Source organism: Homo sapiens, chromosome 16, assembly GCF_000001405.40.
Source record: "Homo sapiens chromosome 16, GRCh38.p14 Primary Assembly".
NCBI classification, from domain to species: domain Eukaryota; kingdom Metazoa; phylum Chordata; class Mammalia; order Primates; family Hominidae; genus Homo; species Homo sapiens.
In genome coordinates, this window is record NC_000016.10 from 34930070 (window position 1) to 35002158 (window position 72089).

Sequence of the window (72089 nt, forward strand, 5' to 3'; positions counted from 1 at the left end):
GGAAGGGGCAAGCATTCAAACCATAGCAAGAGTTAAATTTCCTTTTTAAAAAAATCACTGATATGATTCCATTTCGCCATAGGTAAAAGCTAGTATTTTAGCCTACCACTGAGTGTGCTTATAGCTCACCAAAAGGGCACTCTGTCTCAGGAATATAAATTTGCCTAGAGGTATCCTATTGCAGTCAAAGAAAGAGCAATGAGGGATAGAAAAGGTTAGTGGCCGGGCGCGGTGGCTCACGCCTGTAATCCCAGCACTTTGGGAGGCCGAGGCGGGCGGATCACGAGGTCAGGAGATCGAGACCATCCCGGCTAAAACGGTGAAACCCCGTCTCTACTAAAAATACAAAAAATTAGCCGGGCGTAGTGGCGGGCGCCTGTGGTCCCAGCTACTTAGGAGGCTGAGGCAGGAGAATGGCGTGAACCCGGGAGGCGGAGCTTGCAGTGAGCCGAGATCCCGCCACTGCACTCCAGCCTGGGCGATAGAGCGAGACTCCGTCTCAAAAAAAAAAAAAAAAAAAAAAAAGGTTAGTGATGGAGACACCAGCGCTGCATTTTGCAACCAACAATGTAAAAATTTTACAGATTGGTTCTGCTAACTTACTACAGTTTACATTCCACTCAGGTGGAAGAATTGTTGCGTTTTTTCTCAAGATAGAAAAGCAATTCAGATAATCTGAAATCTCCAGAAGAAGGGTAAGAAGCACAGCAGAAACTATTCTGTGCAGGAAGTCAATCCTTTCAACAGTCTGTGCTCCATAGAAACAATTGTCTGCACTGGGAGTCATATGTGGTACAGACAACAGCCAGACCTCTGATCCTCTCATTAGTGATTTCAGAAGAAATTACCAGTCAACTGAGTAATTCACTGAGTAAAGTAAACATTTGGCACTGAAAGAGGTTAGACGGATAACTATTTGTATCACCATATTCATGAAGCTGCAATATTTTCCATTACTGGTATGACATCCGAATGGAAGACGTTAAAAGGTCTCTCATCTTGTAAGATGGATATGAAAGAACATTTTCTGAGAAATGAAATTATTAACACACCTGCGAGGTGGATGGAAGAGAAAAAAAAAGAAGAATAAGCTTGAGTTCTTCTCCTTGATAAGACAACTCACTAAAAACATAAAGAGAAAAATACAAGTTTAAAATAATTAACCAGAAGAAGATGACTCTAGAGATTTTAAATTGCTGATAAGATTTTAATTTGCTCCAAGTTGAAAATAATTATATTGCTTGTGTTTTAAGGCACATAATGAGCAATTATATCACACATGATAGTTTCAGCAGTAAAATATTATCCGTTAAAAGCTGGAACTCATAAAATCATAGCACAATGTGAAGATGGAATTTGCTAAAATAAACCATCTGCTGAAAACTACTATTCTGCAAATTTAAAAATAAAGTTTAAATGTTATTTGTCTGATTTAATAGGTCTGTGAAAAAAAAATGCACTCTTTGAAAAGTAGCTGCTACCTTAATTCTTTATATTAGACGGCTGGTTTCAGTAATGCACAGTAAGGTGCTACATAGATATATTGCTAAATTTTCTGCATATACTATGTATTTGGCTTAAATTATTTGAAATTTTATAGTTAAAATAACAAATGTATATTTAAATGTTTTGACACAAATTGCAAATATACCTTTAAAAAGCGTCTTACACTCTAAATATTATTTGTCACCTATGTATTTGTCTTTTCTCTATAGGAAAGTTTAAATTTTTCCCTTGAAGCTTTAATTATTTGAGTCTATAAAACAAACTGATGATGTATGATTTAACAGGAAAAAAAGGTTTACAGATATTTGCACAAGTATGCACTTGGAGTTTACATAATATATATAAATATACCTATACAAATATTTCTATATTATATATAGATATACCAATATATACTATATATGTAAAAAATCCAGGAAAGGCAAGGTAGTCAACACGCCTATGCTGTCTTGAGGTTACAGAAAACACAGAGCTGTAGGTTGGTAAATCAGGCTTTGCGGAAGAAAGGTGATGACAAGGAAGAAAGAGGAGCCTGGCAGCAGAGGTGGGCTTGTTACATGGATGAAACCTCACAGGGAGCAGCCCTCCTCTTGGGAAGTATAGATAGGAAAAGGTTTTTAGAAATGTAAACGTGCCAGGCTCAGTTAATCTTTCCCAAACCCAGACAAGGGAGTATCTCACGGAAAGCCTGTCTATATCAATGCAGATTTTCTCTACAAATGCAAATCTCCCCAACAAACACAGCTTTTCAGCTCTTCTTGTAGAAGAAGCTATCTCCAGTCTTCCGAGTAGCCATCTTGAAATATGTCAAAAAGCTGGCCAGGCGCACGCCTGTAATCCCAGCACTTTGGGAGGCTGAATTGGGTAGATCACCTGAAGTCAGGAGTTGGAGACCAGCCTGACCTACATGGTGAAACCCCGTCTCTACTAAATACAAAAAATTAGCAGAGTGTGGTAGTGCATGCCTGTAATCTCAGCTACTTGGGAGGCTGAGCTAGGAGAATTACTTGACCCTGGGAGGCTGAGGTTGCAGTGAGCCAAGATTGTGCCATTGCACTCTAGCATGGGCAATAAGAGCAAAACTCCATCTCAAAAAAAAAAATGTACCTTAGGGTAATCTTTTGAGTATCTTTACCTCCATATGTACAATAAATATTATTGTGCTTTTTAATCTTTTCTGTGGAGAAAACACAGGTGTGATTTCTAGTGTAGCTGAACATCGTTTATTTGACAATATTGCACTTGCGTGTGGGTGTGTGCGTGTGTAGCTACTCTTTAATTGTGTTCTCACATAATGATTAGGTATTGACAATTCAGTAACATGTATGTTTTGCAATATTTCTCCATGTTATCATGCTTTAAATTAGTTTAATCATGCCCCTATAATGTGTACATTTTAACCTTTGACTATAGGTCTCAATCTTACTTTGGTTCCTCTATTTGAATTTATGCTAATAAAGTCCCACAGCTAAAAAAGATTATATAAACTTTTCTACATTTTTACTAGTATTCTGGTGTCATTTTAAATTATGTAATGAAATCAAATTTTAATTTGGATTATTGTTATCTGAGTTAAGGTCTAAATTTTTAATTTTCTTATAAATATTACATAATTATTTCTGAACCATATATTGACTAATCTGCCCTTTATATGATGTGCATTATAAGAGCTTGGGATTGTTTCATTTGCAAAGATGAATGCTTGAGAAGTAGATATTTAATCATAACATTTCAAAATCTACTGGATAACCTAGAATTGAAAAATAGCCTATAGGTTGAAAAACTCCTGTAGTGAAGAAAGAAAATAACTAATATGCAGTGACAATATAAATATTATAAGTATTTATTTTCTTATCGCCCTGAAATTTGATAATACAAACATGTAATATCTACATAACATCCATATATCAGGTCATAAAAAATCAATACATTCTTCAAAAATTTAGCATAACAGAAAATGCACTCTCTCTCCTTGATGGAATTAAGTTACAAATAAAAGTAAAAATAAGTAGATAAGTAGATGGAAGTAGATGTTTAAAAACAAAGAATAGTATTTGTTTTGGATAACATACAATCTCAATGGACAATTCCAATATTTCCAGAACTTTGTCTGTCAACTGATGGAGAGTTTTCCCCAGGAGACATTTGTCAATGTCTAGGGTTATTGTGGGCATGTTAAGACTGGTGGAGGTGTGAAATTTAGAGGTCAAACGAAACACCTAGCATTGCTAGGGCAGCCTCCCACAACAAAGAATCTTCTGGTCCTAAAGGTAAGTAGCACCTAGGTTGAGAAACCATAATCTAGACAGTAAACACTACGTAGCTATTCCAAGTGCTCAGGAAAACACATCAGTGCCCTCGAGGGGAAAAGAGTAAACATTTTAATTGCTGTACATGGTGACACAAATCCATGTTGTTAATGTAAGTGGAAGGGGCTGAAGCACAAAACATAATTCAAAGAGTTTACTTGAGCCACAATGAGGACAGCTGCCTGGAAGAAACAGACCCAAGTATCCTTGGATATGAACTCCCTTTGGAGCTTTGCAACAAGCAGTTTCTTAAAGGCAAAAAAGGGTCCAGAAGTGGGATGATGCAAAGAGGTGTGTCACAAATTCTCATTGGCTTATGGAAATAACATTTATTAGTGACTGGCTATACACTGTTACACTATTATGGGGTGTGGATTATAGTATCTGGTGTGGCGTTATTGGTTAATTTATAGCTACTGTGGCAACAGCAAGCAGCCTAGATGAACACACAGCTCAAAGCGGAGCAGGATAGAACTGCTGTCTCATTTGAATATCTCTCTGGGCCTGATTATTTAAAAGGACTTGCATTTCTCACATGAAAGTTATTTTCTTTTCTCAATGTCCATAAATGAGAATAAATAGACATAAAATAGATCTTTTCGAGGATGAAGTAAATGGAATGAAAAACAAAACCCAAGCTGACCAGAAATCACAGAGGGAAGAAAAGGTTATAAATATATGGATTTTTCAAAGTGATTTTAAGCTATTAGGAATCAGTTAAATGTTGGGGGATTTTGTCTGAGAATGGGCTAAAGGAGAATGTCCCTTTTGCCTTCTGAAGTTTCCCTGAAAATCACTGATAGGAGACAGATAAATAGTAGAAAAGGCATACAGGTTTCTGCAATGTGTGTACACTGGAGCCCTTAGAACGAAGACCCAGACACACGATGCATGCAGAAGCTTATCTACCACAGGAAGTTTACAGAAAGAATGGGGTCTTGGATCACAGGGAAAAAAAAAAGGTTATGTGAGAAAACGACCCTGGCTAGCAACAGTGGACTTATTATATAGGTGGAACCTCACTGGGAGCAGTCCTCAGAGAGAATAAACAGAAAATGTTTCTTTCAGACCTTTGGAGACCTCAGACTCTCAGTTAAGCTTTCCTAGATCCAGACAAGGAGGCAGACCTCAGAGAAAGCCTGGCTGCATCAAGGCAGATTCTCTACCGATGCAAATCTCCCCAAGACAGCTTTGCATCTAGGTTTGCATTTCCAGCCCTTCTCAATAGCCATTTTGAAATATATCAAGGAAATATATTTAGGGGTAAAATACATTTGTTTCCTTCATACAGCTATAAAACATACAGGAATACTCTTTGTCAATGTCTACTACAAATCCAATATAGCCGTAATTATAAAAACCACCAGATATTGAAGAAAAAATATGTAGAGTACATCAATTACAAATGTTGATACTAAAATGCCAAATAAAATAAAAATAATATCCAACAATATTTGAAAAAGTAAGAAAAGAAATTGGCAAAAAAAAAATAAAACAAATATCCACCTTGGGGATGAAAGTGTGTTTCCAAATTTGGTAATCCAATAATATTAAAAATCATATTGATTAGCCCAAATTAAAAATAAATAGGGGATTCTCAGTACATGCTAAAATATATTTGTTAAAAGGCAATATTCATGTCTTTAAAGATTTTAAATGCTATAAAGAGTCTGATATTCTATATGCAAACGTGTATGTCCATTAGAAGAAGAGAGGCCTGATTTTCATATGTTACTACGTAGAGATAGAGAAGTGGATAGATTAATTTGCATATGCATAGAGAAAGCATAAAATAGAAATTTACTATCATATTAAAGGAATTTTAATTCAACAATAAAATAATTCAAAGTTAAAATTTTAAATATTTTTAACAGGTATATTATTAATATTAGATAATATTTATAATAATTGTGAAAATATTCAATGCAAAAATAAGATACAATGTCTCAACATCAGTATTAAAACTAGTATAATTATTTGCTTGTTTATACTACGAAAATTCAAGCTCGACCTAAAATTATATAGGAAGTAAAAGAAAAATTTTAAGGGAGCTCTTTAATAACATAAACATATATATATACACACACACACATATAACATGTATATATGTTATATGGGATAGATATAGATTTAACATGTTATATCCATATTTGTATCTACAACTACAGCTGTATGTATCTACATTTCTATATATTTACTCAGTGATATAAATATAGACTGCAATAATTACAAAGACTCATATGATTCTTGGATAAAAAGGATTTAGTATCATAAAGACAAATTCTTTCCAAATTCACTTATGAATTCACAACAATATACAGTTTCATTAGTATAATTTAAAATTTTTAAATAAATTCCAAGATTCATTTAAAGGAATATACATGTACAAAAGCAGTCAAGAAAGAAGCAAGAGTGCACTAAACTAACTTGCTATTAAAATACATTTTTAAACTTAGTAACTAAAACTAAGCAGTACTGATTTGGAGTACTGGAATTTCGGTATATGGGATCTCAAAAGCGAAGAGCTCAAAGGAGACCACTGTATGCACTAGAGCTTAGGATGTGCTTTAGAAGGCATTACCAAACCACGGGCAAAGTTACTTTAGTGTCTTAGTCTTACTAGGTTTGAAAAGCCAGAGAAAAGACTCAAGATCACCATATAAGAGCAAAACAAAAGGACAGGGAGAGAGTGTGAAGATACTGAAACATTTTACATAAAGTTGTATAAAACATCCTTTAAAGAAAATATAAAGTTTAGGATATACATCAAAATCAGCAGAGCCACTAAATAAATAAAAATGCATTGTAAAATAGCAAGAGAAAATTTAAATGGATTTCTAAAAAACATTGACACCTATGATTTTTAAAATATGTTTAAGAAATCATGTATTTCACAGGGTAGCCTTTCACAACACAGATATGTTAGGACATAAAGCTCCTTCGGTTTTTTATTTACTAGTGTTTATAGGGTTACAAATATCTTCTACCCTTGTCTTTTTTCTGATGGTGCAAAAAATTTTCATAAGCATGTATTTCTGAATGCCTGATGGATTGACATATAGAATATGCTGCTAGTATTAAAATATGAGACGGAAAACGCATCCAATTTCTCACTGTTTACATAAATTCTAGGTATCTCCTATTTACCTCAAGCACGTATGGAACGAGTTGTTACCTTTTAATATTGCCATGGCATTCACATTGAACATAAGTTGAACTCTCTCATATGTTAGCTGGGTTCAGATTCCCTTGACAATTTCCAGTTCTAACCCTCACAGTTCCTCAGTGTGGCTGGTCCAGATATGGACCCTACACAGTTGCCTCCTCCTGGTGACTACCAGCTATGGAACCGTTGGATACAACCTACCTGACTCACCCCACAGAGCTCACAGTGCACATGGACAGACCCCACACGACAGAGTGACCTGCTCGGTTGCAGCGGGAGTCAAGAAATGTGCCTGCTGGCACTCAACCCACCGACTAGTGCCCCATGGAAAACTTATTTGGGTAATGTTCTGGGCCCAATAAAGGCTGGAGTCCCAAAGATCAATTTTCTCTCTCCTGCTCCCCACTCATCTTCCCCATTTTGTTCAGCCCTATGAGGTGTGCTACTCTATTAGTCCATTTTCACACCCCCGGTTAAGACATGCCCAAGACTGGGTAATTTCCAGAAGAAAAAGGTTTAATAGATGCACAGTTCCACATGGCTGGGTAGGCCTCACAATCATGGTGCAAGTTGAAAGGCACGTCTCACATGGCAGCAGACAAGACAAGAGAGCTTGTGCAGGGAAACCCCCCTTTATAAAACCATCAGATCTTCTGAGACTTATTCACTATCAGAAGAACAGCATGGGAAAGACCTGCCCCCATGATTCAATTACCTGACCTGTTCCCTCCCACAACATGTGGGAATTCAAGATGAGATTTGGCTGGGGACACAGCTAAACCCTCTTCTCAGCTACCCTCTTCTCTCTGGATCTTTGAGTAATAAACCTACTTCTGTGATTTCCCATGTTTGGTTCTGTGGCCTCCATGGGTCTGAGCTGACCTACACTGGAACCTAACTCTCCTACTGGCCAAGGTCTCTGAGAGTGGCTCTTGTCAGAAATACACAGGACACAGGTCAGGCAACAGTCACCAGGCATCTCCTAGTCTCAACAAATGTTCTGTGAGAGGGAGGCCTGGTCGTGGGATGCACACCTGGCCACTGCTGGGGTAAGGAAGTGTCCTGTGGAAGGCACATGTTAAGCATCCACAACCCCCTGACCAGAAACCCAGAAAGGCAGGGCTCCAATTGACAGTCACTCTCCAGAGACAAACCTCAAGCCCTAACTGGAGGAAAAGAAAACAATGTAAATGTTGAATTTATCTTACTATTTCAATGATCCAGTAAAGACATTCTATGCCTGTATACCACATATTTTCTTCGATTGTGGATTTATTTTAGATAGAATTTTATGTCTGGCTTTCACTTTAGCCTGGTCCCTACCTCAAGCATAAGGTAAAGATTCTCCATGTGTTGTTTTCTGGTACTACTGTCTGCCAGGGTGGGGTCATGTCCTAGACTATCTTGAGGGAACCCCCTGTTCATTATTGTCAGAGTGAGACTGTTAAGTCTTGATTTCCCTGGACAACTTCACTGCATGACTTTTAATATGATTTTTTAATATACCCTTTACTGGACAATAAATTATATAGTTATCTGAGTAAGAGATATGGTCAGGAAGAGGCATTGCCTCATTCAGCTTTTCTCTTTGGTGAACTCGCATATGTTCTCCTCACCCGCCATTCACCTCTAAACCGTATTGTTCCAAGACAACAAACAGAACTCGAGTGTGTATCTTTCACCACTGGATTTGTGTTTGCTCCGTAAAGCTTCATGCTTAATAGGGTTTCTGTTAGCATTTTCTCTATTTATTTTCCCATAAAATATCACAGGCCTTCTTCATATGGAATTATGGGTGGTTTCCTTCAATCTGCATCATATCAAGTTGAGGTTCATGTTGACCGAAAGTAAAACATACGTTGAAAATATCAGTAATGATGTTTTCCCCTCCTTTTTAGCACCTGTGCTTGTGATACAAGCACATTTTAATACAACTGTTGTCTCATGCTTTGATCATTCCTATGATGAAAATAACATTTTTAGATAAAACATCTTAGTTTTATGAGGCCTTTAGTATGTGACGTGATAGAATATCAGAAGACCATACTTTTTTCTAGTTTTCGGTGCATTTCTATCATTGTTTCATCTTTACTCCTACCAGAGTAATTTTCCAAAACAGATATCTTGTCATTCTTCCTCTTGTTATCAGTAAATAAGTGAAATGAAAAGCTAGATTATATAATTTATGTAGAACAAGAAAGTAGAATTGAATCTGTATTCATTAATGAGACTGACCAGTCAATTATCCACATAGACATTTTACATTTTGAAGATCATAAGGACCCATTGTCAGAAATATTATTACTTATGTCTATGTGGACATCACCTGTGCATATTTACATAGAAATCAATGAGAGCTGATTTTTATTTTTATTATATATATATATATATATATATATATATATATATATATATATATATTTTTTTTTTTTTTTTTTTTTTTTTTTTTTTGAGATACGGTCTTGCTTTTTTGCCCAGGCTGGAGTGCAGTGGTGCAATCACTGCTCACTGCAGCCTCAGCCTCCCAAGCTCAAGCAATCCTTCCACCTTGGCCTCCCAAATAGCTAGGACAACAGGTGCACATCACCATGCCCACTTTTTTTTTTTAACCTTTGATAGAGACTGGGTCTTGCTATGTTGCCCAGGTTACTTTTGAAATCCTGGGCTCAAGGAATCCTCTCATTTTAGCCTCTTCAACTGCTGGTATTACAAGCATGAACCACCATATGGGCTGGAAGCTGATTTTTAAAATACTGAGATCATATAGATGACAGCACCTGAAAAATAGACAACACCAAGGTTCATGTTAAAAGGTGTGAGGGTATCAATACTGTTGTGGCTATTGGGGAGGAAAACATTAGTAAAACCAGTAAGTTAAAGTTCTTCCTTTAAACTTTGGCTTTAATTTAACAAATGTTCTATGGAGTGAGAGTATGTATGTAACCATGCTATGCCCATTCACAGATGAAATAGAGGGAAGAATTTCTCAAAGACAACTGTTCTAAGACTCAAATTAAACCATACTGGGTTTGAAAAGAGAAAGTCCAAGAATTACCAAATATTTTAGATATCAGGTAAAAGAGAATGCCAGGTATGCGATGAAAATCAGCAATGGTTGTTCACACAATACATCACATCAGTATTTGAATTAGCTTTTGAATTACAAGGACAAATGGATCAAGTCTAGATTCTTTAGTAGATAAATCTTATTAGGCTGAGATGTGTTTTCCCCTGGTTTTCCACAAGGAGATTACAAATTTGCAAACCTCAGTTGCTCTCATTTTATACTCTCACAAAGCCAAAAGCTGAAGTTCATTAATCAGTGTGTCTAAGTGTTCACTGGTTATATACCATTTTGTAGTTTCAGCTATCTTTCCCACTTCCTAAATCATCACCTTCATTTGATCTTGTTTTTTTCCACTATCACTTCTTTATTGACCATATAAAGAATATAAGTAAGTTCTTATTTTGTTATTGTTCATTTTAGTCTAATTTCATCAAAATATCACAATCTTTTAATTTCATTTTAATTTCAAAGATTAAATGAATCCTACATAGAAATGAGTGTAAGATTTGCATTTGCATTATTTTGGCATCAATTTGTTATCCTCCCTCATGCACATAAGAGATCATTTCCATGTACGTGATTTCAAACATCCAAGTGCAGTATTAAAAGCAGTTGTAAATTATGGTTCTCATTTTCATGATACAATTACAATATAAACTTCCTCTTGCTGCTGTAACCAATTACCACAAACTTCATCTCTTACAATAAGGTGACCGTTAATCCTACAGTTCTGTAGTTCAGAAGCCTTAAATGAAACTCACTGGGCTAACATCAAGTTTTGGGCAGGGCTGCAGTCTTTCTGAGGGCTATGTGGCAGAATCTATTTCTTGATTTTTTTCAGCTTCCAGAGGCCACCTTTATTCCTTGGAAGATGACCTCTTTCTTATATCCTATTTTCCTTTTTTATTTTTTGGTGATGGAGTCTCCTTCTGTCACCCAGGCTGGAGTGCAGTGGCACGATCTCAGCTCACTGCAACCTCTGCCTCCCGGGTTCAAGTGATTCTTCTGCCTCAGCTTCCTGAGTATCTTGGACTACAGGCACTTGCCACCATGCCCGTTATTTTTTTGTATTTTTAGTAGGGATGGGGTTTCACCATGTTAGCCAGGATGGTCTCGATCTCCTGACCTCGTGATAAACCCACCCCAGCCTCCCAAAGTGCTGGGATTAGGCATGAGCCACCGCGCTGGGTCCTCATTCTTGTATCTTAAAAGTCAGTGATGTTGAGTAATTTCTCATGCCACCACCTCCAAGGTTGTCTTTCTTCTGCCTTCTTCTTTCACTTATAAGGAAGTTTGTCATTTCATTGATCCCACCCACTTAAGAAAACCTCTCTATCATTTTCCCGCAACCTTAATTTCACTTGAAATCTAATTTCACACTGCCGTGCAACGTATCATATTTGTATGTTAGACTCTGGGAATTAGGACATGAAAATTTTTGGGAGGCCATTCTTTTGCCTACAGCAGACATAATATGTTTACTTGTAGATTAAAGCGTTCCTCATTTTTCTGTCTCCCTCTCTTAGTTTTTTAAAAATAATATGAATTGTAGTAAAGAGAAAGAAAGAAAAGAAAACAAAGAAAGAAAAAGGAACGAAAGAAGGAAGGAAAGAAATAAAGAAAGAAGAAAGAAAAGAAGGAGGAAATGATGGAAGAAGGGAGGGAGGGAGGAAGGGAGAAAGGCAGGAAGGGAGAAAAAAGAAAGCATGAACACAAGAAAGAAAGAAGGAAAGAAGGAAAGAGAGAAAGAAAGAAAGAAAGAAAGAAAGAAAGAAAGAAAGAAAGAAAAGAAAGAAAGAAGGAAACAAAGAAAGAAAGAAAGAGAAAGAAAGAGGGAAAGAGAGAAAGAAAGAGAGAAAGAGAGAAAGAAAGAAAGAAAGGAGGAAGGGAGGAAGGAAAGGAGGAAAAGAGAATGGTAAAAGGGAGGAATGCAAAGAAACATGGAAAATAAAGAGGAGAAGGAAGGAAGGAAAAAGAGGAAAGGAAGGGAGGGAGGGAGGAAGAAAAGGAGGGTGGGAGGAAGGGAGAAAAAAGGAAAGAAAGCAAGAACGTGAGAAAGAAAGAATATGAGAAAAGACGGAGGAAAATGGAGGGAGAAAGGAAGGGAAGGAGGAGGGAAGGAAGAATAAGAGGAAGGAAAGAAAGAAGGAAAGAAGGAAGGAAGGAGAAAAACAAAGAAAAGAAAGAAAGGAAAAGAAAAAAGAAAAGAAAAGGAAGAGGAAAAGAAGAAAGGAAGGAAGAAGGTAAGGGAAGGGAAGAGAAGAGAAAGGAAGATGGAAAGAAGGAAGGAAGAACCCAAATATTAGAAATTCTGGGTTTGTTAGAGAATATGCCATACTGTTTTTTTTTTCACTTGAAAGGAAAGAGTATCTGCCATTGAAGATCGGATGTCTTGTTGGTGATATTGTTGTTCTTATCTTCCACATGATTACTGAGTTTGTGTCTAGTGTTTCCATTACTAAGACAAAAGTCTTGAAGTCTGCAAATATAATTTTGGATTTTTCTAGTTCACCTTTGATTTCTTTCCTGTTTTACGTCATGTATTTGGAGGTTCTGTTGTTAGTTGCATACCCTACTTAGTAGGATATTTACATCTTCTTGAGAATTGATTATTCTATTATCTATTATCTCTCATCTCTGATACTATTTCTTGTTCCGAACTCTGTTGTGTCTAATATCAATGTAGTCCTTCCACAGCCTTATTTTAGTATTTCCATGATATAGCTTTCTCCATATCTTGATGATAACCTATTTATATCTCTATATATTTGGAGCAAGATATAAAATTTAGACTTGATTTTTTAAAGATTTTTCAAGATGTAATTCTTATTTCTTTTTGTTCTATTTGACATTCTCTGAGTTTTCCTAGATTTGAAGTTTGATTTTCTGTCACTTCTTTTAGAATATTTTTGGCAGTTATTTTGAAAAATTTTTCTTTTGCTCCATTATTTTTCCCTCTTTTCTTTTTGGGATTTCAATCATAACTAGAGTAGGTAATTTCATCTCAGTCTTATGCAGGTACTTTTTCTCAGGGTCTCACGAATGTAGCATTCTCACACTTCTGTTCTTTTCCTGGCTGTGTTGGTGAGCTCAGTGATATTCCTCCTTCACCTTCAAGAGCAGTTTTGTTTTGTTTTTCCTGTTTTCATACTCCCAGCATCAGGAGTATTCTATGTGTGGCAGTTTTTGTTGCCTTCCCCTACATATTAAGTGGAATATCTTGGTCTATGTGGACTCTTATAACAAAATAACATAAACTGGGTGACTAAAAAACAACAGATATTTCTTTTTTCACACTTCTTGAGGCTGTAAGATCTCAGGCCAAGATGCTTACAAATTCAATGTTGATGAGACCCAATTTCATGGTTCATAGATGGTGCCTTCTTTCTATGTCCTCACATAGTGGGAGGCACACAAGAACTCTATTGAGCTTCTTTTATAAAGTCACTAATCCCATTCATAAGGGCTCGGCCCCCAAGACCTCGTCACCTCCCAAGTGTTCTGCTCTCCCTGATCTGTGTCATATACAGACTCTCTTGGATTCCTTACCAATTGCTTGAGAGATCACAGTGGGTTTGTGGGGAAAAAGTTTTCAAGATGATGGATCTTTCCCAACTTCTGCAGCTGTCAGCCATCTCCCAATCTCACCAGCCCCACTTTGTCTTTAGGAATTTATTGATTATTCCAGCTTTACTTGTCATAGTGGTGTCTATTTGCATCTGTCCTATGTAAGTGCATCTGTCCTTTTTCTCCTTGCAGGTGCAAGTACTCAGGAGTACACTGTTGTTACTAATTATTGGTTACTCAGTATTGGTTGGTACATTGTCAAAGATCAAAAAACATTTTTAAAGTTAAAAAAATTCTTGGATATTGTGTAATGAAGGGTTAATTCTGCAGACATGGCTTTCCAAAACCTTGCACATTCCAAAGGTCTTCAGAACTGGCCCTTGAGAAGCTCCTGGCAGATGATAACCTATGAGCCCTTGGTATATGCTGCCTGATGAGAGTCTTTGTATACCTGAAAAAGTAGGTCATATCAAATAGCTGATGCTAACAACGTGATTTCTTGTGAGCACCTGTTTCTGTATGCCTATGACTTTGTGTAATGCCATATTAATATGACCTCTCTTACGGCATAGGGAGGTTGGGAACTAAGTAGCTAAGTTCAGTCACAGGACGCTCAATGTATATGTGGTGGATTCCTAATAAAAACCCTGGACTCAAGACTGACTGAGCTTCCCTAGTTGGCAAGAAGTTCACACAGGTTGTCTCACACCATTGTAAAGAAAATTAGTCAGTGTGAAGTCCCCACTATGAAAGGACACCTGTAAGCTCACATCTGGTTTGTCCTGGACTCAACTTTACGTGCTTTTATGCTTCTGATTATTTTAATCTGGTTTCTTTCACTGTTAGAAACTATAACCACAGAAAAAATCAGCTTTTTTGAGTTATGTGAATCTTTAAACCAAAGGGCGAATTGGGGACCCCCAATAGAAAGTATATATGTTCTTAAAAAGAAAAAGAAAACTGGCTATAGCAGATATTGCTGATGACTTGTCTTCTATGTCCTGGACTCAATGTGTTCACCTGGAATTCACCTGTTTCCAGCTAACTTAGAGCTCCCCACATCATGCCTGTCTTTCTGATTTTTGGGCCTGCCTGCAAGCTTCTTGAGGGTAACCAGTGCTTCTCAACCACACATAGGAACAAAGAAGGAGTTAGGGGTGGGGAGTTAATGATTCTAAGGCAATCCTTAAGCAATAAGAGATGGGGATTCCAGCATCCTCATCTCTTTGTAAAGTTTTTTTGAGACAATGTCCATACCTCCATCATTACGGAGCACATAGCAGTAACTACTCATTCACACTGGCTTCGTGTTCTGTTTCATTTTCTCCACTTCTGTGCTTTCTCACTCAATTTCTGATTAAAGTATCTGACCCCAGATATTTGTTTCATAGTCTATTTTTGAGGGAATCCAGAGCCAAGATAATAACAACGGGAGCTTTGCAATGAGGGAGGGTGAGTATAATCATCAGAAGTTTACCTACCTCACTGGGAACATGAAGGCCTGGAGAGCTTGCTGTTTCAATGAGAGAAAAATGTTGAATCTCAGTTGAATACCTATATATATATAAATATGTGCAATAAGACGTGCCCTTTACTTACATCAAAGGAAATTGCTCTTTACCTCTCTTTGTTGTTGTGTTTTTATCACTATTGCCTACACAAGCAGAATATCATACCCAGTATTTAAAGCCCTCTCTGCAGGATTTTCAAGCTCATGTTTTTATCATAAGTCACTCTGCTTCCATGTGTTTTAAATCTAATCCTCATTCCTCTGCTTTTACACCAGAGAATTCATCACTGACTTATTTTCGACTGACCTGTTTATAGAGCTGTCAAGTACACAATTTCTGCTGTGACCTTTCTCTTAGAGTTCAGTCATATAGTCTCTCACTAGATATCATTTCCTCTTATCTTTCCTAATAATGAATTGTCAGTTAAAACTCAATATTTTTAAGATTGAGCTTACCGTCTGCACACACACACACACCATTATTGGTGTATTCTCATAGCCTTGAAACACTAATGTCACGTTGATGTCTGCCTTTTCTTTCTCTGCTACCTCATTCCTCATCCTTAGATTATTCTAAAAGATTCAGTTAGATCAAGTTGGCTAATTATATTTATAAGATCCTCTCTACCCTTACCAACTTTTCGTTTAACAAAATTTAAAAATTTCTGGCAGGAGACTGTGGAAATCCCCATGGATGACTGTGGTTTTATTATTTTACCTTTCAGTTTTAATAGGTTTAATATTATGTATTTTGAAGTAATGCTATTGTGTGCATACATATTTCTTATTTACATGACTTCTTGGTGTATTTTCCCCTTTGTCATTTTGAAATGTTATTCTTCATCCCCAGTGATATTTCCTGTTCTGATGTCTACTTTGCTCATCACAGTTTTAGTGGGTTTTGGTTTGTTTGTTTTTCTATTTTTTGGTTCAACTAAGTTTCTTATAAATCTGTTCGATTCCATTTGATGATTCCATTTGATTCCATTCGAGGATTCCACTTGATTCCATTCAATGATGATTCCAATCGAGTCCGTTCGATGATTCCATTCGATTCCATTCCATGATGATTCCATTGAAGCCCAGTCAATGACTGCATTAGAGTTCATTTGATGATTCCATTCGATTCCATTCGATTATGATTCCATTCAATTCCATTCAATGATGACTCTGTTTGGTTCCATTTGATCATGAATCCATTCGATTCCTTTCAGTGATGATTTCATTCAGTTACATTCGATGATGATTCCATTGGATTCCATTCGATGATTATTCCATTTGATTTCATTCGATCATTCCATTTGTGTCCATTCGATGATGATTCCATTCTATTACCTTCGATGATTCCATTCGATTCCATTCGATGGTGATTCTATTCGATTCCATTTGATGATGATTCCATTCTATTCCTTTCAGTGATGATTCCATTTGTGTCCATTTGATGTTTCCATTCGATACCAACTGATGATTATTCCATTCGAGTCCGTCAGATGATTCCATTTGATTCCATTCGATGATCATTCCATTCCGTGTCATTCGATTATTCCATTTGATTTCATTCGATAATGATTCCATTGATTTCTTTTTGATGATTCCTTTCCATTCCATTCGATGATTATTCCATTCGAGTCCATTCAATGATTCCACTCGATTCCATTCGATGATGACTCCATTCTTGTCTATTCAATGATTCAATGCAATTTCATTTTATGATGATTCATTCGATTCTATTCAATGACTCCATTCGATTCCATCTGATGATGATTCCATTCGAGTCCATTCTATGATTCCATTCAATTCTATTCGATGATTATTCCATTCTAGTCCATTAGATGATTCAATTTGATTCCATTCAATGATGATTCCATTCGAGTCCATTTGACGCTTCCATTCGAGTTCTTTTGATGATTCCATTCGAGTCCAATTTTTCATTCCATTCAATTCCCATCAATGATGATTCCGTATGATTTCATTTGATGATGATTCCATGTGATTCCATTCAATGATGATTGCATTCTAGTCCATTCAATGATTCCATTCAATTCCATTCGATGATGATTCCATTCGATTCCATTAATTGGTGATTCCATTCATTTCCATTCATTTCCATTCCATTCCAATCGACAATGATTCCACTCGATTCCATTCGATGATTCCACTCAATTAAACTTGACGATGATTCCATTCGATTCTATTCGATGATTCCATTTGATTCTATTCGGTGATGATTCCATTCAATTCCATTCATTGTTGATTGCGTTCGATTCCATTAGATGATTCCATTCGATTCCATTTGATGATGATTCCATTCGATTCCAATTGATGATTCCATTTGATTCCATTTGAGGATTTCACTCGATTCCATTCAATGATGATTCCATTCGAGTCCATTCAATGATTCCATTCGAGTCCATTTGATGATTCCGTTCAATTCCATTCCATGATGATTCCATTAGAGTCCATTCAATGATTCCATTTGATTCCATTTGATTCCATTCAATGATAATTCCATTAGAGTGCATTCGATGATTCCATTCGATTCCATTTGATGATGTTTCCATTCGATTCCATTCAATGATTCCATCTGATTCAATTCAATGATGATTCCACTCGAGTCCCTTCATTAATTCCATTCGATTCCATTCTCTGATGACTACATTCAGTTCCATTCAATGATGATTCCAACAGATTACATTCGATTTCTCCATTCGATTCCATTCCTTGCTGATTCCATTCTATTCCTTTAGATGATGACTCCATTAGATTCCATTCGTTGATGACTTCATTAGATTCCATTTGATAATGATTCCATTCGATTCTAATCAATGATGTTTCTATTTGATTCCATTCGATGATGATTCCATTCATTTCCATTGGATGATTCCATTCAATACCATTTGATGATGATTCCATTCGAGTCCATTCAATGATTCCATTGAAGCCCATTTGATGTTTCCTTTTGATTGCATTCGATGATGATTCCATTCGAGATCATTTGATGATTCCATTCAATTCCATTCGATGATGATTCCATTCAAGTCCATTCGATGATTCCGTTTGATTTCATTCGATGATGATTCCATTCAATTCTGTTCGATGATTCCATTCGATTCTGTTCGATCATTCCATTCTTTTTGATTCAATGATTATTCCATTTGAGTCTGTTCGAAGATGCAATTCGAGTCCAGGTAATGATTCCATTGGTTTCAATTCAATGATGATTACATGGGATTCCATTCAATGATTCCATTCTATTCCATTCGTTGATTATTCCATTCGATTCATGTCAATGATGATTCCATTCAATTCCATTCGTTGATGATTCCATTCGATTCCATTCGATGATGATTCCATTCGATTCCATTCGATTCCATTCGATTATGACTCCATTCGATTCCATTTGATGATGATTCCATTCGATTTTATTCGATGATTCTATTCGATTCCATTTGATGATGATTCAATTATATTCCATTCGAGGATTCCTTTCAATTCCATTCGATGATGATTCCATTTGATTCCATTTGATGCTGATTCCATTTGATTGCATTCGATGATGATTCCATTCGAGTGCATTCGAAGATTCCATTCGATTCCATTCAATCATGATTCCATTCGGGTCCATTCGAAGATTATACTCGATTCCATTTGATGATGATTCCTTTCCTATCCATTCGATGATTCCATTCCATTCTATTTGATGATGATTCTATTCGATACCATTTGATGAAGATTCCATTCAATTCAATTTGATGATGATTCAATTTGATTTCATTCAATGATTACATTTGTTTCCATTCTGAGATGATTCTATTCTATTCCATTCGATGAGGATTCTATTCGATTCCATTTGATGATGATTACATTCGTTTCCATTTGATAATGATTCCATTCGTGTCCATTCGAGGCTTCCATTTGATTCCATTTGACGATGATTCCATTCGAGTCAGTTAGATCATTCTATTCGATTTCATTCAATGATGATTCCATTCAAATCCACTTGATGATTCCATTCCATTCCATTCGATGATGATTCCATTTGAGTCCATTTGACGATTCCATTCGATTCCATTCTATGATGATTCCATTCCAGTTCATTCGATAATTCAATGCGATTTCATTCGAAGACGATTACTTTCGATTCTATTCGATGATTCCATTCGATTCCATTTGATGATGATTCCATTCGAGTCCATTCGATAATTCCATTGAATTCTATTCAATGATGATTCCATTTGATTCCATTCAATGATTCCATTCAATTCCATTCAATGAATATTCCATTCGTGTCCATTCGATGTTTCCGTTTGATTTCATTCCATGATGATTCCATTTGAGTCAATTCGATGATTCCATTCGAATCCATTTGATGATTGTTTTCAATTATATTCGTTGATGATTGCATTCAAGTCCATTCGATGATTCCATTCAGTTCCATTCGATGAGGATTCCATTCGGGTAGATTAGGTGATTCCATTCGATTCCATTCGATGATGATTCCATTCGAGTCCATTCGATGATTCCATTCAATTCCATTCGATGATGATTCCATTGGGGTCCATTAGATGATTCCATTCGATTCCATTCGATGATGATTCCATTCGAGTTCATTCGATGATTCCATTCAATTCCATTCTCCAATGATTCCATTCTATTCCATTCAATGATGATTCCACTCGATTCCATACAATGGTGATTCCATTTGTTTCCACTCTATGATTCCATTCTATTCCATTCCATGATGAATCCATTCGGGTACAAAAGATGATTCCATTCAATGATGATTCTATTCCTGTTCATTAGATGATTCCTTTCAATTCCATTCGATGATGATTACATGCTATTCAATTCTCTGATGATTCCATTCCGATCCATTTGATAATTCCATTGGATTCCATTCGATGACGATTCGTTTCTATTCCATTCAATGATGATTCCATTCGTGTCCATTAGGTGATTCCATTACATTCCATTCGTTGATGATTCCATTTTTATTCCATTTGATGATGATTCCATTCGTGTAAATTAGTTGATTCCATTCTATTCTATTCGATGATGATTCCATTCTTGTAAATTAGTTGATTCCATTCTATTCCATTCGATGATGATTTCATTTAGGTCCATTCAATGATTCCATTCTACTCCATTCAATGTTGGTTCCATTCAAGTCCATTTGATGTTTCTATTCGAGTCCATTCAATGATTGCTTTCAATTCCATTCGCTAATGATTCCATTTGATTCCATTCAATGTTGATTCCATTCGATTTCATTCACTGATCCTATTCGATTCCACTTGATGATGATTCCGTTCGATTCAATTGGATGATTCCATTTAATTACATTTGATGATGATTCCATTCAATTCCATTCGATGATTCCATTTGATTCTATTCAATGATGATTCCATTCGAGTCCATTCAATGATTCCTTCTGATTCTATTCAATGATGTTTCCACTTGAGTCCATTGAGTCAATGGTGTTTAAATTAGATTCCATTTGATGATTCCATTTGATTCCATTCAATGATGATTGCATTCGATTCCATTCGATGATTCCATTTGATTCCATTCAAAGATGATTCCATTCGATTCAATTCGATAATTCCATTTGATTTCATCCTATGATTCCTATGGATTCCATTTGATGATGATTCCATTCAAGTCCATTCAATGACGCCATTCAATTCCATTTGATGATGATTCCATTCGAGTGCATTCGATGATTCCAATCGATTCCATTCAAAGATGATTCCATTCAAGTCCATCCAAGGACTCTTTTCAATTCCATTCTATAATGATTCCATTTGAGTCCATTTGATGTTTCGATTCGAGTCCTTTCAGTGATTCCATTTGATTCCATTCGATGATGATTCGGTTTGAGTCCATTCGATGCTTCCCTTTTCATCCATTTTATGATTCCATTCGAGTCCAACTGATGATTCCATTCAATTCCATTCTATGATGATTCCGCATGATTCCATTCGATGATGATTCCATGTGATTCCATTCGATGATGATTCCTTATGATTCCATTCGATTATGATTCATTACGAGTTCATTCGACGATTCCACATGATTCCATTCGATGATGATTCCATTCGAATACATTCAATGATGAGATTCCTTTCCATTCAATGATGATTCCATTCAAATTCGTTCAGTGATTCCATTCGATTCCATTCAATGATAATTCCATTCGAGTCCATTCGATGATTCCATTCTATTCCATTTGATGATGATTCCATTCGTGTCTATTCAATGATTGTATTCGAGTCCATTCCATGATTCCATTCGATTCCATTCGATGATGATTGCATTTGAGTCCATTCAATGATTCCATTCGATTCCATTCGAGAATGACTGCATTCGGTACCATTCGATGATTCCATTCGATTCCATTTGATGATTCCATTTGATTCCATGCGATGATGATTCCATTTGATTCCATTCCATGATGCCGTTAGATTGCATTTGATGATGATTCCATTCAAGGCCATTGGATGATTCCATTCGATTACATTCGATGAAGATTCCATTCGAGTCGATTAAATGATTCCATTCGATTCCATTATTTGATAATTCCATTTGATTCCATTCGATGATTCTATTCGATTCCATTCAATGATGATTCCATTTGATTTCATTCTATGATTACATTCGATTTCTTTTGATGATGATTCCATGCGTGTCCATTCGATGATTCCATAAGATTCCATTTGATGAAGATTCCATTAGATTTCATTCGATGATTCCATTGGATTCCATTCATTGATGATTCCATTTGATTCCATTCAATGATAATTCCATTCGATTCCCTTCATTGATGATTCCATTGGATTACATTCGATGATGATTTAATTCGACTCCATTTGATGATGATTCCATTTGATTTCATTCGATGATTCCATTCGATTCCATTCGATGATGATTCCATCTGGTTTAATTTGATGATTCCATTCAATTCCTTTCAGTGATGATCCCATTCAATTCCATTTGAGTATGATTTCATTTGATTCCATTGCATGATGATTCCATTCGAGTCCATTCGATGATTCCAATCGAGTCCATTCGATGATACCATTCGAGTCCATTTGATGATTCCATTGGACTCCATTTTATGATTATTCCATTCAATGTTTCCATTCAATTCTATTCAATGATGATTCCATTCAATTTCGTTCAATGCTGATTCCTTTCAATTCCATTTGATGATTCCATTTGATTCCACTTGAAGATTCCATTCGAATACAATCGACGATGATTGCATTCGATTCCATTTGGTGATTCAATTCTATTCTATTCTACGATGATTCCATTTGATTCCATTCGATGATGACTGCATTCAATTCCATTCGAAGATTCCATCTGATTCCATTTCATGATGATTCTGATCGATTCCATTCAATGATTCCATTCGATTCCATTCGATGATTCCATTTGATTCCATTCAATAATGATTCCATTCGAGTCCATTCGATGATTCCATTCAAGCCCATTCGATAACTCCATTTGAGTCCAATGGATGATTCAATTCGAGTCCATTCGATCATTCCCTTTAAGTCCATTTGATGATGATTCCATTTGTGTCCATTCGATGATTCCATTTGAATCCATTCGATGATTCCTTTCGATTCCATTAGATAATGATTCCTTTCAAGACCATTCGATGATACCATTCAATTAATTTGATGATGATTCCAATTCAATTCCATTCGATGATTCCATCAGATTCCATTTGAGGATGATTCCATTCGGTTCCGTTCGATGACGATTCCATGCGATTCCACTTGATGATGACTCTTTTCGTTTCCATTCGTTGATGATTCCATTCGGTTCCATTCGATGATGATTCCTTTGGATTCCATTTGATGATGATTCCATTCGACTCCATTTGGTGTTGATCCTTTTCGATTCCATTCGATGATGATTCAATTTGATTCCATTTGATGATGATTCCATTCAAATCCGATCAATGATTTCATTCGATTCCGTTTGATGATGATTCCGTTCGATTCGATTCGATGATTCCATTCAATTCCTTTCGATGATTATTCCATTCAAGACCATTCGGTGATTTATTTTGATGCCAATTGAAGATTATTCCACCTGATTCCATTCAATGATACCATTCATTGATGATTCCATTCGAGTGCATTCGATGATACTATTCAATTCCATTCAATGATGATTCCATTCGATTCCATTCGATGATTTCATTCAATTCCATTCTATGATGATTCCATTCAAGTGTATTTGATGATTTCATTGGACTCCATTTGGTGATGATTCCATTCAATGATTCCATTCAATTCTATTCGATGATGATTCCATTCGGGTCCAATTGATGATTCCATTTGATTGCTTTCGATGATGATTCCATTCGATTCCATTCAATGTTGATACCATTCGGGTCCATTGGATGATTCCATTGTATTGCATTCGATGGTGATTCCATTCAAGTACATTCAATGATTCCATTCAAGTCCATTGGATGATTTCTTTTGATTCCATTCGATGATGATTCCATTCGAGTACATTCAATGATTCCATTCAAGACCATTGGATGATTCCTTTCAATTCCACTCGATAATAATTCCATTCTAGTCCATTCGATGATTTCTTCTGATTCCATTCGATGATGATTCCATCGAGTCCATTCGATTGTTCCATTTGATTCCAGTTGATGTTGTCTGCATTCGGTTCCATTCTATGATGATTCCTATGGACTCCATTCCATGACTCCATTGGATACCATTCATTGATGATTCCAATTGATTCCATTTGATGATGATTCTATTTGATTCCATTCGATGATTCCATTTGACTCCGTTCAATGACGATTCCAATCGAGTCTATTCGATGATTCCATTAGATTCCATTCAATGATGTTTCCATTCGAGTCCATTCGATATTTCCTTTCGATTCCAGCTGACGTTGATTCCATTTGAGTCCATTCGATGATTCCATTCGTGTGTGTTCCATGATTTCATATGATTCCATTCGATGATGATGCCATTCGAGTACATTTGATGATTCCATTCAAGTCCATTATATGATTCCATTCGACTCCATTCGATGATGATTCCATTCGAGTCCTTTCAATGATGATTCCATTCGATTCCATTCAATGAGTATGTTGTATTCCATTCTTTGTTTTATTCGATTATTTTTGATGAAGATTCCATTCAATTTATTCGATGATCCCATTCGAATCTATTCAATGATGATTCCATTTGCTTCCATTTGATGAAAATTCCATTCGATTCCATTCGATGATGATTCCATTCTATTCTATTCGATGCCGATTCTATTCAATTCCTTTCGATGATGATTCCATTTGATTCCATTTGATGATTCCATTCGATTCCATTCGATAATGATTCCATTTCAGACCTTTCGATGATTCCATTCAATTCCATTCAATGATGATTCCATTCGAGTCCATTCAATAATTCCATTCAAGTCCATTCTATGATTCCATCTGTTTCCATTCGATGATGATTCCATTCGAGCCCATTCGATGATTCCATTTGATTCCATTCCATGATGATTCCATTGAAGCACAGTCGATGATTGCATTCGTGTCCATTTGATGATTCCATTCGATTCCATTTGATTACAATTCCATTCAATTCCATTCGATGATGACTCTGTTCGGTTCCATTTGATGATGAATGCATTCGATTCCTTTAAGTGATGATTCCATTCAATTACATTTGATGATGATTCCATTCAATTACATTCGATGATGATTCCATTCGAGCCCATTCGATGATTCCATTTGATTCCATTCCATGATGATTCCATTGAAGCACAGTCGATGATTGCATTCGTGTCCATTTGATGATTCCATTCGATTCCATTTGATTACAATTCCATTCAATTCCATTCGATGATGACTCTGTTCGGTTCCATTTGATGATGAATGCATTCGATTCCTTTAAGTGATGATTCCATTTAATTACATTTGATGATGATTCCATTCAATTACATTCGATGATGATTCCATTCGATTCCATACAATGACGATTCTATTCGATTTGATTTCATGATGATTCCATTCAATTCCATTCGTTGATGATTCCATTTTGTCCATTCAATGTTTCCATTCGATTCGATTTGATGATTATTCCATTCACGTCCGTTAGATGATTCCATTCTATTCCATTCGAAGATGATTCCATTTTGTGCCATTCAATTATTCCATTTAATTTCATTCGATGATGATTCTATTGATTTCATTTGATGATTCCTTTCCATTCCATTTGATGATTATTCCATAGAAGTCTATTCGATGATTCCATTCAATTCCATTTGATGACAACTCTATTCGTGTCCATTCCATGATTTTATGCAATTTCATTTGATGATTATTATATTCGATTCTATTCAATGATTCCATTCTATTCCATTTGGTGATGATTCCATTCGAGTCCATTCAATGATTCCATTCGAGTACTTTTGATTATTCCTTTCGATTCCATTTGATGATGATTCCATTAGAGTCGATTCGATGATACCATTCGATTCCATTCAATGGCGATTCCATTCATATCCATTTGATAATTCCATTTGATTCCATTCGATGATGATTCCTTTCGAGTCCATTCAGTGATTCCATTCAAGTCCATTCGATGATTCCTTTTGATTCCATTTGATGATGATTCCAATCGAGACCATTCTATGATTCCATTTGATTTAATTTGATGATGATTCAATTCGATTCTGTTCGATGATTCCATTCTATTCCATTCAATGATGATTCCATTTGGGTCAATTCGATGATTCCATTTGACTCCATGTAATGATTCCATTGGGTTCAATTCGATGATGATTACATTGGATTCCATTCAATGATTCCATTCGATTCCATTCGGTGATTATTCCATCTGATTCCTGTCAATGATGATTCCATTTGATTCCATTCTTTGATGATTCCATTTGATTCCATTCGATGCTGATTCGATTTGATTCCATTCGATGATGATTCCATTCGATTCCATTCGATGATGATTCCATTCGATTTCATTTGATGATTCTATTCGATTCCATTCGATGTTGACTCAATTCTATTCCATTCGCGATTCCATTCAATTCCATCCGATGATAATTCCAATCGATTCCATTCGATGATGATTCCCTTCGATTGCATTCGATGATTTTTCCATTCGAGTGCATTCGAAGACAACATTCGGTTCCATTCAATCATAATTCCATTCGAGTCCATTCGAAGATTAGGTTTGATTCCATTCGATGATGATTACGTTCAAGTCCATTCGATGATTCCATTCCATTCCATTTGATGATGATTCTTTTTGATTCCATTTGATGATGATTCCATTTGATTCCATTCAATGATCATTCCATTTGATTTCATTTGAAGATTCCGTTTGTTTCCATTCTGAGATTATTCTATTCTATTGCATTCGATGATTCCATTCAATTCCATTTGATGAGGATTCTATACGATTCCATTTGATGATGACTCCATTCGATTCCATTCCATAATGATTCAATTCGTGTCTATTCGATGTTTCTTTTCGATTTCATTCAACAATGATTGCATTCCAGTCCGTTAGATCATTCTATTTGATTCCATTTGATGATGATTCCATTCGATGATTCCTTTCTATTTCATTCGATGATGATTACATTCGAATCCATTTGATTATTCCATTCCATTCAATGATGATTACATTCGAGTCCATTCAATGATTCTATTCAATTCCATTCAACGATGATTCCATTCGAGTCCATTCGATAATTCAATGCGATTTCATTCGATGACGATTACATTCGATTCTATTCGATGATTCCATTCGATTCCATCTGATGATGACTCCATTCGAGTCCATTCGATGATTCCATTCAATTCTATTCGAAGATGATTCCATTGGATTCCATTCCATGATTCCATTCTATTCCATTTGACGACCATTCCTTTCGAGTCCATTCAATGATTCCATGTGATTTCATTCGATGATGATTCCATTTGATTCCATTCGATGTTTCCATTCGACTACATTTGATGATTGTTTCAATTATATTCGATGATGATTCCATTCTAGTCCATTCGTGGTTTCCATTTGATTCCATTCAATGATGATTCCATTCGGTTCCATTAGATGATTCCATTCGATTCCATTTGATGATGATTCTATTCGAGTCCATTCGATGATCCCATTTGATTCCATTTCATGATGATTCCATTCGGGTACAATAGATGATTACATTCGATGATGTTTCTATTGCAGTCCATTAGATGATTCCATTCAATTCCAATCGATGATGATTCCATTCTATTCAATTCTATGGTGATTCCATTCAGATCCATTTGATGATTCCTTTGGATACCATTCGATGATGATTCTATTCTATTCCATTCAATGATGATTCCATTCGTGTCCGATAGATGATTCCATTTGATTCCATTCAATGATTATTCCATTCTATTCCATTCGATGATGATTCCATTTGATAACATTCTATGATTCCATTTGATTCCATTCGATGTTGATTCCATTCGATTCCATTTGATGGTTCTAATCGATTCCATTCGATGATGATTCCATTCGATCCCATTCGTTGATGATTCCATTTGATAACATTCTATGATTCCATTCGATTCCATTTGATGATGTTTCCATTCAATTCCATTTGATGATTCCATTTGATTACATTTCATGATGATTCCATTTGATTCCATGCGATGATTCCATTCGATTCCATTCGATGATGATTCCATTCCAGTCCATTCTATGACTCCTTCTGGTTTTATTCAATTATGATTCCATTCGAGTCCATTCAATGGTGATTCCATTCGATTCCATTTGATGATTCTATTCGATTCCATTCAATGATGATTGCATTCGATTCCATTCGATGATTCCATTCCATTCCATTCAAAGATGATTCCATTCGATTCCATCCGATAATTCCATTCCATTTCATTCGATGATTCCAGTGGATTCCATTTGATGATGATTCCATTCGAGTCCATTCAATGATTCCATTCAATTCCATTCGATGATGATTCCATTTGAGTGCATTCGATGATTCCAATCGATTCCATTCGATGATGATTCCCTTTGAGCCCATCCGAAGAATCTATTAGATTCCATTCTATAGTGATTCCGTTCGAGTCCATTTTATCATCTGATTCCATTCCTTTTGATGATTCCATTTGATTCCATTCGATGATGATTCCTTTCGATTCCCTTCATTGATGATTACATTAGATTACATTTGATGATGTTTCCATTTGACTCCCTTCGATGATGATTCCATTCGATTTCATTCGATGGTTCCATTTGATTCCATTCGATGATGATTCAATTCGATTCCTTTCGAAGATTCCATTCAATGATGATTCCATTCGATGATTCCATTCGATTCCATTTGATGATGAGCCATTCGATTCAATTCCATGATGATTCCATTTGATTCAATTCGATGATGTTTCCATTCTATTCCATTCGTTGATGATTCCTTTTGATTCCATTAGACGATGATTCCATTCGACTCCATTTGATGATGATTCCATTTGAGTCCGTTTGATGATGATTCCATTCGATTTTATTAGATGCTTCTATTTGATTCCATTCCATGATGATTCCATCTCATTCCCTTCAATGATTCCATTTGATTCCATTCAGTGATGATTCCATTCTATTCCATCTGATGATGATTTCATTTGATTCCATTCGATGATTATTCCATTTGAGTCCATTCGATGATTCTATTTGATTCTGCTCAATGGTGATTCTATTTGAGTCCATTCGATGATTCCATTCAAGTCCATTCGATGATGATTTCATTCGAGGCCATTCGATGAATACATTCGAGTCCACTTGATGATTTCATTCGATTCCACTCGATAATGATTGCTTTCAAGTCCATTCAATGATTCCATTCGAATCCATTCGATAATTACATTCGATTCCATTTAATGATGATTAAATTTGAGGCCATTCGAAGTTTCCATTCGAGTCCATTCAGTGATTCCCTGTGATTACAATCGATGAGGACTCCATTCGAGTCCATTCGATGATTCCATTAGGTTCCATTCGATGATGATTCCATTAGAGTTCATTCAAAGTTTCCTTTTGAATCTGTTCGATGATTCCATTTGATTCCACTTGATGATGATTCTTTTCGAGTCCATTCAATGATTCCTTTTGAGTGCCTTCAATGATTCCATTCAATTCCGTTCGATGATGATTCCATTTGAATCCATTCAGTGATTCCATTCTGTTGCATTTGATGATTCCATTCGGTTTCATTCGATGATATTTTCATTCGATTCCATTCGAAGATTCCATTTGATGATGATTCCATTCGATTCCATTCGATGATTCCATTTGATTCCATTTGATCATGAGCCATTTGATTCAATTCCATGATGATTCCATTTGATTCAATTCGATGATGTTTCCATGCAATTCCATTCGATGATGATTCCTTTTGATTCCATTAGACGATGATTCCATTTGACTCCATTTGATGATGAATCCATATGAGTCCGTTCGATGATGATTCCATTCGATTTCATTCGATGCTTCTATTTGATTGCATTCAATGATGATTCCATCGCATTCCCTTCAGTGATTCCATTTGACTCCATTCAGTGATGATTCCATTCTATTCCATCTGATGATGATTTCATTTGATTCCATTTGATGATGATTCCATTCGAGTCCATTTGATGATTCTATTCGATTCCACTCTATGATGATTCTATTTGAGTCCATTCGATGATTCCATTCGAGTCCATTCAATTATTCCTTTCAATTCCATTTGATGATGATTCCATTCGATTCTATTCAATGATTCCATTCCATTCCATTCGATGATGATTCCATTCGAGTTCATGTGATGATTCCATTCGATTCTGTTCGATGATGATTTCATTCGAGGCCATTCGATGATTGCATTCAAGTCCATTCGATGTTTTCATTCGATTCCACTTGATGATGATTGCTTTCGAGTCCATTCGATGATTCTATTCAAGTCCATTCAATAATTCCATTTGATTCCATTTAATGGTGATTCAATTTGAGGCCATTTGACGTTTCCATTCGAGTCCATTCAGTGATTCCCTGTGATTACAATCGATGAGGGCTCCATTCGAGTCCATTCGATGATTCCATTAGGTTCCATTTGATAATGATTCCATTCGAGTCCATTCAAAGATTCCTTTCGAGTCCGTTCGATGATTCCATTCAATTCCACTTGAAGATGATTCCTTTCGAGTCCATTCGATGATTCCTTTCGAGTGCCTTCAATGATTCCATTCAATTCCATTCGATGACGATTCCATTCGAATCCACTCAATGAGTCCATTGTGTTGCATTCGATGATTCCATTTGGTTTCATTCGATGATGATTCCATTCGAGTCCATTTGATGATTCCATTCGATTCCATTCGAGGGTGATTCCATTCGAGTCCATTCGATGATTCCATTCGATTCCATTCCATGGTGATTCCATTAGATTCAATTCGATGATGATTCCATTCTATTCCTTTCAATGAAGATTCCATTCGTGTCCATTCAATGATTCCTTTTGATTCCATTCGATGGTGATTCCATTCGATTCCATTCGATGATGATTCCATTCGTGTCCATTCGATGATTCCATTCAAGTACATTTGATGATTCCACTGGATTCCATTCGATGATTATTCCTTTGGAGTCCATTCGGTGATTCCTTTAGATTTAACTTGCAGATGATTCCTTTCAATTCCATTCCATGATACCATTTGATTCAATTCGTTGGTGATTCCTTTTGATTCCATTTGATGATTCCATTCCATTCCATTTGATGATGATTCCATTCGATTTCTTTTGATGATTCTGTATGATTCAATTCGACGATGTTTCCATTCGTGTCCATTTGATGATTCCATTCTTTTCCATTCAATGATGATTCTATTCGAGTATATTCGATGATTCCATTCGAATCCACTCAATGATGATTCCATTCGAGTCCATTCGATGATTCCATTTGATCCCATTCATTGACGATTCCATTCGATTCCATTATATGATTCCATTGGATTGCATTCGATGATTCCATTCGAGTACATTCAATGATTCCACTCGATTCCCTTTGATGATTATTCCATTAGAGTCCATTTGGTGATTCCTGTGGATTCCACACAAAGATGACTCCATTCGATTCCATTTGATGATACCATTCGATTCCATTCGTTGATGATTCCATTAGAGTGCATTCAATGATACCATTAGATTCCATTCGATGATGATTCCATTCGATTCCATTCAGTGATTCCATTTGATTCCACTCAATGATGATTTCATTCGAGTCAATTCGATGATTCCACTGGCCTCCATTTGATGATGATTCCATTCAATGTTTCCATTCGATTCTATTCGATAATGATTCCATTCGATTCCATTTGATGATGATTCCATTGGATTTCATTCGATGATTCCATTTGAATCCATTCAATGATTCCATTCGATTGTATTCAATGATGATTCCATTCAATTCCATTCGAAGATGACTGCATTCGATTCCATTCAATGATTCAATTTGATTCCATGCGATGATGATTGCGATCAATTCCGTTTGATGATTCCATTCGATTCCATTCTATAATGATTCCTTTCGAGTCCATTCGATGTTTCCATTCGAGCCCATTCAATAATTCCACTTGAGTCCAATTGAAGATTCCATTCGTTTCCATTAAATGATTCCTTTAGAGTCCATTCAATCATTCCGTTAGAGTCTGTTTGACGATGATTCCATTCGAGTCCATTCGATCATTCCATTTGAGTCCGTTCGATAATTCCATTAGAATCCATTCGATTATTGCTTTCAATTCCATTCCACGATGATTCCATTTGAGTGAATTCGATGATTCCATTTGATTCCATTTGATGATGATTCCATTCGTGTCCATTCGGTGATTCCACTTAATTTCATTTGATGATGATTCCATTCGACTCCATTCAGTGATTCCATTTGATTCCATTTGATGATGATTCCATTCGAGTCCATTCTACGATTACATTCGATTCCATTCGATGATGATTCTACTAGAGTCCATTTGAAGATTCCATTCAAGTCCCTTCATTGATTCCATCCAATTACATTTGATGATGATTCCATTCGAGTAGATTCGTTGATTCCATTCGATTCCATTTGATGATTCCACTGGAATCCATTCAATTATTCCATTCGAGTCCATTCGATGATTCCATTCGATTACATTCAATGATAGTTCAATTTGAGTCCATTCGATGATGATTTCATTGGATTCCATTTGATGATTCCACTTGATTCCATTCGATGATTCCCTTCGATTGCTTTCGTTGATGATTCCATTCCATTGCATTCAATGATTCCATTCGATTCTATTCCACTATGATTCCTTTTGATTCCATTCTATGATGATTCCATTCGATTCCATTTGATGATGATTCCATTGGATTCCTTTCACAGCTTTCACAGCAAGATGTTTCCAATATTTAGAAATGGGCCTTGTGCATTATATACTTCATAAGAGCTTGGAAAACTCTCACCCAGGTATTACCAAATGCCAAACATCTCTGCATGCTTGCCATGTTCTCCCCACAGCCAAAATCCATTCTAGGTAAAATGCTGGCCTTGGCTGCTAAGGAAGTAATCTGGGGTTGTCAAGTGTTTCTCGCTCTCTCTGGGTCTATGGCAAAAAGGAGACACTGAAAGGCATTAAGTTTACTGCCACCTTTAGAGGAACTTGTCAAAGAAACACTCTTTGACTTTCCCCACCGGACTGTTATAGTCATATGTGGCCAACACCAACCTGAGTTTTTATAGCAAGTATTACATTATGATCACAATCACCTTCAAGTCCACATTCTAAGTCTTAGCCAGGTTTTGCAGAAACTCTGATGGTGTCCCACAGACCTTTAAGTGGATACAATCAATGAATTTGGAAAATAACTTGAATTTGGCTTGCTCACTGTTTCAACAGAATGCACTGGTGAATCTTGCTCTGTCATTGTATCTCACATGTGTGGCTATCCGACTTGCTGTGTTAGAAGTCAATGTTCCAGAATGTCGACTTCTACAAATACCCTTGTATAGAGCAAAGGGGAAACTCTTCAAGGCAAATGGAGTGTATGTTGTATCAGCGGGGGCTCTCTAGTCTTGGATTTCAAACTGTGATGTTTATTGTGCAGAAAGGAGATGGTTCTTTTCTCTATTTTATTTTTAATTTTTGTGATACATAGTATTGGTGGGGTACATGACAGGTTTTGATACAGGCATGCAATGTGAAATAAGCACATAATGGAGAATGGGATATCCATACCCCCAATCATTTATTCTTTGAGTTACAAACAATCCACTTACACTCTTTATGTTATTTTCAAATATATGATTAAGTTATTATTGACACTACTCACCCAGTTGTGCTATCAAATAGTAAGTTTTATTCATTCTATTTTTTGGTAGCCATGAACCATTCCTACCTCCCCCCACCCTCTCACTACCCTTCCCAACTCTGGTAAACACTCTTCTACTCTCTATGTCCATGAGTTCAATTATTTTGATTTTTAGATTCCAGAAATAAGTGAGAATGTGTGATGTTGGTCTTTTCTGTGCCTGGTTTATTTCACTTAACATAATGATGTTCAGTTCCATTCATGTTGTTGCAAATGACTGGCTTTCATTTTTTATGGCTAAATAGTACTCCATTGTGTATCTGTACCACATTTTCTTTATCCATTCATCTGCTGATGGACACTTAGGTTGCTTCCAAATCTTAGTTATCATAAACAGTGCTGCAGCAAACATAAACGTGCAGATATCTCTTTGATAAAGTGATTTCCTTTCTTTTGGGTATACACCAAAAATGAGATTGTTCAATGATATGGTTGATATGGCAGATCAATGTTTAGTTTTTTGAGCAACCTTCAAACTGTTCAAGGAGATGGGCCTGTTGTGATTATTTCATTGAGATATCCAACTTATGAGCATTTGAAAAGAATGCAAATTGCTGGAAAATCAGAGTGAAGAATGCAAAGTGATCAGGCTACAGTGTCATATCATTTTTCATTCTGAGGTGAAAAAGGCAGAGCATTTAATAGTAAATACCTTTCCAGAGTAAAATCTTAGGTGTATTGTTTTAGTGCCACAGTCTTGAACGATGGGCCCCTGGAAGCTCTCGACATCTCTTCTTGAGTGGAGAAAGTGTTAATCCCCAAAGTAAATGGAGTAGTACATTTTCACCTTTTGACAAGAGGGCAGAAACTTGATAATTCTGAGTGCTATTTAATAGTCTCTGCTTTAATTGAAAATGCAATACAAGCCAACTATGCTGCTGCTAACTCCTTGCTGGACATGTTCTGCTACTATCACAGGAACTGTGGTCTCACTGGACAATCAATTAACTGGAGAGCCTTGAGTCTTGAATGACTGCTGAAAAAACATTATCTTCAAAGCATTTTAGCCACCAAAGGAATACTAACTTTTCAAATACCGCACATCCATCAGTATCTTGAATCATGCTTGATTCTGAATAATTCTCAACAAGCCATGTCAAGGGGGCTGTCTGGCTTTGGATTTGAAATGGTGATGTTTATTATAAAGAAAGGAGATTATTTTGTTGTGATTATTTTATTGAGAAATCAAACATCTAAGCAGTTTACTAAAAGCAAGTTGCTGGAAAATCAGAATGAAGAATGCAGAATGATCAGACTACAATATACTGTCAAATTTTATTTCAAGAAATTACAGGAAAACTTTCCTAAGTTCCATCTAACAGAATTTATTTCTGCAAAGAATTCTAAGATAAATTCAATTTTCTGGTAGAGTTTGACTTGGTTTTTACTCATTATTCATCTTAAGTATCAACAGATGAGCTACAGAATTCATGAATACAAAACTCAAGACATTCCAGTATCCACATTGCTTACATAATTAGGCATAGACTCAATGTTAGCTATGACAATTGAAAATAAGCTCTTCTGTGATTTAACGGTTCATATTCCTCCAACCCAACTGCTTGATCCAGATGCAGCTCTGCAGATCTTAAAATTGTTTCTGGAAGAAAAATCAACTAAGACTTAAGAGAAGAAAAGAGTGGCCATAATCCACCTGAAATTAAAAAAAAGACCCCAGCTATGCAGCATGCCAAATCAGAATGAAAACAGAGGTACAAGATTATAAACAGAATGCATCAAACTTAAGTTTACCTAAAGTTTATTTTTGTCAGGCAACCTTGATCAATATTAAATTGACATTCTAACTAACAAGTCTTTATATGTGTCAGTGAATTTATATATGTTAGTAAACATTCCCTATATTAATTAATTTTATTATCCAAGGCTAAATCTAAAATGTTTAAGTAAAATTAAAAATAAGTCTTCATTGATCAAAAAATAAAGTTTGTTAAATTTAGTACTTTCCCAATGAAATTGGTCATTGTTGGTGTTTTTGTTTGGGGCACCTGCAAAACTCCACTGAAAATAAATTAGTGGAAATTATTCCTAAAAACCAAAAACTGAAGAATTTTGTCAATTGGTTTCACAAAGAAAAAAAGGAAATTTGCTTAATTAGCAGAGTGTATCATCTTTATTATTTTTGTTGTTCTTGGATCAGTGTTCTGAGAGAGATATGATGGCAGTAATTACATAATTAAATATGTAGATTTTTAATTTTTATTATTTATTTATTTATTTGTCTCTCACCCAGACTGAAGTGCAGTGGCATGATATTGGCTCACTGCAACCTCTGCCTCCTGGGTTCAAGCGATTCTCCTGCCTCAGCCTCCTGAGTAGCTGGGATTACAGGCACGTGCCACCACACCAGCCTAATTTTTGTATTTTTAGTAGAGAAGAAGTTTCACCATGTTGGCCAAGCTGCTCTCAAACTCCTGACCTCAAGTGATCCTCTTGCCTTGGCCTCCCAGATTATTTTACCTGGCTGATAAAATAATCTGTACAACAAATCTCCATGACATAAGTTTACCTATATAACAAGGTAATAGGAACCTGCACATATACCCCTGACTTAAAAGTTAAAAAAAAAAAACTATTTTGGGCAAAGAAAAAGGAGCACAATTGCTGAATTGTATGCTAAGGGCATGTTTAGTTTTGTAAGGAACTGGCCATATTATTGCCATTTTTAAAAAAGATAGTCCATGGGACCATGTTTGCATAATGAAGCATTGATTTCATGAAGAAATAATAACGGCACAAAGAAAGATGTGGGCCAGGCGCAGTGGCTCACACCTGTAATCCCAGCACTTTGGGAGGTTGAGGTGGGTGGATCACCTGAGGTCAGGAGTTCAAGACCAGCCTGACCAACATGGTGAAAACCCGTCTTTACTAAAAATACAAAAATTAGCCAGGCATGGTGGCGGATGCCTGTAATCCCAGCTACTTGTGAGGCTGAGGCAGGAGAATCTTTTGAACCTGGGAGGTAGAGGTTGCAGGGAGCCAAGATCATGCCACTGCACTCCAGCTTGGGTGACAGATTGAGACTTTGCCTCAAAAAACAAACAAACAAACAACAACAACAAACAAAAAAACAAAAGAAAAATGTAATTTCATTATAACATTACCTTACAAATGAGACTGGATGTCTTCTCATTCTCTTATCTATGGTGTATCCTTTTACTGACATGATGAAATAAAGAAGGCTAGAAAGTTACAGACCTGTGCATATTATCTTTAGAGATGGTAGAAAGATGAGGCTGTTCTTGCCTCATGGGATCTAATTTTTGTATGAATTATTGGGCAAGATACCAGGTAAAAGCCACATGAGTAAAGGTTCAAAGGACATGGAGAAGATTGTTAGAGATGTTGGGTTTCTGAGGAAAGGGTTTTATCAGCCAAATGTGAACTTAGTAAGTTCTGGACAGTGTTTATGGCCAATCTGGTGTGTAGCTAGTTTTGAATTTGTGTTGATACCACCTGGCTACTTTTCTACATTGTATCTGGCTCAGCTGAGTGACATCATTGAAGAAACATAGTGTGGGGCTCATCCAAGTATGGGATTGTGCCAGAAAAAGCACAGCAGTAAATCAGGGAGTTAAAGGTACTCATAAGAAAGTGACTCTCTCAAGTGGGTGAAGTGAAGAAGACCAGCTGTGTTTTTTGTGTTTGGTATTTGGGGAAAGGACGTGTGTGTTTTGATGGGTCAGTGTGTCATTTGTTTATTCTTTTGAGAGATCAAATAATGGGGTTGATGGATTATGGTTCTGGACAAGGTGGAAGAACTCTTAAAGTAGAAGTATTTGTGCAAGTGATTTGACAGGATAGGATGGTGCAGTCAGTCTGTTTACCCAGAAATCAAGAGAATCTGCAGTAGATCAGGATGGGGATGGTGTCACACACCTGTAGTCCCAGCCTGTAGTCCCAGATACTGGGGAGGCCGAAGTGGAGAATCCCTTGAGGCCAGCAGTTTGAGGCCGTAGTGTGCAAGGATCGTGCCTGTGAATAGCTGCTGCACTCCAGCCTGGGCAACAGGGTGAAAACACGGCTATAAAAATGTACATACATAATAGCTCAGACTCAGGTCTTTTAAAAAAAAAAGATAGAAAAAGGAAGTCCTCATAGCAACTGGTAGCTTAGTGGTAACAGAATTGTCCCAGAATAGGGACTCCTCTGCCTTTAGCCCAGTCAGCTATTGTTCTGGCATGGTCCCTGCCCCACCCCAGCCCCATGTCCACACCCACATCTCTTCTGCCCTCAGGCAGAGTCACAGTGGAAAGGCCCATGAAGACGGGTATATAGGAGTGCAGTCCCAGAATGAGTCTCATCTCAGCCTCAAATATCTTGCCACTGTGTCCACTTTGCCCAAGACATCAATTCAATGCTATGCCTGTATGATTTCCTGAGGACAAGGGGCCTAGTTCGGTCCTTAAAATGAAACCCCTTGCCTTTCTCCCCGGATCCACTGGCCAGGTCGATGCATTCAAATACACTTGATTCAACTGTTTATTCCAATGCAGAAAGCTTTTCAGAAGTTGGAGCTTTTGACATGGCCTTGAGCTTCTTTTCATTAAAGGGCTTCTTCAACACATCCACTGTTACATTGTGACTTCCAAACTGAAGGAGCATGTCTGAGACACTGGTCCATCTGAGGCAAACATAAGTCTCTATTTTTTTAACCAAGGAAACCCCACTAAACCATTTGTCAGTTATTGGCTTGGAGGCTGATGTCTCACTTTATGTCATCCTTGGGCATAGCTGAGTGAAGGGGGTTGCTACACAGATTATGTTGGTGTCTTTGAGCTCATATTTCAAAAGAAGGAGTAATGAGGATCAAGGCCTAGCAATGGGTGGCTGTAACCTACCAACCCTGGGTTATGGGCAAACCCCCTCCCATTGTGGAGGATTTTGTGTGTGTGTGTGTGTGTGAGAGACAGTCTCTCTCTGTCACCCAGGCTGGAGTGCAGTGGTGCAATCTTGGCTCACTACAACTTCTGCCTCCCGGGTTCAAGTGATTCTCCTGCCTCAGCCTCCTGAGTAGCTTGGATTATAGACGTGCACCAGCATGCCCAGCTAATTTTTGTATTTTTAATAGAGACAGGGTTTTGCTATGTTAGCCAGACTTGTCTCGAACTCCTGACCTCAGGTGACCTGCTTGCCTCGGCCTCCCAAAGTCCTGGGATTACAGGCGTGAGCCACCCCACCTGGCCCCATTGTGCAAGTTTTTATCATTCATCTTTAAGGTCCATTCTGCTGCCCGTTTCCCAGGAGAAATCTTCAGTCTAATTCCACATATCCGTGGCCAAGGCCTGTTGGAAGTTGAAACCATCTTTGTAGAATTATAAGTCATGAGATCAATCTAACATAACTGACTCCATCTTGCTTCTAACCTCACAGGTTAAATCTTTTTTTGCTTATTCTATCATGGAGGCCAAGATAACCATGAGAAGAATTTACTGTATAGTTAAACTTTGAAGCAAAGAAAGCTGACCTCCTCCTCATTCAGAGATCGAAGATGCATTTACAAGACAAGATGAGAATTATGGTAGGGTGTGAAGTTTGTAAAGAACAGGGATGGTTAAACCGTGCCTGCCATTGCTTAGCTTGTTTTCTATAAGTTATTTCCTGCCCCAGGGTCATGTAACTGGGGGTCACCAGATTTGTGATTTCCCCAACCACGCCTATAGATAACATCACAGTTGTGAGACCTAAAGGACTGGTCTTTGAGATACTTTTCTGATTTAGGGTTTCAGCAGACCAAGAGATGCCACCTGGTCCTAAGACCCCCTCCCAGGAACTGACTTTGCGGAGACAGTTTTAGACACCTCCATGATTTCATCCCCAGCTGAAAAAGTACAGATGCTCCTATGACTTGTGTAAGTTTCTGGGTGCAGCCTCAAACCTTGGCTCAATAAACCTCTGCTGAGGAGTCCCTCGCCTCAGTCATTTTTGTTGGGAACATGTGCTAATCTACCCTTATTTTTCTCCATAAAACTTATTACCTCCTGATATGCTCCATTCTATATTTAATTGTACTGTGGAGTTTCATCCTTTTCTCCCTAAAATGTCAGCCACATGAAGACAGGGACTTCCTTTGTCTTCATTACTCTGTCTGTGATGCAAAGGCATTTCTGGTGATGCTGTCTCTGTCGTTGATCTCATGTGACTCCCCCACCCCTTCCAGTTATTTGCAGTGTCATTTGCTGCTTCCCTTCCACTGTGACACTGACAAGTTTGTGCTCATTGCCTAACGGGGAGACATAACTGGTGACTAAATGTATGAATGATAGGAACCCTGGCTTAATTTTGGGGGAGAGAAGCCCCCTGTAGCTTTTTTTAGCTTTCCACTAAAAAGTGTTTTTGATGAATTTGAGACGGGTTGAGGAGTAGCAACGTGGAGTTCTCCAGTGTTGTCCCAGGGGATCTATTACTCATCAAAAATCTCTCCCTACATTACTCATGTAGTAAAAGAAAACAATTTCTGTGGAACTTGTCAATTTTTTTAGAAAATATCCATGATTATATAAAAATATGAATATATGAATATTAAATTATAACAATTTCTATCTAAGCATACCAGTTAACTCTATCCCCCCTCAAAAAAGCTATTTTTTTTTTGAGACTGAGTGGAGTCTTGCTCTGTTGCCCAGGCTAGAGTGCAGTGGCAAGATCTCAGCTCACTGCAAACTCTGCCTCCTGGGTTCAACCGATTCTCCTGCCTCAGCCTCCCAAGTAGCTGGGATTACAGACATGCGCCACCACACCCGGCTAACTTTTGTATATTTAGTACAGACGGGGTTTCACCATGTAGGCCAGGCTGGTCTCAACCTCCTGACCTGAAGTGATCCACCCGCCTCAGCCTCCCAAAGTGCTGGAATTACAGGCGTGAGCCACTGCGCCCAGCCTTCTTTTGTTTTTTAATGTATACATACTTAAGCAAAAAATGTGGCTTTAATTTATGACATAACTATTGGGAATATAACTCTAGAAAAAAATATTGCTAGAGAGTACTGAAAATCTTTACTGATAAAGTGCATATATTTTCAAAGTATAATTAGTATGTAGAGAATAAAATATCAGTTATTCACTTACAATAACATATGAATGATACAGTGAATTGTTTTGAGAAATGTAGTTTGATAGTGTTTCAATTAGAAGAAAAGATGAAGCGCTCAAGTACAGTCGTTCTTCCACTGCACAAGGAAATCTGAACTTTTTGTGAAGAGAAAGTAATGTAACCAAGTCCAACACGACCTCATTCTGCTCCTGCCCACCAGCCAATATGTCAGGAGACAAGGAGTTGGGGCAAGGAAGGTGACTTTAGTTTGAAGATCCAGAAAATGAAGAAGATGGTGGACTAATGTTCTAAAGAAGCAGGTTAAGTTAGTACAAATGTCAGGGTCTTTTTATGTAAAGGGCTGGCAAAGGGGAGGGGGTTGAGATCCAGAGGGGGCTAAGGACCACAGACACCTGGGAGCCAGCGAGGGTCTGAGGAGGTTGGGAACTTCCTTGTCCTTGGCCAGGTCACAATGTTCCTGTAAATCTCCACCAAAACATAGTTGTTTATATACTTCCCCTTTAACCTCAGAGTTAGTTTCAAAAACTATATGATTGCTGCTTTTCATTTTATCTCAGTGCTGTAAAATTATCCTCACCTATGTGCAGGAAAAGAAGAAGGTGCCTTAAATGGAAATGAAGTTAGTTATGTGAATTATTTTGCTGTTTCACTGTTACATTAAGTCCCATATTTCTTGGTGTGTTTCAGAATCTCCAATATTATTTTAATGTATAAGAATCAACTATGAAGGAGCTGACTGCTGTGTCCACTGCTGTGTCCAGCATGCGACAGTGGAGGAATTCCGGCCCAGCAGAAAGCTCCCCTAGATCCACTGGCCTTAGTGACCCTCAGATGCAGCTGATGTCAGTGAACACAGCCTGGCAGATTGGGAGTCATTGGTGGAGAGGAGGGAACAATGCTGCTTTAAGGTCCAGGCTCACTGCTGGGGAAGAAGTCAGCAGGGCTCAGCTCAGGTTATTTCTCCACTGTGGCATAAACAGGAGACTGAAAAAACAGAGTAGTGCTTTCCATGCCTTTATTAATGACTTTTCTCCTGGGTAGCCTCAGGCATACCCTTCAGCAGCACAGTGAGTTGAAAGGGCCTCCGCTGGGCATGGTGGCTCATGCCTGTACTTTGGGAAGTGGAGGTGGGCGGTTCACAAGGTCAGGAGTTCAAGACCAGCCTGGCCAACATGGATAAACCCCATCTCTACTAAAAATACAAAAAATTAGCCATGCATGGTGGCAGGTGCCTGTAATCCCAGCTACTCGGGAGGCTGAGGCAGGAGAATTACTTGAACCCGGGGCATAGGTTGCAGTGAGCCATGATCATGCCACTGCCCTCCAGCATGGGTGACAGAGTGAGACTTTATCTCAAACAAACAAACAAAAAAAGGTCTCTTTTGGAACATCTTTTTATTTTGAAAAATGATATATCAAAATTAAATTTGTTTTACTGTTGATTTTATTATAAAGTTGGAATCTCAGAAAATGTGCAAAAAGTGCATACATGAAAGGGGGGAACCTCTGTAAATCCTGGCAGATACAGGTCACCTGGTGGAAACACTGGGGTCCGGCACTGTGCTCTTGTCTTTTCACCTGCATTTGTGGCCCTGCGGGGAGATTCTCAGGACTAGCATTGCTACGTGCTTCTTTTCTGTATTTTATTTATTTATTTAATTATTTGAGGCAGAGTCTCGCTCTGTCGCCCAGGCTGGAGTGCAGTGGCACAATCTCGGTTTACTGCAACCTCCGCCTCCCGGGTTCAAGAAATTCTCCTGCCTTAGCCTCCTGGGTAGCTGAAATTACAGGCACGTGCCACCATGCCCGGCTAATTTTTTTAAAATGTATTTTTAGTAGAGACAGGGTTCCACCATGCTGGCCAGGTTGGTCTCAAACTTCTAACCTCGTGATCTGCCTGCCTCAGCCTCCCAAAGTGTTGAGATTACAGGTGTGAGCCACCGCACACAGCCCCTTTTCTGTGTTTTAAATGTTAATAGATATTGTCTGGTTGCCAACTCCTAAATGTGAAAACACTTTATAATCCTAATATGGAATGTATTAGAATTCTGTCCTTATTCATCATCACGTTAAATATTTATTCATTTAAATTTTTATCAGTCTAAGCAGTTTAAATGAGATATGTTTTCCCTGGTTCACCATTGTTGAAATGCCTTTCCTTTTCATGCTAAAGAAAAATTGATATTTCTCTATATCGATGCCTATATATCTACGCATGTCTATAGAGATATATCTAACTGAGCACTTCTCCAAGATTAATATAATTGTGCTACACCTGTTTTCAAAGGTTTAGGATCATAAAATAAATTTTTTCAAAAGCAATTCCTTTCTAAAGTATTTTATTTAACCTATATAACATACTAAGAAGTAAAATTTATGGTTTAATTTTCTTATGGAACACCAGATATTGCTGCATTATTTCTTTTTTTCATATATGTATATATGACAGGAAAGAAAACATAAGAGTAATTATTTTTAAATACTTATAATGTGAAACGCATATGGGACACATCCGTGGAAAAGATATAAATTGGAGATAAACAAATCACAGGATTAAAACGGGTCATTAATGATGGACAAGGGACTGGATATAATATTTAATCATATGACTAATTATAAGTTCAAAATAAAACACAACTCCGAGCCAGGGATAGATTCCAGTGTGGGGGGGATTTAACTTCAGTGAGAAGAGGATCTTTTATTTCAGAAATGGGGCTGGGCGCAGTGGCTCACACCTGTAACCCCAGCACTTTGAAAGGTCAAGGCGGGAGCATCGCTTGAGCCCAGGAGTTTGAGACCAGCCTGGGTAACATAAGGAGACCCCATCCCTACAAAAAATAAAATAAAAAATAATTAGCCAGGCGTGGTGGCGGGTGCCTGTAATCCCAGCTACTCAGGAGGCTGTGGCAGGAGAATCGCTTGAACCTGGGAGGCGGAGGTTGCAGTGAGTGAGCCGAGATCGCGCCACTGCACTGCAGCCTGGGCGACAGGGTGAGACCCTGTCAAAATAAACAAACAAAAAACCTACAAGACAATCCACAGAATTGGAGAGAATATTTTTTGAAAAGCTCGTTAAGTTTAAAACTCTAAGTGTGGAATAAACAAAGTCGGGCAAGCGCGGACAGGCGCCGGCGGACTGGAAGGGAACTCGAGCCGGCGTCCTCGGGGCTGTGAACGGGCCTGGCGGAGCCTCCAGCAGCCCAGCGCGCTCCGCAGTCAGCGGCGCCGGGCGTCTGAGAACCCGGCAGAGGCTCCGGCGCGGCGGGGACACGCCTGGAGTCCCGAGAGTGAAGAACCAAGAAGGGGCCCGGAGCCAGGACGCCGGGAGGAGCAGGGTAAGAGCGCGTGGTCTGGCGGGTCAGGGCCTGATCCGGAGCGCCGAGGTTCCCAGGACGGCGGCAGCCTTGCCACAGCCCGCAGCAGCCGGGGGCCTAGGCCTGGGTGGCCGCCGGGAGCCGCAGCCCCGCTCCCCAGGCAGCGCGGCCCCTCGCGACTGCAGCGCCGCCGGCAGGACCGCGCTCCCTCAGGACCGGGCTGACCAGCAGCGGATCCGCGTGGCGGGAAGTGCAGGCCGGGGGCGCACGGGAGACCCAGGGACGGCGGCCGAGAGCGTGGAGGCCTCGAAGCCCGGGCGCCCCATCGGCCCTCAGCGCCTCTGTTCTTTAAACCCTGCCACATCCTGAGACCCTGTCCCTGCTCCGGCTGCTTTTGCCGACGGAAGCCGTCTCCTGCCGCCTCCGAGCTCCTTCCCGGGAGGCTTCTCCTTGGCCTTGGCCGACAGCTTGGGTGTCTCTCCTGATGGAGGGGCCTGGGCCTCTCGGGGGCTGGAACGGGAGACACGCCCCGGCCTCGACGCCTCCCTTCTCCCCTCACATCCTCCCGCCCAGCTTCTCACACACCCGCACCTCCCGTGGTTGGGGGAGGCGGAGACTCCAGGACCCCCAGGCAGGGGCTTCACGCAGTCCCCACAGTGGGAGCCACTCCTTGTCCCTGGGATGAGGGCGGGGCTCCGCCTTGTGTAGGAACCGGTGCGAGGGGCCCTGCCTCTCTTTCTCAAAGAGGGGGCTGCTGTTCCACCGGGGTCTCCCTCTCCACCTTCTCCCTCCTCCAGGGCGACGATAGGAGCGGGGCGAACGCTCCCTCCCCTCCCCGTGCGTTCCTAGCATCCAGTGATTCTGCCTCTTGCCCACGCAGGCCTGCAGTGAACAAAGGGCGCCCCAGGAAGCACGATTTGGGTCAAATTCGCCTTTCTTAATTGTAGGACAGCCGCAGGAAGGAGGAGAACGGGGAGTTCTCCCCTGCAGCTCCCCCAACTCCAGGGATCTGCGTTAGGTGGGCCGCCCCTCCCTGCTCCTGCTGGGAAGATGCCATGGGCCTTCCATGGCCTCCTCTCCCCAGCTCAATGCCAAGTGGACTTGCAAATGCACAAAGCCGGCAGGGACCACTATGTCTCCAAGACCTGGCGTGCAGAGGCAGGAGCATGAGCGTCTGCGGGTGTCTGACACGCGAGTGTGAGAGATGGGGCAGGCGGCATGTCCGCAGGTGTCTCTGGGCCTGTGTGCAGTTGGGGGTTTGTGGGCCTGTGCAGAGCCCTCTTCCCCTGATAATTTCCTCAAAACCCACAGTGAGAGGAGAGGGCCCTGGGGGAAGAGAAGTTCCTTCCCTTGTCTTTGAAATGAATTCCTCCTTCCCGAATCTCTGAGTGGAGAAAGCCCAGCCATCTGCCTTTGCAGTGTGCAGAGCAGAAGGTAAGGGGCTGGTGTAGCCTAGGTGGGGGCCGCCCTTGAGTCTGCAGCTCACTGTGGGTAAGGGCTGGGGGAAGGCTCTGTCACTCCAGGCTTATTTTCTTCTCCCATCTGTGTCTGGGGCTGCAGAATAGGGTACCAGAAGGACCCCGTTTCACCCACGTTGTGTGTATCTCACCATGGGGGCTCTCCCTGCAGGTCTCCCCCTCACATAAAGCCCCTTTGAAACAAGAAAGAGGGTCCCCGGGCTACAAAACTGAAAGCACAGCCTCCAGGATGTGAAGGGGAATGATGGTGCTGTGTTCAAGTTCCTTCTCTCTGCTGGTTGGTGGCTGTGACAACTCTGGCCTGACTTTATTCATCTCTGGTTTTTCTTGCCACCCTTCTGTCTCCCTCCCATCTTCACCCTGAGTCCAAACGGGCTCTCCTGTTGACCTCCTGTCCCTTTGCACAATTGTAACCCGCAGGCGAGGGACAGGGCCTGTTCAGTCATTAGTCATCATGAGTGTTTTGTCAACTGTTTATTAATGTATTTGGGGATATTTGCTCCAAATCAGAGGTTGAGGAAATGACTAAATAACGGCAAGGAGCCCCTGCCTGACCAATCCTTTTCCTTTTGGCCCCAGCTTAGGTGGAAGTGGGTAGAGTATCTTATATTGGGCAGTTTGGGGGCTGGGGAGGCAGAGAATCTCTTGGGGAAGTGATCTTGGGAGTCTTGGGGGTGGTGCTGGTGCATTCTGTTTCCTCTTGCTCTCAAAGTACAATGTGGATTTGGGGACCAAAGGTCAGGGACACATCCCATTAGAAGACCTGCATTTGGGAGAATGGTGAGTGGTGGGAGGAGGGCCCAGAGCAGCAGGAAGCAGCCTGTCATAGCTCAGCTTAGTTTCCCTTCCCAGACAAGGGGAGCCAGCCATGGAATCTTGCTGCAGGGCCTCCTCCTCCTACTCTTTCTGTCCTCAAAGTAGGGGCCATTTTCTTACACATCCCCAGAGAGAGGAGGGACCTTCACACTGGTGCTGAGGGGCCCAGGGCTGCTGGGCATCTTTGTTCCTTACCAGAGCCATCCATCCCTAGAAAAGCACAGAGCCCTGAAGGCTGGCCTGGGCCTCTGGTCTTCTCTACAGTTCCCAGAGGTCTTTCAGCCAGTCTACTCCCAGGAAGGAAGATGCCTGGAAGCTACAACGTGAATATAACTTTTGTGGACCAATAATAAAACGCAGGGAGCCCAAGGGTGAGAAGAGTGAACTGTCCCAACACTGCTTCCTGTTTCCTCCCCTTCATGTTCCTCCAGGGAAATCTACTTTATTGCTGAATTTCTGCCTTTCCCCCCTCACATATGCACTTTTGGGCCTTTTCTTGTAGCTGGAAAAATCAAAATCCCACCCCACAAACCAGTATTTAAAAAGAAACAGAAATGACCATGTGAAATGTGCCTCTGTGCACATCATCGGGGTGTGTGTGTGTGTGTGTGTGTGTGTGTGTGTAGCCACTCATTCATCTCTTTATATGGGGTATTGTCTTATTTCAGCCTGTTTTGATTTCCCCCTTGAGGGCTTTGCTCGGGATCAAACCTTTCTGTCCTGTTATGATTCTGAACACTTGATTTGAACCACAAGTGAATCTTTCTCCTGGTGACCCAAATAAAAATATAATTTAAAAATAAAAAATAAAGTATAATACAACTAGTATATAGGGAATAAGATAGAAATTGTTTACTTAAAAGATTAATATATAAATAATATTTAAAAGCATTGTCTTGAGAAATAGTTTGATAATCTTTCCATTTGAATAAAAGATGAGACTGTCATGTACAGCATCTCTTTCACTGCTAATAGAAAAGAATGCAAACTTTCTGTGAAGAGAAGTAAACACCACATCAAAGAAAAGATAGATGTGTTACTAATTCAAGGCTACATGGAGATTTTGTTGTTTTTGTTTTTGTTTTTTTCTGAGATGGAGTTTCGCTTTTGTTGCCCAGGCTGGAGTGCAATGGCTTGATCTTGGCTCACCGCAACCTCTACCTCCCGGGTTCAAGTGATTCCCCTACCTCAGCCTCCCGAGAAGCTGGGATTACAGGCATGCACCACCATGCCCGTCTAATTTTTTGTATTTTTAGTAGAGATGGGGTTTCCCCATGTTGGTCAGGCTGGTCTCAAACTCCCGACTTCAGATGATCCACCTGCCTCGGCCTCCCAAAGTGCTGGGATTACAGGCGTGAGCCACTGTGCCTGGCCAGATTTTTTTTAAAAAATACAATTCAGTCAGTCCTCATTGAAATATAAACAACTGGAAATGTAATGCTAAACTCATTTAAAACTGATTTTTAAAAAAATGTCTCTTTATATTTTTAAGATTTAGGGGCTGGGAGCGGTGGCTCACACCTGTAGTCCCACCACTTTGGGAGGCCGAGTCAGGTAGATCATGAGGTCAGGAGTTCAAGGCCAGCCTGGCCAAGATGGTGAACTCCCGTCTCTACTAAAAAATACAAAAAAAAAAAAAAAATTAGCTGGGCATGGTGGCGGGCACCTGTAATCCTCGCTACTGGGGAGGCTGAAGCAGAGAATTGCTTGAACCTGGGAGGCAAGGGTTCCAGTGAGCCGAGATCATGCCACTGCACTCTAGAAACAAAAAACAAAAACAGAAACAAAAAAACCCAAAATGATTTAGGTATACTTTCAAATCTATTTTAATTTAAAAAAGCTATGAAAAGATTTACATGGCCATTACTTATATTGTTTAAAAAACTTTAAAATTAGACCATATAAGCTATGGATTTGTACCTAAATTTAGAATATAAGTATGCAAAATTACTGTAGATTATTTATTTATTTATTTTTGCTTACCCTACCTGGACTGAGACTGTAGATACTTTATTTAGTGAATATAGAATATGCCAATAAGAAAACCAAGTCATCCTAGGCAGATTTGATGGCTGATGCCTGTAATCCCAGCACTTTGGGAGGCCGAGGTGGGCAGACTGCTGGAGCCCAGGAGTTCGGGACCAGCCTGGGCAAGACAGCAAAACCTCATCTCTACAAAATTTACAAAAAGCTGGATATGGTGGTGCATGCGTGTAGCCACAGCTACTTGGGAAACTGAGGTTGGAGGACCCTTGACCCTGGGAAGTCGAGGCTGCAGTGAGCTGTGATCTCCCTCCTGCACTCCAGCCTGGGTGACAGAGTGAGACTCTGTCTCAAAAAAAGAAATATCGTCATCTAAAACATCAAAGATTAAATGAGAGGACTACATTCACTGAGTACATTATTCTATACCCTTGTAAATGTCTCATAAGTAAATTAACTTAGAAAAATATGTTCTATCAGATGACATTTTGATGATTTATGATGACAACATTCACGAAATGGATTTCCACACAGTTTCTCCCTGATGGACTCAAAAGTGTTCTCTGTGGAAGACACTGAGCCAGACCAAGAAGCATCCAGGCCCGTCAGAAACATGGCAGACAGAGCAAGAGGGAGGACAGTGTAGAGGTCAGAGCCCAGGCGGGATACAGCACAATGCCACCGCCATGGGCTTCCGGGAAGGAGTGCCAAACGGGTGACTTGGCCAGAAAGGCCAGCGTTGGAGTGACAGAGATCCTTGCCACATCCCGTTCTCGACTTCTTCTCCAAGCCTGTGTCGCGGTGGGGCTCCATTTCTCAATGGGAAGAGAGGGCGGGAGGAGTTAGAACCATCTTCTTGGAGGTCGGTCTGCACCTCTCCTGCAGAAGAACAATGAGCTCCGCTGATGCTTTTTTAAATACTATCCTTGGGTGTGGTGAGACCGTCTTGATCCTAGAAAAGAGGCCTCTCAGGATGGGGAGTAGATTTCAACCCCTGCGGGTCCATCGCAGCTACCCGCATTGCCAAGGCCTTCACAAACCCAAACTGGAACCGCCGGGAAAAAGACCAACAACTGGTCAGACGTCCCAGGCAGAGACACAGAAAGAGTCTCACCAAATACAGACCGACATGCAAGAAACAGCCCTCCAGCGCACAGGGCACATTCATCCCAAAACACACACGCACATGGGCACACACAGCCACAGAGGGAGAGAGGAGAGAGAGAGGAAGGAGTGAAAGAAAGACATACACACACACAGACATACAGCAGCGGCACAGAAACACCCAACCCCAGGTAGCCCTTGAGGCTGCCGGGTTCTGCTCTCCGCGAGAACGACAATCGGGTAAGAGAGCAGCCCACGGGCATACTGCAGGCCTGTCCTGTAGATCAGAGGGGGCGCGAGTTGCGGGGAGACTTGCCCACACACCGTCTGGGCAGGCTGAGGCTGGGATCCCGCGCTGCTCTCCTGGGACTCCGCCTGAAGTTTCTTCATCCTGGTCGGCCCTCCGCGACTCCTGGCGTCCGGAGACCATCCCTCTCGAGCTCCTGGAGACGTCAGGGTGGAGTCGCGACACCGACGCACTGCCACGAAGGGGTCCTGCTTTGCCACGCCTCAGGGACCCATCACCAGGCGGACCGTGAAAGTCTCTGTGACTCAAGAATCAGCTCAGGCCTCGCGCATGCGCATTGGCTGCGCCGACTTAAGCTCTGCTCCTGTAAGTCAGGCTGGGGCCTCTTTAAAAAATGGCGGTGGCCTGGCAGTAGCAGCAAGACTGCAATGGCTAGGGTCGGGGAAGCGGGTGGGGGGGCGGGTAGAGGGAGGTGTGGGAGAGTGGGCTGCAAGCAACCCAGAGCCAGACATTCCCCTAGGAGTCCTGTCCTCCTTGAGCTGTCTAGGATAATACATGTAATTATGAATTTATATCAGACTTGACAAGCCCCTTCATTTTATTTTTAATATGATTGTTTCTCTTGAATAATACATGAAAATTATTTTTATTAATTTTCTATAAATTATTGGGGTACAGGTGGTATTTGGTTATATCATATTTTGATGGGATTTTTTTTCTTACTGATTTGTTTGAGTTTGTTGTAGATCCTAGATGTTAGTCTTTTGTCAGATGTATAGATTGTGAAGATTTTCTCCCATTCTGTGGGTTGTCTGTTTACTCTGCTGACTGTTGTCAAAAAGTGGACTAAGGATATGAATAGACAATTCTTAAAATAAGATATACAAATGGCAAACATATGAAAAAATGTTCAACATCACGAATGATCAGGGAAATGCAAATCAAAACCACAGTGCGATACCACTTTGCTCCTGCAACAATGGCCATAATCAAAAAATTAAAAAGCAGTAGATGTTGGTGTGGACGTGGTGAACAGGGAACACTTCTAAACTGCTGCTGGGAATGTAAACTAGTACAACCACTATGGAAAACAGTGTGGAGATTCCTTAAAGAACTAAAAGTAGACCTACCATTTGACCCAACAATCCCACTACTGGGTATCTACCCAGAGGAAAATAAATCATTATTCAAAAAAGATACTTGCACACGCATGTTTACAGTGGCACAATTCACAGTAGCAAAGTCATGGAACCAACCCAAATTCCCATCAATCAACAAGTGGCTAAACAAACTGTGGTAATATATAGATGATGCAATACTTTGCAGCCCTTAAAAGGAATGAATTAACAGCATTTGCAGTGACCTGAATGAGATGAAAGATTATTACTCTAAGTAAAGTAAATCAAAAAAGGAAACCAAACATCAAATGTTCTCACTCATACGTGGGAGCTAAGCTATGTGGATGCAAAGGTGTAGGAATGATACAATGGGCTTTTTGGGGACTTGGGGGGAAGAGAGGGAGGAAGGAGAGGGAGAAAAGACTGCAAATATGGTGCAGTGTATACAACTCAGGTGATGGGTGCACCAAACCTTCACAAATCAACACCAAAGAACTTACTCATGTAACCAAATATCACAATCCTAAATATAGATGCACTTAACACTGGAACTCCCAAATTTATAAAACAATTGCTGATAGACCTAGGAAATGAGATAGACAGCAACACAATAATAGTGGGGGACGTCAATACTCCACTGACAGCACTAGATAGGTCATCAAGACAGAAAGTCAACAAAGAAACAATGGATGTAAATTGCACCTTGGAAGAAATGGACTTAATAGATACATACAGAACATTTTATCCAACAACCACAGAATACACATTGTATTCAACAGCTCATGGAGCTTTCTCCAAGATAGACCATATGATAGGCCATAAAATGAGCCTCACTAAATTTAAGAAAATTGAAATTATATCAAGCACTCTCTCAGACCACAGTGGAATAAAACTGGAAATCAACTCCAAAAGGAACCTTCCAAACCATGCAAACACATGGAAATCAAATAACCTGCTCCTGAATGAGCATTGGGTCAAAAATGAAATCTAGGTGGAAGTTAAACCATCCTTCGAACTGAATGACAATAACGACACTACCTATCAAAACCTCTGGGATACAGCAAAGGTGGTGCTAAGAGGAAAGTTCATAGCCCTAAATGCCTACATCAAAAAATCTGAAAGAACACGGACAATCTAAGGTCACACCTCAAAAAACTAGAGAAACAAGAACAAACCAAACCCAAACCCAGCAGAAGAAAGGAAATAATCAAGATCAGAGCAGAACTAAATGAAATGGAAACAAAAATTACAAAAGATAAATGAGACAAAAACCTGGTTCTTTGAAAATATAAATAAAATTGATAGGCCATTAGCAAGATTAACCAAGAGAAGAAGAGAGAAAATCCAAATAACCTCACTAAGAAATTAAACAGGAGATATTACAACTGACACCACTGAAATACAAAAGATCATTCAAACCTACTCTCAACACCTTTATGCACATTAACTAGAAAACCTAAAAGAGATAGATAAACTCCTGGAAAAATACAACCATCCTAGCTTAAATGAGGAAGAATTAGATACCCTGAACAGACCAATAATGAGCAGCAAGATTGAAATGGTAATTTAAAAATTACCAACAAAAAATGTCCAGGACCAGGTGGATTCACAGCAGAATTCTACCAGACATTCAAAGAAGAATTGGTACCAATCCTTTTGACACTATTTTGACTACTTTTGACACTATTCCACATGATAGAGAAAGAAGGAACCCTCTCTAATTCATTCTAAAGTTGGAAAATTTCTGCAAACAGAAGCTTCTCCAGTGGGAGGATGTGTTAGGGGGAGGAGCGTCTCCCTTTTCCACCTCTGCAGTTGGGGCACTCACAGTATTTGAGGTATCTCCTGGGTCCTGCAGGAGCAGTCCACTTCCTTCAGAGGGTATGTGGGTCCTCTCAGTAGTGCTGGTTTTTCTTGCAGTCAATCTGGAGATAAAATTCACAATGGAAGCCTCCAGATGGTGCTCTATCTGGAGCTGCAATCTAGTCCTGCCTTCCATCCGCCATGATCCCCTCCATTCTGAAAATTATTTTTGAAAATACATGTTTCTTTTAGGTTTTAAATGCACCAAGTTTATGTCATTATGATCTTTATTTCACCATTTTTTCTGATCTAAAGATGTGATTGATTTTCAAACTTTTTTTTATGTCTTTCAGTAAAGTTATGTAAGTTTACACAGTAAAATTTAGAAGAAGGTACAGTGTTCTCATATATATCCTGTTCCACACATACCCAGTTTTCCCCATTGTCCACCCATGGGAGTTCTACATTGTTACAGCTGATGAATTTATATTAACACTTTTTTTTTTTTTTTTTTTTTGAGATGGAGTCTCCCTCTGTCATCCAGGCTGGAGTGCAATCGCTCGATCTTGGCTCACTGCAACCTCTGCCTCTTGGGTTCAAATGATTCTCCTGCTGCAGCCTCCTGAGTAGCTGGGATTATGGGTGCCAGCCTAATTTTTGTATTTTTAGTAGAGACGAGGTTTCACCATGTTGGCAGGCTGGTCTTGATCTCCTGACCTCGTGATCTGCCTGCCTCGCCCTCCCAAAGTGCTGGGATTTCAGGTGTGAGCTACCACACCCGGCCACATTAACACATTTTTATCACCCACAATCCGCTGTTTCTATTAGGTCTCACTCTTTTTGTTATATTGTCTATGGGTTTGAACAAATGTATAAGGACATGTATTTACCATTATAGGATACATGAGTCATATAGAGTACCTGTAGTGCCTTAAAATTTTGCTGTGCTCTGCCTATTTATTCCTCAGTTTTCACAAACTCCAGGCTACTGATTATTTTGCTACCTCCATAGTTTTGCCTTTTTCAGAATGTCAAATAGTTGGAACCATGAAGTTTGACAACGGGATGGGTGCAGCATGAGCCACTGTACCCATCCCATTGTCATTTTCAATTAATATTCTTTGGTTATATGCAAGCTTTCTCATGCAAGAGAGCTGATGTTATAACAATAGCTAAAACATTATTTAAAATGTATTTTTGGTCAGGCGCGGTGGCTCACGCCTATAATCCCAGCACTTTGGAAGGCTGAGGTGGGTGGATCACCTGAGATCGGGAGTTCGAGACCATTCTGACCAAAATGGTGAAACCCCATCTTTACTAAAAATACAAAAATTAGCTGGGCATGGTGGTGGGTGCCTGTAATCCCAGCTATTCGGGAGGTTGAGGCAGGAGAATCACTTGAACCCAGGAGGTGGAGGTTTCAGTGTGCTAAGATTGCAACACTGCACTCCAGCCTGAGCGACAGAGTGGGACTCCATCTCAAAAAAAAAAGGGGGGGCGGGGGGAGGAAGTTTCTCATGTGACCTTTCTGGAGAGATCACCAGTGACAAAGGTACTTGTCTTACTTGATAAGTTACAAAACAATTAAATATTACTGATAAAATAGCATTAGACTAGGCTAACTGAATTGACTGGATTGTCTTGATCAAAGGTATTACATATTGATGAGAATCAGATCCACTTCCAGTGGAAAACATAAGTTGACCCCTTATGAAATAGTCACCAGAAGAGCTTTGCTCCTAATAATGCATGCATGTATTATTGCATCTTCATGCATCTTCTGCTTCTAAACTCTGATATGAATAAATGCTTCAAAGCCTTAATGCACTATGTATTTTCACCGAGTAAAAACAGCTTGTTGTGATATGCCAATTGAGGAGAATTAAACCATTCATGATCTAAAACCCAGAGACTTTGTCTTCTGGAAACAACATCAGGGAAATACTGCCCTTGTCACTCACACTGTAGAAAAGTTTCAGGACCTGAAACCTTGGGTTTATAATCTGACAACTCAGAAGGTCCCATCAAGAAGGTCCCATCAAGACTTTTGGAACTGTGCACTCATTAGAGAACTTAAGGTAAAGCTAACCAGGAAACTTTCTCCCCAGAAGCAGATAACATCCTGAACATAAACAGCCATCCCAAGATTACAAATCAAGACTTCTCTACTATTATGACACTTTTACCTCAATTTTTTTCTTGCTCCTGCCTCTATAAACAATCAAACTATAAAATGGATCTTGTGTAAAAGGGATATACTTATATTTGTGAAGGATTTTACAACCAAGCTTAAAAGAGATGACTTTATGCCTTGATATATAAATGATGAAGAGACAAAATGGGTGAGAAATTGGAACAGTATATTTGTTGCCTCATAGTCAGAACATTGGTCCACTTCTCTTAACATATATCATAGGTTAGAGAGCATTGCCAAGAGGCCTTCACTCTTCTGGATGTGCATTATTTGTTTGGTCTGTTTGTATGGTTTGAAGTAAATGAAGCAATGATTAAACGTTTATCTCTCATAAAACTCCCTGAAGCAGATTCTACTGTAAAGGCTACAGTTGCATAACAGACTTCTCTAAATTATCTAGCTAAAGTTGTGCTAGATAATATACTCTCTCTAGATTACTTACTGGATGAACAGAAAAGAATCTGTGCAGTTGCTGACACTTCTTGTTGCACACAGATGAATACAGCCACTATTATACAGACCCATTTGTAGCTTGCCCACCCCTGCACCATCTCCACTAAAGTTACAAATGCATGCATGGAGGCCAGGAGCCCCACACCCATGATTGTCCCACCATCACCATCGCAGGCATAACTGCAAACATGGATACCAGCATCCCCATCCCAGCATGCACCCCATATCCTGCATAAGCATGAGCAGGAGCACTGTAGCCTCATTTGTGTGGGTACGCTTCCCCAGCCAATGCATATCCATACTGCTGCACTGCCACGACTGCTAGCATGCATGGATGAGAACAAATCCTGCTGCCATCACCCTGATGAAGTGCTTTGGCTAGCACCACCCATCAGAGTGTTGTGGCCAGAGGACTGAGAACAACTCAGTCCCTCTAGCACAGCAGCTTTTTATCCTGGAGAGGCCAGAGAACAAAGCCAAGGTTCTACTATCAGCCCCTGAGAGTTAGACTATGCAGCCCAGGAATGCTGAGTTGAGCCTTGGCACTTTAAAATCTTCCAGAAATGAACCCAGTCAACTGCACCCACCTTATACTACGATTAACTCAAAAGGGAATCACAGAAGATAAATGCCAAAAAAAACCCATGCAATTGACAACAACTTTAACCCTTTTCCCATTTAGAAAAAAAAGTACAGCTTACTGCAAGCATTCATTTAATTTTACATAGACATACTCTTTGAGGCTGAAGCAAATCTGACTGATTTTCAATGTGAAAATAAAATATAAAAACTGTTCTTGAAGTTATTTATAAACAGAACTAACATCAGAATCATCTGAATAATCAGAATCATCTATTTCAGAAAAATCAGAATTCGTCACATGACTCTTTAGCCAACAATTGTTTGAGAATGATGTTAATATCACATGTAGAAATGCTGTTTTCTAGGATTGGTCATTTTCAGCAATCAAGAAATACTATATATTTTACTGAAAATACCATCACTAAAAACAAGATGCTAAAAATAGAATAATGTCTTTTATTTCCAAAGTCAATATACTAGAGTGATGCAAGAATAATAATAAAGGTGATATATTTTGTGACAAAGTTATCTTGGGCTAAATTCTGCAGCCACAAGCACTACTGGTGAGTATTCTCAGGGCAAACAGGAAAAGGGTTAAAGGTTGAAGAAACATTAGCCCACACAGATGAGAAAAAAACACTGCAAGAACTGTGGCAACTTAAAAAGTCAGAATGTCTTTGCCCCTCCAAAGAATCATACTAGTTTTTCAGCAATGGTTTTTAATGAGGCTGAAATGGCTAAAATGACATAAATTGAATTAGAATATAAATAAAAATGAAGATCATTGGCATCCAGGAGGAAGTTAAAACCCAATACAAGGAATCTAAGACACAAACAAAACAATACAGAAGACAAAAGACAAAAATAGACATTTTAGTAAAGAACAAAACTGATCTGATAGAGCTGACAAATTCACTTCAAAAATTTTATAATACAATCACAATTATTAACAGTGGAATTGACCAATCTGAGGAAAGAATCCCAGATCTGAAAGGCTTATTCTCTGAAATAACTCAGCCAGACAAAAATAAAATAAGATAAAGAAGTATGAACAAAACCTTTGAGAAATGTGAGATTATGTAAAGAGAAAAAAATCTATGGCTCATTGGCATCCCTTAAGGAGAGGAAGATAAAGTAAACAACTGGGAAAACACACTTGAGGATATCATCCACAAAAATTTCACCAATCTTACTAGAGAGGCCAACACTCAAATTCAAGAAATGCAGAAAACCCCTGAAAAATGCTATCATATTCTCCAAGATTTAAATGAAAGATTACATTCAAATGTAATCCTACAAGCCAGAAGAGATTGGGAGCTTATATTTAGCATTTTTTAAGAAAATAAATTCCAACCAAGAATTTCTTGTCCAGCCAAACTGAGCTTCATAGACAAAGGAGAAATAAGACCCTTTCCAGACAAACAAATGCTAAGGGAATTCCTTTACTACTAGGCCTGTCTTACAAGAGGTCCCAAAGGGAGTGCTAAATATGGAAAGGAAAAACCACTACTTGCCACAAAACACACACACACATACACACACACACACTCACTCATATACATACACTATTGAGAGTATAAAGCAACCACACAATCAAGTCTGCATAATAACCACCTAACAACAAAATGACAGCATCAAATCCGCACAAATCAACATTAAACTTATACAAACAGGCTAAATGCCCCCCAATTAAAAGGCAGAGTAGCAACTTGGGTAAAGAAGCAAGATCCAACTATATCTTCAAGAGATCCATCTCAAATGCAAAAACATCCATAGGTTCGAAATAAAGGGATGGAGAAAAATCTACCAAGTAAAAGGAAAACTAATAAAGCAGGGGTTGCTATTCAAATTTCAGTCAAAACAAACTTCAAACAAACAAAGAACAAAAAAGACAAAGAAGGAAATTACATAATGAAAAAAATCTATCCTTAATATACATGCACCCAACACAGGAACACCCAGATTCATAAAGCAAGATCTTACAGCCTTATGAAGAGATTTAGATAATCACACAAAAATAGTGGGAGACTCCAATACCCCATTGACAGTATTAGACAGATCATTGAGGCAGAAAACTAACAAAGATATCTGGGACCTTAATACCTACCAAATCGTCCTAATAGACTTCTAGAGAACTCTCCACCCCAAATGACAGAATATACCTTCTTCTCATCTGCACATGGCACATAATCTAAAATTGAACAGACATTCAGCCATAAAACAATCCTTAGCAAATTTTTAAAAACAGCTTAGTTTGGGCTCGGTGGCTCATGTCTGTAATCCCAGCACTTTGGGAGGCAGAGGCGGGTGGATCACGAGGTCAGGAGATCGAGACCATCCTGGCTAACACGGCGAAACCCCATTTCCACTATAAAAAAAAATACAAAAAATTAACCGGGTGTGGTGGCGGGCACCTGTAGTGCCAGCTACTTGGGAGGCTGAGGCAGGAGAATGGCGTGAACCTGGGAGGCAGAGCTTGCAGTGAGCTGAGATCGCGCCACTGCAACTCCAGCCTGGGCGACAGAGCGAGACTCCTTCTACAAAAAAACAAAACAAAACAAAACAGCTTAGGCCTTTTACTTAACTTCTCTGATCACTACTTTCCTTGCCTATAAAATGGGGGTGATAATGTACCTACCTTGAAAATAGGAGGATTCAATGAGTTTGAAACCCGGACAGCACTTAAAAGATGCTGGGCATACAGGAAGCATTCAGTACATAATAATGAGTTCTTTTATTGTGGTAAAATATACATAACAAGGCCGGGCGCAGTTGCTCATGCCTGTAATCCCAGCACTTTGGGAGGCTGAGGCGGGGGATCACCTGAGGTTGGGAGTTTAAGACCAGCGTGACCAACATGGAGAAATCCTGTCTCTACTAAAAATACAAAATTAGCCAGGCATGATGGCGCATGCCTATAACCCCAGCTACTCGGGAGGCTGAGGCTGGAGAATCGCTTGAACCCAGGAGGCGGAGGTTGTGGTGAGCCAAGATCAGGCCCATTGCACTCCAGCCTGGGCAACAAGAGCGAAACTTGGTCTCAGAAAAAAAAAAAAAAACATATATATATATACACACACACACACACACACACACACACACACACACACACACATTTACCATTTTAACCATTTTTATTTTTATATTTATTAATTATTATTATTATTGTTAATTTTTTTTTGGAGACGAGTCTCGAGCTATTGCCTAGGCTGGAGTTCAGTGACGTGACCTCAGTTCACTGCAACCTCTGCCTCCTGAGTTCAAGCACAATTGTCATGCCTCAGCCTCCCGAGTAGCTAGGACTACAGGCTCTCGCCACCATGCCTGGCTAATTTTTTGTGTATTTTAGTAGAGATGGAGTTTCACCATGTTGCCCAGGCTGGTCTTGAACTCCTCAGCTCAGGCAATCCACTGCCTCAGCCTCCCAAAGTGCTAGGATTATAGGCGTGAGCCGCCGTGCCTGGCCGTTTTAACTGTTTTTAATTGTACAGTCTGTGGCATTAAGTATGTTTACATTGTTGTGCAACCATCACTACCATCTATCTCCAGAACCTTTTCATCTTGCCAAACAGAAACTCCGTGCCCGTGAAACAACAACTCCCCATTCCCTCCTCCCCTAGCCTCTGGCAACCATCGTTCTACTTTCTGTCTCTATGAGTTGACTACTGTAGGGATCTCCTAGAAATTGCATCATACAGTATTTGTCCTTCTGTGATTGGCTTACTTCCTTTAGCATAATGTCCTCAGGGTCCATCCATGCAGCATGGGTTAGAATATCCTTATTTTTTTTAAGGGCAAATAATATTCCATAGACCACATTACCCAGAAGTGGAATTGCTGGATCCTTTGGTCATTCCACGTTTAATCTTTTGAGGAACCGCCATGCTGTTTCCCGCAGTGGCTGCCCCACCATTCTTTTGGTTTCAGACCCCATCTATAGGCTGATGAATTCCAGCTTTATATCTACAGCTTTACGCCACCCCTGAGTTGTAGACAGATGTATGCAGTTTCCTACTTGATTTTGTCAATTAGATGTCTAACGAATCTTCTTTAAACTGCACCTCCCACTTGCCCTTTCTTACTTTCCCTCATTTTGGTAAATGGCACTAACTGAGCAGCACATTGCCCCAACTGAAAATTTTCTGCAGAGCCTAGTACAGAGGGAAGATGTGGAGCCTCAGCCAGGAACGGGGAAGTCAATCCCCTCTTCCTACAAGCCCGTGGCCCCAACCCACGGCGGACAGGCCACCCTAAAAGGATCCAGGGTGGTTGAGAGCCCTGGATCACTAGGGAAAAGATTCCTTGACTCCACTTGGGGAGGAATTTATCCTGATTGAGCGTGTTCCATGTGCCAGACATCATCTGGGTGATGGGGATACAACAGAGAACAGAACAGACAAAATCCTGTTGTCATGAAACTTTTATTCTGTGATGTTGCACTTACTCTATGTCTATTACTAAGATCTTGTCAAGAGCCAGGCCCTGACCTTGCACTAAGATACAACAGCGAGCAAAATGCACAAACGTATAATTACATTCGGTGATAAATTAATTCATTTAGCCAGTAGTCCAGATTGCTATATGAACACATAACAGGTGATTAGATCTGACTCGAGGAACTGGGGAATTTCTCAAAAATGTAAATTAAATGAACTTTATTTTCTGAGCCAGAGTCTCTGTTGCCCAGGCTGGAGTGCAGTGGTGCGATCTCAGCTCACTTCAACCTCCACCTCCCAGGTTCAAGTGATTCTCGTGCCTCGGCCTCCTGAGTAGCTGGGACTACAAGTGTGCACCACCACGCCTGGCTAATTTTTTGTATTTTTAGTAGAGATGGGGTTTCACCAAGTTGGCCAGGCTGGTCTTGAACTCCTGGACTCAACTGATCCACCTACCTCAACCTGCTAAAGTGCTAGGATTACAGGCATGAGCCACTGCACCCGGCCAAATGAAATTTATTTTTAGGAATGGTTATAGATTTACAGAGAAATCATGAAGTTAATACAGAGAGTTCCCATATATCTTGCACTGTTTCCCATGTTTCTAACATCTTACATCAGTAGGGTACATTTGTTACAGTATTGGACCAGTGTTGATATGTTGATACCTTATTATTAACTAAAGTCCATAAAATATTCAGATTTTTTTGTTTTGTTTTGTTTTTTTTTGGTGATAGAGTCTTCCTCTGTTGGCCAGGCTGGTGTGCAGTGGCATGATCTTGGCTCACTGCAACTTCCACCTTCGGGTTCAAGTGATTTTATGCCTCAGTCTTCTGAGTAGCTGCAATAGCGTTTTGCTGGAATTTAAGATCCAATGCTTTCATTTATGTTTTCCTGCATTGACTGCAGTGTTTGGCAGGAGCTGTGGCAACAGAAAGACCTGGATTCAGACCTGGCTCTCCCTCTTACACTCTATGTGACTTTGGACAAGTAGTAAACTCCTCTGAACATTATTTACCTCAGCTTTGAAACAGAGTTCTGGTATCTATCCCACGTGGTATTTGCAATGCTGCAAGATAAAGTCTCATCTTAAATCTGCCAGATTGTTGGGTACCTCTGACATCTCAGCATCCACAACTAGAGACCAAGCCAGCTCTTATTTCAAATGTGTACGGTAGGTCAGACACAGTGGCTCACACCTGTAATCCCAGCACTTTCGGAGGCCAAGGCGGGTGGATAGCTTGAGTCCCGGAGTTCAAAACCAGCTTGGGCAACATGGTGAAACCCCATCTCTACGAAAAATACAAAAATTAGCCAGATGTGTTGGTGCACACCTGTAATCCCAGCTACTCGGGAGGCTGAGGCAGGAGAATCACTTGAACCCGGGAGGCGGAGGTTGCAGTGAGCCGAGATCATGCCACTGCACTCCAGCCTGGGCAACAGAGTGAGACCCTGTCTAAGAAAAAAAACAAGTGTGTACAATGTGACCGAGAAGCTGGGTTAATCCTTTGCAGAGCAAAGTGCCATATGATGGGGAGGAAAGGAAGAGCAAATGTAGACTCAAAAATGCCTGAGTTTGAAGGTTTGGAGTAATCATCTAGGAAGGAAAGAAGGTATATAAGGAAATCTAGATTGGGAGATTTGGAAGATTTGGAAGTTATTAGAAGCATGTTGAGAAGGATCAGGCCATTTTGCCACTAATTTTCCTGTTTATTAGTTATGCATAGTTCCCATCAACAGGGGCAGAGCCCTGCTGTGGGCAGATCTTGTGGGGTTTTTTTTGTTTTTTGTTTTTTTTGAGATGAAGTCTCACTCTGTCGCCCAGGCTGGAGTGCAATAGCATGATCTTGGCTCACTGCAACCTCTGCCTCCTGGGTTCAAGTGATTCTCCTGTCTCAGCCTCCCAAGTAACTGGGATTACAGGCATGTGCCACCACGTTAGGGTAATTTTTTTGTATTTTTGTAGAGATGGGGTTTCACCATGTTGGCCAGGCTGGTCTCAAACTCTTGATCTCAAGTGATATGCTGGCCTCAGCCTCCCAAAGTGCTGGGATTACAGGCATGAGCCACCGCACCTGGCCTGCAGATCTTGTTTCTAATGACCCAGTAGAACAAAATGTTCAGCGATGCTCCCAGGTGGCAGTGTCCCAGAGGAAGGGATTGGGTTGTCCAGTGCTTTAGCTGCTTTGTAGTTTAATGTAACAGAGATCTAAGTGCAGAGGAGAGCAATAAAAGGCAAGCGTTAACTCTCGCCTGTCAATGTTGAGAGGGTGGTGGGAAGAAACAATGATAACCAAAAAATTGAAACCAGAAAGGGCCAGGCACAGTGGCTCATGCCCGTAATGCCAGCACTTTGGGAGGCCAAGGCAGGTGGATCACCTGAGGTCAGGTGGTCGTGACCTCAGATCCTGACCTAGAGACATGGCAAAAGTTGGTCTCTACTAAAAATACAAAAAATTAGCTGGGCATTGTGGCTAGTGCCTGTAGTCCCAGCTACCTAGGAGACTGAGACATGAGAATCCCTTGAACCCAAGAGGCAGAGGTTGCAGTGAGCCGACATCACACCACTGCATTCCAGCCTGGGTGACAGAGTGAGATTCCATCTCAAAAAAAAAAAAAAAACTTAAATCAGAAAGGTCACATTGAAGAACTCAGCAAAAAGGAGAAAGGACAGGCACCTGAATAATAAAACCTTGGGCATTTACACAAATCTATAAAGGAAAAGAATTGGAAAAAGGGTTTATTAGTAAGTGTTCAGTAGAAAAAGCAGAAATCACCTTAGATATTTCAAAGAGAGAGCTTGAATACAGGGAATTAAGTTATAAAGCTGGTGGAAGGACTGGGAGAACAAAAATGGGAGAGGTGTGTTACCCAGAGATTAGAAACTACAGGAAGTTGGGAACATACTCCATGTAGTTAAATTCTGGGCATTAAAACTGCTTATCATCTGAAGTTTTATGAACAGCTGTGGGTAGAGTGTGGTGGCTCACACCAATAATCCCAGCACTTTGGGAGTTGAAGGTGGGAGGGTTGCTTGAGGCCTGGAGGTCAAAGCTGCAGGAAGACCAGCCTGGGCAACATAGCTAGACCTCATTTCTTTTCTTTTTTTTTGTTTTGAGACGGAGTCTTGCTCTGTCACCCAGGCTGGAGTGCAGTGGCGCCATCTCGGCTCACTGCAAGCTCCGCCTCCTGGGTTCACGCCATTCTCCTGCCTCAGCCTCCCGCCTAGCTGGGACTACAGGTGCCCGCCACCACGCCCAGCTAATTTTTGGTATTTTTTATAGAGACGGGGTTTCACCATGTTTGCCAGGATGGTCTCGATCTCCTGACCTCGTTATCAGCCCGCCTCGGCCTCCCAAAGTGCTGGGATTACAGGCGTGAGATACCGCACCTGGCTGACCCCATTTCTAAAAAAAAAAAAATTTAGCCAGGCACGGTGGTGCATGCCTGTAGTCCCAACTACTTGGGAAGCTGAGGTAGGTGGGTTGCTTGAGCCCAGGAGTTCAAGGCTGCATTAAGCTATTGATATAGAAGTTAAAAAGAAATTATTTAGGCAGATAGTCAGGGTAAGGAAGTCCTCGGTAAGGTTTTAAAAGTTTTCCTTTTACTGAAAAGCAGCCCCCAAATCATTTCTTTTCTAACAAAGATCAGCCTATAATATCGAGCTGCAGACATACATATCTTATTGAGTTGTCAAATGAAAGACTCTATGTACAATGCCTGGCACGTGGTAGGTACTCAGATATTGGCTGTTATTATTACAAATCAGCTCACTGTGCCTACATTTGAAGCCTGCCCAGTGGTTCCACAGAATTCAAGCTGGGGTGTAGGAGGATAAATGTCTCATCTGGATCCTGACAGCATGTGGATAAGGAAGAATCTTACCCCACAAACTAGCCTGTGATGTTGGGGAAGTCACCTAACCCCCACCGAACATGCTCTGTATTGCAAAGGGGAGATAATATTTCTCTTACAGGGTTGTTGTAAGAATGAAATGAGATCACGTGGCCAAGCCTGACCACAGAACATGTTCAGTTTAGCTCTTATTGTTAGGTGCACATTTTTGGCAAAGGAGGCTCTTGGGAATGGTGGAGGTGTCAGAGGCGTTTGAACCAGAGCAACCCCATCCTGAATAGGGGCTGGGTAAAATGAAGCTGAGATCTACTGGGCTGCATTCCCAGATGGTTAAGGCCTTCTAAGTCACAGGATGAGATAGGAGGTCATCACAATATACAGGTCATAAAGACCTTGCTGATAAAACAGATTGCAATAGAGAAGCCAGCCCAAACCCACCAAAACCAAGATGGCGACGAGAGTTCCTCTGGTGGTCCTCACTGCTACACTCCCACCAGTGCCATGACAATTTACAAATACCATGGTCATGTCAGGAAGTTACCCTATATGGTCTAAAAAGGGGAGGCATGAATAATCCATTCACTGTTTAGCATATAATCCAGAAAGAACCATAAAAAATGGGAAACCAGCAGCCTCCAGGGGCTGCTCTGCCTACAGAGTAGACATTCTTCATTTCTTTACTTTCTTAATAAGCTTTCACTTTACCCTATGGACTCACCCTGAATTCTTTCTTGGGTGAGATACAAGAACCCCTCTTGGTGTCTGGATCAGGACCCCTTCTCTGTAACTAAGGGGTGTCAATGTGAAAACAGATCGTGGTAGTGAAGGACACCCATTGGGGGCACTAATTTCGCACATTTTCCAAAGGTAATATTTATCAGTTAAAAAACGTTTTTTGTGGGGGGAGGAGCCAAGATGGCTGAATAGGAACAGCTCCAGTCTACAGCTGCCAGCGTAAGTGATGCAGAAGACTGGGGATTTCTGCATTTCCAACTGAGGTACTGGGTTCATCTCACTGGAGAATGTCGGACAGGGGCTGCAGCACACTGAGTGAGAGCCGAAGCAGGGCAAGGCATCGCCTCACCTGGGAAGCACAGGGGGTCAGGGAATTCCCTTTCCTAGTCAAAGAAAGGGGTGACAGACGGCACCTGGAAAATTGGGTCACTCCCACCCTAATACTGCACTTTTCCAATGGTCTTAGCAAATGGCACACCAGGAGATTATATCCCGTGCATGGCTTGGAGGGTCCTACGCCCACGGAGCCTCATTCATTGCTAGCACAGCAGTCTGAGACCAAACTGCAAGGCAGCAACGAGGCTGGGGGAGGGGCGCCTGCCATTGCCGAGGCTTGAGTAGGTAAACAAAGTGGCTCAGAAGCTCGAACTGGGTGGAGCCAACCACAGCTCAAGGAGGCCTGCCTGCCTCTGTAGACTCCACGTCTGGGGCAGGGCATAGCCAAACAAAAGGCAGCAGAAACCTCTGCAGACTTAAATGTCCCTGTCTGAGAGCTTTGAAGAGAGTAGTGGTTCTCCAGCATGCAGCTGGAGATCTGAGAATGGACAGACTGCCTCCTCAAGTGGGTCCTTGACCCCCGAGTAGCCTAACTGGGAGGAACCTCCCAGTAGGGGCAGACTGACACCTCACATGGCCAGGTACTCCTCCGAGACAAAACTTCCAGAGGAAAAATCAGGCAGCAACATTTGCTGTTTACCAATATCTGCTGTTCTGCAGCCTCCACTGCTGATACCCAGGCAAACAGGGTCTGGAGTGGACCTCCGGCAAACTCCAACAGACCTGCAGCTGAGGGTCATGACTGTTAGAAGGAAAACTAACAAACAGAAAGGACATCCACACCAAAAACCCATCAGTACGTCATCATCATCAAAGACCAAAGGTAGATAAAACCACAAAGATGGGGAAAAAACAGAGCAGAAAAACGGGAAACTAAAAATCAGAGTGCCTCTCCTCCTCCAAAGGAATGCAGCTCCTCACTAGCAATGGAACAAAGCTGGATGGAGAATGACTTTGACGAGTTGAGAGAAGAAGGCTTCAGATGATCAAACTACTCCAAGCTAAAGGAGGAAGTTCAAACCCATGGCAAAGAAGTTAAAAACTTTGAAAAAAATTAGACGAATGGCTAACTAGAATAATCAATGCAGAGAAGTCCTTAAAGGACCCGATGGAGCTGAAAACCATGGCATGAGAACTGTGTGACGAATGCACAAGCCTCAGTAGCCAATTTGATCAACTGGAAGAAAGGGTATCAGTGATGGAAGATCAAAGGAGTGAAATGAAGTGAGAAGAGAAGTTTAAAGAAAAAAGAATAAAAAGAAATGAACAAAGCCTCCAAGAAATATGGGAGTATGTGAAAAGACCAAATCTACATCTGATTGGTGTACCTGAAAGTGACGGGGAGAATGGAACCAAGTTGGAAAACACTCTGCACGATATTATCCAGGAGAACTTCCCCAATCTAGCAAGGCAGGCCAACATTCAGATTCAGGAAATACAGAGAACGCCACAAAGATACTCCTCGAGAAGAGCAACTCCAAGACACATAATTGTCACATTCACCAAAGTTGAAATGAAGGAAAAAATGTTAAGGGCAGCCAGAGATAAAGGTCGGGTTACCCACAAAGGGAAGCACATCAGACTAACAGCTGATCTCTCGGCAGAAACTCTACAAGCCAGAAGAGAGTTGGGGCCAATATTCAACATTCTTAAAGAAAAGAATTTTCAACCCAGAATTTCATATCCAGCCAAACTAAGCTTCATAAGTGAAGGAGAAATAAAATCCTTTACAGAAAAGCAAATGCTGAGAGATTTTGTCACCACCAGGCATGCCCTAAAAGAGCTCCTGAAGCAAGCACTAAACATGGAAAGGAACAACCGGTACCAGCCACTGCAAAAACATGCCAAATACCCACTAGACATTTGAAGTTCTACAATGAACCCATCAGAGATGCAAAGAAAAGGGCCTCCACGGAGATGGTAACACCAGTCACATGGATGGATAATCCTATAGAAGTATATGTTAATGATAGCGTATGGGTACCTGGCCCCACAGATGATCGCTGCCCTGCCAAACCTGAGGAAGAAGGGATGATGATAAATATTTCCATTGGGTATTGTTATCCTCCTATTTGCCTAGTGAGAGCACCAGGATGTTTAATGCCTGCAGTCCAAAATTGGTTGGTAGAAGTACCTACTGTCAGTCCCATCAGTAGATTCACTTATCACATGGTAAGCGGGATGTCACTCAGGCCACGGGTAAATTATTTACAAGACTTTTCTTATCAAAGATCATTAAAATTTAGACCTAAAGGGAAACCTTGCCCCAAGGAAATTCCCAAAGAATCAAAAAATACAGAAGTTTTAGTTTGGGAAGAATGTGTGGCCAATAGTGCGGTGATATTACAAAACAATAAATTCGGAACTATTATAGATTGGGCACCTCGAGGTCAATTCTACCACAATTGCTCAGGACAAACTCAGTCATGTCCAAGTGCACAAGTGAGTCCAGCTGTTGATAGCGACTTAACAGAAAGTTTAGACAAACATAAGCATAAAAAATTGCAGTCTTTCTACCCTTGGGAATGGGGAGAAAAAGGAATCTCTACCCCAAGACCAAAAATAATAAGTCCTGTTTCTGGTCCTGAACATCCAGAATTATGGAGGCTTACTGTGGCCTCACACCACATTAGAATTTGGTCTGGAAATCAAACTTTAGAAACAAGAGATCGTAAGCCATTTTATACTATCGACCTAAATTCCAGTCTAACGGTTCCTTTACAAAGTTGCGTAAAGCCCCCTTATATGCTAGTTGTAGGAAATATAGTTATTAAACCATACTCCCAGACTATAACCTGTGAAAATTGTAGATTGTTTACTTGCATTGATTCAACTTTTAATTGGCAACACCGTATTCTGCTGGTGAGAGCAAGAGAGGGCGTGTGGATCCCTGTGTCCATGGACCGACCGTGGGAGGCCTTGCCATCCGTCCATATTTTGACTGAAGTATTAAAAGGTGTTTTAAATAGATCCAAAAGATTCATTTTTACTTTAATTGCAGTGATTATGGGATTAATTGCAGTCACAGCTACGGCTGCTGTAGCAGGAGTTGCATTGCACTCTTCTGTTCAGTCAGTAAACTTTGTTAATGATTGGCAAAAAAATTCTACAAGATTGTGGAATTCACAATCTAGTATTGATCAAAAATTGGCAAATCAAATTAATGATCTTAGACAAACTGTCATTTGGATGGGAGACAGACTCATGAGCTTAGAACATCGTTTCCAGTTACAGTGTGACTGGAATACGTCAGATTTTTGTATTACACCCCAAATTTATAATGAGTCTGAGCATCACTGGGACATGGTTAGACGCCATCTACAAGGAAGAGAAGATAATCTCACTTTAGACATTTCCAAATTAAAAGAACAAATTTTCGAAGCATCAAAAGCCCATTTAAATTTGGTGCCAGGCACTGAGGCAATTGCAGGAGTTGCTGATGGCCTCGCAAATCTTAACCCTGTCACTTGGGTTAAGACCATCGGAAGTACTACGATTATAAATCTCATATTAATCCTTGTGTGCCTGTTTTGTCTGTTGTTAGTCTGCAGGTGTACCCAACAGCTCTGAAGAGACAGCGACCATCGAGAACGGGCCATGACAACGATGGCGGTTTTGTGGAAAAGAAAAGGGGGAAATGTGGGGAAAAGCAAGAGAGATCAGATTGTCACTGTGTCTGTGTAGAAAGAAGTAGACATAGGAGACTCCATTTTGTTATGTACTAAGAAAAATTCTTCTGCCTTGAGATTCTGTGACCTTACCCCCAACCCAGTGCTCTCTGAAACATGTGCTGTGTCAACTCAGAGTTAAATGGATTAAGGGCGGTGCAAGACGTGCTTTGTTAAACAGATGCTTGAAGGCAGCATGCTCCTTAAGAGTCATCACCACTCCCTAATCTCAAGTACCCAGGGACACAAAAACTGCGGAAGGCCGCAGGGACCTCTGCCTAGGAAAGCCAGGTATTGTCCAAGGTTTCTCCCCATGTGATAGTCTGAAATATGGCCTCGTGGGAAGGGAAAGACCTGACCATCCCCCAGCCCGACACCCGTAAAGGGTCTGTGCTGAGGAGGATTAGTAAGAGGAAGGAATGCCTCTTGCAGTTGAGACAAGAGGAAGGCATCTGTCTCCTGCCCGTCCCTGGGCAATGGAATGTCTCAGTATAAAACCCGATTGTATGCTCCATCGACTGAGATAGGGAAAAGCCGCCTTAGGGCTGGAGGTGGGACCTGCGGGCAGCAATACTGCTTTGTAAAGCATTGAGATGTTTATGTGTATGCACATCTAAAAGCACAGCACTTAATCCTTTACATTGTCTATGATGCAAAGACCTTTGTTCACGTGTTTGTCTGCTGACCCTCTCCCCACAATTGTCTTGTGACCCTGACACATCCCCCTCTTCGAGAAACACCCACGAATGATCAATAAATACTAAGGGAACTCAGAGGCTGGCGGGATCCTCCATATGCTGAACGCTGGTTCCCCGGGTCCCCTTATTTCTTTCTCTATACTTTGTCTCTGTGTCTTTTTCTTTTCCAAATCTCTCATCCCACCTTACGAGAAACACCCACAGGTGTGGAGGGGCAACCCACCCCTGCACTGAGGCAGGAGAATAGCTTGAGCCCAGGACGTGGAGGTTGCAGTGAGCCAAGACCACACCACTGCACTCCAGGCTGGGTGACAGAGCAAAACTTTGTTTCAGAAAAAAAAAAAAAAGGTGTTTCACTTTTCTTCCCTTTTTATCTTTTTTGCAGCTAGTTCTTAGATATACTCCAGCCCAGCTTATTTATCGTAAGCTTCAGGCAGCTTACTCTTTCCCCCAACCCCTCCCATCTCTCCTTTCCCATGTGATTTCATCTTTCCTTGGTAATGGTGTTTTGACTGGGCTTTTGTATAATGCTAAGTCACCATGAGACAGAATATTTCTCTCCTTATTTTTTTCAGGTGCTTTTGTTTCCTGAGCTGTTTTTGTAAGTGTGTGTGTTCCTGGTTTTGCTTCTAGTTGGCAAATAGGCCCAGTATTCAGGGAGAAGACTGGATACCATGGTGTGTCAATTGGTCTTTAAAAGAAATAAGCAAAAGTTGATCACATGCTGAATCTGAGGGCCAATGCAGAGCTGCCTCCCAAAAGGTCAATCAATTTCAACTAAGGAGATTAAAGTCCCGAGTGCAGAGAAGCTCGGTCACGTGTTTCTGGATGCCTGCCTCCTCCAGCAGCCTGACAGCAGGCAATGGAGTCCAGAGTGCTGGACTGAGCCCCTTGGGTCAATGTCAAGATGATAAAAAATAAGGAGAGGATACAAAAGGAAAAGCTAGCTGATGGGACTCAGTGATTCCTCATGGGGCTGTACTAGCAGCGTGGGCAGACCTTCCTTCTGCAGGACTGACTTGCTCAGTGTAGGATGTTTGGCAGTGCTGTCCTCAACCCCATCAAATATGAGTGGCTCTGGATCCAAGCCACTGTGCAGACCAAACCAAACCCAACCCTAAACAAAAGTGACGCCCCTGCACATTTCCTAGTGGACAGGTTCACCCTTGGTACCCAACAGCCCCACCTCTCATTTGCTCTCTAGGTGGAGAGGAGGCCTTGTGTGCCTCCCAGGTGGAGAACTAATTTGCCTTGTCCAGACCCTCCTCACAGGATTCTAGGGTTCCATGTTCCCTGACTGCCAGGGGCTTTGTAGAGCCTCAGCCACCGAGGGGCAAGGTCAGATGTGGCAGAGGAGGGAGAGGGGCAGACTGGCAAGGCCTGGCTGAGACTGAGGTGGAGAAGAGGGGCTTTGGCATCATATAGACCCAGGGCTGGACCTATCTCTGACTCTTACGGGCTCTGCATTGGCCCTGAGCTTCAGCATGTGATCTCCTTCTGCTTATTTCTTTGTAAGACAGTTTGGTATACGAGGTATCCAGTCTGAGCCCAGACTGAAAGTGAGCTACACTTTTGAAGTTTCTAAAAAAGAAGCCACCACCCACCTCAAAGGGGTTATGCCAAGCTCACAGGAGGTGGTGTGTGTACATAAAGTGCACAATAGTCCCTAGCCAGCCCTCTACTGCAGGCAGCTATCCAGTGACACCGGACAGGCAGATGGGGGCAAAAATCCCACTCAGCTCCCTGGATGTGTGGTCTGAATGTTTGTGTGCCCTCAAAATTTATGTGGTAAAATCTTAACCCCTGAGGTGATGGTATTAGGAGATAGGGTCTCTGGGAAGTGATTAGGTCACGAGGGTGGAGGTTTCGTGAATTGAATTAGTGCCCTTATAAAAGAGGCCCAAGGGAACCCTCTCACCCCTCCCACCATTCGAGGACACAGCATAAAGGCGCTGTCTATGAACCGGAAAGCACACCCTCACCAGACACCAAATCTGCCTTGATCTTGGACTTTCCAGCCACTAGAACTATTCACTTTCTGTGTTGAGAAGCCACCCAGTGTATGGTGTTTTGCTATAGTAGCCCTAAGATGCCAGAGCTGGTGATTTGTTTTAGAAGCTGACAAATCAATGTATTTTGGGGTTCAGTGGACATGCCCTGGCAACCATGAATGCTGTGCAAATGTCAGGTCTGTGGGATAGCACAGAGGCAGGAGTCAAACAGGGCCAGGGAGAAGGGTTGTGCAGGGAGGCAGGAGGGACTGAGCTGGGCCTTCACACTGGGTCTGGTTGGTCCCTGAAGGCAGGAAGGAGTAGGAGCATTTCAGGAAGGGGAGTAGCATGTGGCTGGTGGAAACCACAGGTATTTGTTGGGCAGGAAAGTTAAGTGGGCTGGGATGAAAGCCAGTCGGACAGAGGCCTGTGGATGTTAACAACGGCAAAGACTCACTCAGGCTTCCCAGGCAAATGGCAGGAGCCCAAAACCACAGTTCGCCTGGCCTTGAGGTGAGATCCTCTTTAGGGACCGACTGTTCATGCAGGGCCTCTTCCTTCTCTCTGCTGTCTTTTGGTTAGGATGGCCTCAAAAATGGAGTGGGAAGAGGGTGAGGCTCTACATG

General features: G+C 40.4%; 1 long non-coding RNA gene across 1 annotated transcript, besides 8 other annotated features; it reads right to left on the minus strand.

Moving 5' to 3' along the window:
- Positions 23957 to 24833: an enhancer, noted in NCBI's record as "OCT4-NANOG hESC enhancer chr16:34188397-34189273 (GRCh37/hg19 assembly coordinates)". NCBI's record gives its function as "activates a minimal SCP1, AML or CMV promoter by ChIP-STARR-seq in primed H9 embryonic stem cells {active_cell/tissue: H9 hESC(primed)}" and the evidence as "EXISTENCE:reporter gene assay evidence [ECO:0000049][PMID:30033119]".
- Positions 25501 to 26386: an enhancer, noted in NCBI's record as "OCT4-NANOG hESC enhancer chr16:34189941-34190826 (GRCh37/hg19 assembly coordinates)". NCBI's record gives its function as "activates a minimal SCP1, AML or CMV promoter by ChIP-STARR-seq in primed H9 embryonic stem cells {active_cell/tissue: H9 hESC(primed)}" and the evidence as "EXISTENCE:reporter gene assay evidence [ECO:0000049][PMID:30033119]".
- Positions 26812 to 27333: an enhancer, noted in NCBI's record as "OCT4-NANOG hESC enhancer chr16:34191252-34191773 (GRCh37/hg19 assembly coordinates)". NCBI's record gives its function as "activates a minimal SCP1, AML or CMV promoter by ChIP-STARR-seq in primed H9 embryonic stem cells {active_cell/tissue: H9 hESC(primed)}" and the evidence as "EXISTENCE:reporter gene assay evidence [ECO:0000049][PMID:30033119]".
- Positions 27386 to 28228: an enhancer, noted in NCBI's record as "OCT4-NANOG hESC enhancer chr16:34191826-34192668 (GRCh37/hg19 assembly coordinates)". NCBI's record gives its function as "activates a minimal SCP1, AML or CMV promoter by ChIP-STARR-seq in primed H9 embryonic stem cells {active_cell/tissue: H9 hESC(primed)}" and the evidence as "EXISTENCE:reporter gene assay evidence [ECO:0000049][PMID:30033119]".
- Positions 28229 to 29071: an enhancer, noted in NCBI's record as "OCT4-NANOG hESC enhancer chr16:34192669-34193511 (GRCh37/hg19 assembly coordinates)". NCBI's record gives its function as "activates a minimal SCP1, AML or CMV promoter by ChIP-STARR-seq in primed H9 embryonic stem cells {active_cell/tissue: H9 hESC(primed)}" and the evidence as "EXISTENCE:reporter gene assay evidence [ECO:0000049][PMID:30033119]".
- Positions 29613 to 30124: an enhancer, noted in NCBI's record as "OCT4-NANOG hESC enhancer chr16:34194053-34194564 (GRCh37/hg19 assembly coordinates)". NCBI's record gives its function as "activates a minimal SCP1, AML or CMV promoter by ChIP-STARR-seq in naive H9 embryonic stem cells {active_cell/tissue: H9 hESC(naive)}" and the evidence as "EXISTENCE:reporter gene assay evidence [ECO:0000049][PMID:30033119]".
- Positions 30125 to 30634: an enhancer, noted in NCBI's record as "OCT4-NANOG-H3K27ac hESC enhancer chr16:34194565-34195074 (GRCh37/hg19 assembly coordinates)". NCBI's record gives its function as "activates a minimal SCP1, AML or CMV promoter by ChIP-STARR-seq in naive and primed H9 embryonic stem cells {active_cell/tissue: H9 hESC(naive and primed)}" and the evidence as "EXISTENCE:reporter gene assay evidence [ECO:0000049][PMID:30033119]".
- Positions 31147 to 31656: an enhancer, noted in NCBI's record as "OCT4-NANOG-H3K27ac hESC enhancer chr16:34195587-34196096 (GRCh37/hg19 assembly coordinates)". NCBI's record gives its function as "activates a minimal SCP1, AML or CMV promoter by ChIP-STARR-seq in naive H9 embryonic stem cells {active_cell/tissue: H9 hESC(naive)}" and the evidence as "EXISTENCE:reporter gene assay evidence [ECO:0000049][PMID:30033119]".
- On the minus strand, positions 48653 to 49908 carry LINC02184 (long intergenic non-protein coding RNA 2184). Its single transcript, XR_110136.5, has 2 exons — positions 49672 to 49908; positions 48653 to 49122 (listed from the first exon to the last, which is right to left on the minus strand). It is a non-coding gene; the product is annotated as a long intergenic non-protein coding RNA 2184 (long non-coding RNA).
- Positions 49909 to 72089: the final 22181 nt, after the last annotated feature.